The following is a 71,536-nucleotide window of genomic DNA, read 5'->3' as shown; positions in this document are numbered from 1 at the left end:
GTATTTGAAACCAATTCTCTATTAGAAAGCCAACCATTATAATTCGTAGAAATGTCCAAAGTGGATAATTGTTATGGGACCACACAATAGTATTTGATCAAGTGTATTATCTCAAATAACACCGTCCTGAGAGTTTTTAAAGAACATTTCTCTGGTCAGTAACACCTTAGGTCAAGCCCTGCAAAAGCACCAGGTTACTAAAGGGCTCATCCCATTCTGACCCCAAGACATTTTTGTAACCTGAGATACGTTCCCGCTTAATTCCTTACCAAGAACATTTCTGTGAAACGCCAGAACTGGGTCTGCTCAGTTCCCCACGCTGCCTCGTCTGCCCACGAGATGCTGAAATGTGTTTTAGAGGTAAGTGGCACACCACATGCAGCCACAGCATCTCGCTCATGTTCTGCCTGCCCTCTAACTGCTCTGCTGATGTTTCCTTCACACTTCAGCTGTCAGGCCTCTGGGACCAGGACCAGGGAATACTTTACTCATAATAATTATGAGCAATGAATCATGAATGCTCTGCTCCTAAAAATAATTAGCAATTCTTGTAACAAATGAGAGATCTCCCAGCGACTTCAGCAAAGCCTGTCTCTGCCTCTCTTCTGCCTCACTCTGCACTTCTGTCTGAATACCTGACTGACTGATGCTCCACACGTCCCTCCCCAGCGGTATTTCATGGCAGAAGAAAGAAACACAGATTTTCAAACTAAAAATATGCAAATGAGAACAGCTTTGCCTCAGTCTGCTCAGATTTCTGGGGCCTCCTTTGTTTTTTGTGACAGCCTGTATTTTTATTTTTTTTCTGGGGAGTGTAAAGCTGCAAAACCTCATTGCAGAACTATTGCAATAAAAACAAATAACGTGTCAATTGAGATAGCAATTCTGGCAACAACCTCTCCTGCCCTGTTAAGTGCAGAATTAAGCACTTGGTGCTGCAAGTGGGACAGGCCTTCAAACAGGCAGATGGCAGAGAACCAAAATTATTCTTTCCTGCTTGACAAATTGTTTGCTTATACAGGCATAAGATGTTATGCTGGAAGCTCTTTAATGGTAGTGTTGAACAAGTGTCTGCTGCTCATCAAAGGCTGAGCGAGGCTGCATTCCACACTGGGAAAAAAGCATTTGAATGTGCTCTTTGGTAGAACAGACAGGGACACTTCCAGCTCTGCAAGCTGTGGTTCTGGGAAAGGATTTACCCACAAAGAAGCCTGTGGGTCTCTCAGGTGCATTTAAACATGCTGAATTGCACTTCCACTTCCACCTTGGGAAGTTTTTCACTCATTGTGGTTGACAATATCCAGATTTTCTGATCATCCCCTTCCATACTATGTTCAGGTAAGCTTTGTGCATGATGATAAAACTTCCTAGAAGAAATGAGTAAACCAATGAAAATACACATCCCTACTCCCTCTAGGAGATTTTTATGTCAGCTCTTACAGACATGATGAAATTTGTAATTATTTAATGAATTTAGCCCATGCAGTTCTTTACTGGGGCAGCCAATATTTATATAATTGCTCGAAATAGTATTTGTATCAGTCACACAGAAGAACAAGGGGATGTTTCCACAAACTGATATTTCAAATGGCCTAGAACCTGCATTTCCACTTCTAATAATCATGGGATTTCACTTTGGCAATTCAACATGAGCATAAAAGACCCCCTTTCTCTGCATTAAGCCTTATGTATCTGCATGAACCCTCTACAGAAGTGCTCCTGTGACTAAATCAGCACACACAGCTTTAGGAGCTGTTTACACACAATTTAGGGAATTGCTGATATGTGTTTATTTTGGGGTGGAATTCTAGACTGCACAGATCACAAGACAGAGAAGCAGAGGATGAAAAGGCTGCTTATATCCTCCGTTTGCTCAGCTGAATTAGCAAACAAGAATTTGGTTGTATCAAACGTAGCTCATGACAGACATGCTTAAATTTTTTTGTAGTTGTTACAATACATTCTGCTATAAAAAGTTGGATTTATATAATTATTGAAAGTAACCTCAGTGAGGATTTAGTTTGATTGAAAATACATGACTCTCGTTTCAATAGCCACCCTATCCATGAGAGTTGGAGCAAGAAAATAATTTGTGTAGCATAAATCCCACTTGTGAAGATACTTAAAGTCTTCAGGCCACTTGTGGTTGTCTGTGTGGATGGAAAGTGACTTAAATCCCTGGCTCCCAGCACTGCTGGGAAGTGTGGTCCAGAAGTTGTCACAGAGCAGCCAGCTGTGTTTGGCTGAATCCAAGTTCGTAATTGAAATCTAAGCAGTTTGTTTGGAAAATGATCTCTAGAAAAGGGAGAACTTTTAAGAGAGCTTGGTAGACAGCAATGTTCAGTCTATCTGACCAGGGATGGCCACAATCTGAAAATTTAAACTTTTGATTGTTTGCAGTATAAAGAGGCATGGGAGGCCTGTGGAGAAGAAAAAAGCCTAAACTCCTCTCTGGAAATCCTGCATTGACATCAGACCTGTGGGATGGAGAAAAAAACCTGTAATGTTCACCATACCCCATGCAGATGGAGGAGTTAAGGTGTGCATGGGCTTCATTAAGACAATGGGAAAGGATTGCAAAGTATTTGGTTTTTTCCACTTTAAAAGGGTATAAGAAAACCTCATCCCAAAGGCTGCTGGTGGGAAAAAACAGATCCAGAAGTGCACATGCTTTCCCAGTTTTCTGAAGCCAAGAAGTAACAACATATTTCCTGGTCCAGCCCCTAAACAGCACCAGCATGGGATCCTGTTCAAAAAGGTTTTTGGAGCCCAACAAACACAAAAGTGATGATTTCCCTCACCCCAGCAGAGCAGTGCATTTCAGATTCTCTTCAATGCAGACATCACATAAATTCTGAGAACATCAAAATGGAATTGTCTGTGCACTGTTATGAAATGTGAGAATAGCAACAGGGAAGTGTTACATTTCTGTTGTGCAGTGCTTAAGTGAATGCTTATAAAATAAACCCTGGAGTTTCTACTGTCACATGCCTGTGTAGCAGCTTGTCATTTTCATAAGGTTTCTTGCCTGCAGTTTGTGACAAGCTGTGCCTCTGATGCCACTTTAGGCATAAACATGAATATTTTTATTGAATTGCTTTCATTGCTTCTGCCCCACATCTGCTGGAATACTTTCATGGACTCGTGGCTGTGTAGGGATGAAAAGTCTTAAAGTTCTGTTATAATGTTTTTAACACTTTTGCTGTCAATGTAATTGTAGCTGTATATACCTGTGCAGCTTCCACTGCTGGATTAAGGAGTGCTCTGTGTCCACACACTGAAACATTTCCTTTATCAGAAACGTGAGGGGGTTATAGGTTTTTAAAATGCAGAGAAATAGCCTTCCTCCACAAATATCCCAAGTTTACTCCTTAGCCAGAACAGGCCTGGAAATGAAGCAATCACAATCAGACATTTTTAGTCTCCAATTCCTCTCATCCTGGGGGAGGTACGTGCAGCAGGTGAACTTCTCTGGCCGTTTCTCTGCACTGATTGTAGGAAACCCCCAGCCATAAAAAGGAAGCACAGCCAAATGGATCAGCCATCCACACACCTCGTTCCTACATCCTCACAGTGCCCCACCTGCCACACCACTAATTCCACCTTTCCTCGAGGTGCAGAACTCTGCATGAGGTGGACGTGGAGCTCAGCCAGTGCTGATGGCACAGAGAGGCTCAGGGGCACAATCCGAGTGTGCATTCGCACTTTATCGCAGAACAGGCCTTGAGATGCCCAAAGACTCTGAACACCTGTCCTGGCTTGGGCAGAGGTTTTGGGACAGTGAAGTCTGAGATTATAATAGTAATATTTTTAAAAGTGATACGAGTATATGCAACTGGTTCCCGTCCCTGAAGGATTTAAGACCAGATTCAGTCCTACTGAAATTTTTTGTAGTCTTTGCATTAATTACAACAGGATTTCAGGGGGGTGTGGGGACCAGCAAAACCATCCAAGGCATTGGTTTTGTACTTTTTATGTATAACATGTACATGTAAAAATCCATATCTTAAAGAGCTTTACATGATTTAAAAACCCATGTCCTCTGCAGTCCTTCCAGTCTGTGCTTCTTTACACTAGGCATTGCACAGATTTAGCATTAAGACCTAGAAATAATTCAAAAGAAGAAAAGTGAAAAAAAAAATCTGGAGAGAATGGCTCCACATCCCAGAGCAGTCTGTGTGGTCTTTGCTCTCAGAGAAGGCATTGCAGATAGAAGCATGCAGCCCAACACATTTCTGAATTACATATTCCTGTGAATGCATTTTAAAAATACACCTTAAAGAGCCACTTGGAATGATTCTCTTTTTCTCTTTCACGATAACTTTGCAAACAGGGGAAAGAAGTATCCATGACCAATTCTATTGCTAATTCTTCAGTGTTCAGCTGTTTATCTTTATTGCCCTTTGTTTCAGATCTAGTTAACTGCATGTTTTACAAATGAGTGGGTGGATTGGATTCAAGCAAATATTTTAATGTCTTGTTGCAAGCCATTTTTGCTTTCTCTTTTTAAATCCTGCATCTATTACTTTCCACAATAAAGTCTTCACAGAAAGAAGAATTTCCTTATAATGAAAAAGATTTCTTTTATTTACTACTTATTATTTCATTCTGCATGGCAAGAACAGGAGATTTCTGTCCTCCAAGGAAGCCAGTTGGAGTTGCACATTCCGGTTCATGAGGCAATTATGGCTAAGTGAAGAGGAAGTTAATAGCAATGTTATATTTGGGGTGGCTCCAAGCATGCTTTCACAGCTTTGATAGCTGACACAGAGATGGTCATTTTATGCAAGACAAAATCCATTTACCACTGAGGTTCCCCTGCCAGATTTTTCACGCTGTCTCTGGTAATAAGCGAACGTATAAATGAGCGCCGTTATTAAACAATAAGCCCTGGTTAAATCCATGTCTTCTCCAACAGAAATCGCATCATTCTGGTCCTGTGCTGGTGCCTCTGAGCCAGTGTCAGCCCCAAGTCCCCGTCAGGCAGAGCTGCTCCAGCCCACACGTGCCTGGACTGCCCAGCTGAGCAGAGGGACAGCTTGGGGTGCTGCCAGGGGCACCGTCCTTCCAGCCACCCCAACAGACCTCAGTCAGACAGGAGGGACCGGAATTAGGTACAGAGTGGGATCACAAAGATTTGTAACTTACAATACCTGGCAAAGCTGCAGGGCAACAGGCCAAGCCTTGGTTCCGGGGTCACTTCATGGGGCTGGAATCTCTCACTGCAGTGAATCCTTACATATGGTTGCCTTTACTGCTCCTACTGATCCTCTTTCCCATGCACTCACTGACCCCTCTGACTTTCTGAATAAATCTAGTAGTGGGACTGTCCAAAGATATCCTTGGAAACTTGCAATCTAGCGACACCAGAGGGATATGTTTCCAAATATTGAGACAGTTATCCCTAAGGATACTTTCTATTGCAGGCCTGGCAAGTGTGGAAGCTGCCGTGGTCTTATTTTATGCTCAGAAAAAGTGGCCAAGAAGTGAAGGAACTGGTGCCAAAAATATGCCTTAAAAATTAGAGAATGACAGAGCTAATAATAAGTTTTTGAGCTGGTGAAAAAACAGCTGAGATTCTGCTGCTCAGTGTGATAGTTGGAATGCAGGTTGGTGGATCACAAGAAAATTTGAAAACACACCTGAAAGATTTTTTAATGTCCACCTAAATGCAGACTCTTGGTCACCAACAGAACCGAGTCTGACACACCAGGCATGAGAATTTCCCTTATTTTCTACATAAGACTAACTGTAGGAAAAAGTAATTTTAACTGATAATATACACTCTAATGAAAGCAGTTTTGTTCTTTTCTCTAAGTTTCTAAATTTGCTCCAAACACAAGGTGTGGTGGATCAGTAGATGGAGAGGTGAAGGGAAACTGAGGCACAGAGCAGGGATGTGATTTCTCATGAAGTCACGAGGAACCAGTGGCCAAGTATTTGAACTGACCAGTTATCCACGTTATCACTAACCAGGAACATAACTTAAACCGATTTATTATGGAAAATTATTTTCCAAAGTTAACATCTGTGGACTTGCATGACTTTTAACACCAGTGGGGCAAAAGTTGTCAAACAAACTTGCAGCGAGATGTTGCAAGTTTAACAGAGTGCACTGAAAAGTGACACGGGCTGTGATGTCTAATCTGATTTTTCAGGCGACTTCAAAAACAACTCGTACAAAGATACAGAACATTTGTCTCCCAGTTCCTGTCCTATGAAATACCACACTGGAGCCAAGAATATTAAATAATTCCTAAGAACATGTCAAAAAGGATTGAGTTTTAGAGAAGGCATATTTCTGTAATTTGCAGGAACAGGAAGAGGATGAATCACTTTCTGACCAAAAAGAAAGCTGAAGCTTTCCTCGAGTTCCACTTGTAAAGAGCTGATTTGCGTGTGGGTGCAGCCTGGGATCCCTTGGGCTGCTCAGGTGGCTCTCACCCTTCCCAGGTGTTCATCCCTGGGCCAATACCTCTGGTTTTTGCTCCCAAAGTTACCTGTGAACAAGGATGTCCTCACACTGTGACTGGCAATCCTCAACACTGAGAAACCACTGCACAACTCAGCAGTTGTGTAGTGTGTCACAACTCAGGGAGTCCTGAAGGTGACATTTCCATGGCAATGACATCCAAAATGCAACTGCACACACTCAGTGCAGCTCAGATCCTGCTCCAGCGAAAAGATTACCAAAAAAGTCTGTATATGAATACAGTATTCCCCTTACATGATTTAAAAATGTAGTTTTGCCTTACATGATTTAAAAATATGGTTTAAATGGCTTTGTTTCAGAGCAGGAAGATGACATTTTTCTTGTGCAAAAGTAACTTCCAGGAAATATATATCAGCTTTAGCCAGAGCCTGACCCATTATTTATTTCTAAGTTCACACCACCACCTTTTTTCATGTGATAGCCCATGCTTGGAATCTGGTCCATGCCTGTCCAATAAACAGGTTTTCAAGCTGAGTCAGAGCTCTAGGCTTTACTTAATCACAACACTCCATAAATAAAATTTAAAAAGGAGAAATTTAATTTAAAAAAAGGAAGAAAAAAAAATTGGTCACTGTGATGTCCATAGCACAAGAAAACATAATATTTAAGGAATATCTGGTACTATCTGTATTTTCAGTAATTTGACATATATAGTTTGGTCTAATAAGCCCACTCTTAAATGGGCAAGCTATGCTTCCTCTGAAAATCAGAAAATTGAAACTACCTTGCAGAAGTTTATGAAAAATAGAAACTGTTTTGACTCTGTTTCACAAGAAAAGAATTCATTGCACCAAGCTGTCAGTCACTAACACTGAGCCACTCAATTTTCCTGCAAAAAAATGCACAAATGGCTTTCATTATATTTAGCTGCAGCTTTAAGAAAATTTAATCAACTTAAACTGTTTAGTCTTTTTCCCTGATGAGAATCATAAAGTCAAATTCACATTTAAACCTGTTTAAACTGAAGCTCCTGTCAGCACCTCTGTTTATATTAAATCTATCGGCATGAAATGCATTAAAATAAGAATAATGATATAATGTCCTAAGTGTATAATGTTAACACAGGTCCCAGACAGAAAAGTGGGACAGACAGGCTGAACATTGTAAATTAATTTTTAATGTGTTATATTTATAGCTGTCAACTTTTTAAAATAGTTGCTCTTGTAGCTTTTACACATTCTACTTGTCCATCTGTCTCTGTTACTCAATGTCTGTCCTCTACCATCAGAATTTCAGCAGAAAATCACTATTTCCACTTTTTCAGAGCAGGCTGGCACACTGCATATCGAGCTCTCCTGTGCTGGCTTTCAGAAACAATAGTAACAGTTACCCAGAATGGGAAACCTGAGATACCCCAGGCCCTAAAAAGCAATGCCAGCGCTCCTCCAACTCTTCAGTGGCTATGGAATCTATAAAAACCCGAGGCAATAAAAAGGGAAAAACGGCTAGGAAAATACTGGAACTTTGTCTAACCTGTCTTTTTATGAGCTTCCATCTGATTGATCTCATGACTTTCCATCTGATCAGGAATAAACTACCCCAGAGGTCTCAATAACTCACTTAAAACTTTGGGGGTTTCTTTGAACATATTTCATGCTCCATTAAAATACTGTAACATTAAAAACCAAAGTCCAGAAAACCCCAACTCTACTTTCCCAAACCCCCACAGGTGATGTTGGAGACCTTTTTTTGGGCATTCCAGTCCCATTTTCAGTTCCTGTCTCAGTGGCTCAGATTGGCTGGAGAGCTGCACGGATATGATGGCTCTGCCCAGCAGCTCCCAGGGTAACACAGTTTCTGCTGATGTGAATATTGCAGGGCTGCTTCTGGGTATTGGCTAGGAACTGGGCTTAGCATGACACTCAAAGCAACCAAAAGGGCTCTTTTGGCTTGAAAATTGAGGACAGAACAATGGACATCAATTGGCCAACTACTGCATTCCAGACATGTCCAGCTTTTTCCTGACTTTACAAAAAAAAAAAAAAAATTGGAAGACCAGGAACCCAGTTTTACATCTATATTGACAGGACCACAGCAATGCTTTCTGGAATTTGAAGCCCTGAATGCTACCAAAGCTCAGTATTTTATAAAGCTTGTGATAAATGAGGCTGTATACGAGTTAAATAGTAGAGGTGCCCTTAAATCATGCTAAAGATACCAAAAATCTATTTCCTCACTCGCTGTACAGAACAAGAAGGGTGAAACATCAGGATCCATGAGATAAAAGTTCATGATTCTCACACAGTCCGTTTGTGGGAGTAAAAATGCAATCAGTTCATCTATTTCCTTTCCCAATTAATCCCTGGTCACAGTAGGTTTGCTGGATTCTGATGACTCCTCTGGTCTGACAAGGAATTTGTATTTCTTTCTTGCAGAAGAAAAAATGCACAGGCTGTGGGTAAAGGGGTCTCTGAAGCAGGTGATATAAAGGAGTGACCAATAAATCTGAGTTCTGTGCCTGGGTTTTGTTTTCAGGTACATTCGTGAGAGGTGCACTTTGAACTCCATACAGTGACACTCAGAATATCATGAATATTCTATGATTTAGCAAGGCTTGCATTTAAATAACTTATCTCCCATAACATTGAAATTAAAGGAATTTTTGTCAAAGTCTTCGCAGCTTAGCAAATCAGGACAACACTTCACACTACATTTAATAATTTCAAAGTGGAAAGCAAAAGTAGGTGGGGAACTTCTGTTCTATGAGCATGCTTGAGATTCCAGAAATCCTGCCGTGTGAAATGGAGATAGAAATTTGAGTTATTATATGCAGATTTTAAAGACTTTTGATTGACTCATTCGCTGTGAGAACAATTTCAAACAAAAAAGAATATTACTGGGTTTAGAAAATATCAAACTAGGTCTTCACAAGGTTTTTCAATTGAAAAGTGAATTTACAATTTATTATTTCAGATGTGTGTGTGTTGGCAGACATGGGGTTGTTGGCGTGTACATGCCAGTTTTGGTCCGAACATGTAAATTCACTCAGATTTCAAACACCTCTCCAGAACTAAAACCAGCTTGAACTGTTATTTTCTGGATACACAGCGCTCATTACCAGTGCCTAGGAAGGTACAGAGTTTGTAACGAAGATTATAAAACCTCTCATATAAGATAAATTGTACTGAAACTCCCTTGGCTTTGCTTTTTGCTAAAATGCCTCCAACAAACTTCTGACAGAAACTCCAAAGTTACATTTCTGAGGCCACAGAACCTAAGAATGGTCAAAGAGTCAGTCTCGAAAGAACTTTAGCATTGATGTCAAAGTGATGTATTTATTTAAGCTTTTATGCTTGCTCACAAATGACTCATTATGATTGGAACTAACAAAAATTTCATTTCGCATTCTCTCGATACCTCCTGCTAACAAATGAAGCAGAAGTAAAGCCCAAATGAATTACACATTTGAATAACATTAAAATGCAGCAAACTTAATCCTCCATAAAGGATAAAGCCTAATAAATAAATAAATAAATAAAGCTTAATGTAGAGTAATAAAGTCTAATAAAAGACTTGATTATTCCTACATTATGTCAGTAACTCCACAGCCATAGTATCAGCCATCACACACCTATTTGAATGACAGTATTATCACTCTGATGGTTTTCTGTGTTACACATACTATATTTTTCCCTTTTTTTCCTTTTTTTGGCATTTATATTGGGAACTGGATTTGTCTTCCAAGCCATGCTACTTTCTTCTCTCTATTGACAACACATTATCTGGAAAATTCCCCTTTTTTCACACAGCCTGCCAATCTGATCACCAACGTGCTTAAATGTTTTTCCCTGGTTTTCAAGTAAAAATTTTTTGGGTGTGTTGAATTCCCTTCTCAATGGGATCAGGTGTGACTCTTCAGTCAACTGCTCCTGAAACTCAGAATACACCTCTTGAGAGTCCCTTGCCATTTTACACTCTCCTTAATCTCCGTGAATCTTGGATTATTCTCCGGCACCCTCCAGTGCCCACCACCTTAGTGACCAGGCTATTGACCAAATATCCATATATTTAAACACACACTAGCCAGTGGAGCTCCATGGAGGTCACTGGAACAGGAGTGATTTTACTGGTGTCCCCAGATTTACAGTTCAATGTACCAGGCACTATCCCAGCAGAACTACAGGGAAAAGAAAGAGAGAGAGAGAGATGAAGCAGAACCTTATAGTATTGATTACTGTGACTCAGCCACAACAATCAGTGATCTGCCACATCTTGTGCAGTGACGTCACAAACTTGCAAAAATGTCAGCAGGTTCAGTGGAGGGTTTAAAAGACAGTAAAAAGGCCCAATATTGAGGAAGCTGTTTTTCTCTTTTGAACTCCCTGCTTATTTCCAAAAGAAGTAAACACTGCACACACCACTAACTCAACCAGCTCATCCTCCACATTCCGCCGCAGCATCTGCAGTACAATTCTCACATCTGTCTGGTTCTCCCTCGCCTTGTAAATAGAAATTTCTTGTAAATAGAAAGGGAAAAGGACAGCAAAGCAGTTCAGCTTTCTGGAAGAGACAAGAAGGCGAGTCCATGCCACATCAGTGGAATGAGAATTCCAAAGAGGAAAGTCATGTCCCTTTTTCCCATATTATCAGTTGCTAACTCACCCCTTTCAGATTCACACAGGACTTAGGTCCGGGTTTTATGCTGTGAATCTGACCTGCCCCAACTGCAATTTAGTTATCTCTATTCAGTTTTTTTCTTTTCTTTTTTTTTTTTCTTTCCCCAATACAGTTTAATCTTCACTGTTTGCATTTTAATTGCCTGGCAGTGCCAAGTTGTTTTGGTTCAGTGGAACCATGGAGGCGACGTTTATCACAAGCCTTGCACTGGAACCAAGTTCAGTTCTCACCAAAAAGAATTGTTACTCCCATCAGTGACTTTTTGTTCTGAAAACAAGGCTACTGATTTGGCTGAAGGAAACAAAACAGCCTTTCCCACCCTGAGATAGCTGCAAGACTCATCTCAGCAGTGAAACAGGGGGGAGATGCCACTGAGCCAAGGATATTGTGTTTCTGGAGGACCAGGTACTGATAGAGAGGCTAAATCACAGAGAAAGAAAGAAGCTTCCTTTTCCAAGCGCTCCTTGCGGATAAAAAATTCAAAGTAATGTTCATTCACGTGTTGACCAGACTAAGCAAGTGTGAGAGAGATCCTGGTGTTTTTGAGAAGGCAAAATCAATCAGTTCTCTGATCACCCTGCATTCCCTGTCCTGCCAGTGACGCTGGGAGCCATCAGCAGTTTGTCCTACTCCAGGCCAAAGCAGGCTCAAAATCACCTCAGCTAATTAATAAAATATCTGGATTACTTCAATAGATGTTGAAGAGTTTATTCAGTTTCCTCTCACCTTAAAGAAAGAGAATGTAGAGCAGCTATGTGCTGATCCTTGGGGGTGCCTTGGCTGTGTTGGGATTCCATACGTGAAGAGCTGCAGGAGGATTTCCTTGGATCAGCTGTGTTCTGCCCTGAGGTATGGGCCCAAAACTGGGCAATTTTGGAACTACGGGACTCCTTGATTAACATCACGATATGCAAAGATGTGTACCCATCTCTGAAAGGAACAGGGGATCTGCTAAGCAGCAGTGAACAATGGTTTAAAGCCAGCAGCTAAGGAACATCAGAGGAAACAATGTTGGAGGGGGATTAAAGGGAGGTAGCATGTAATTATCCCAGTTGGAACCCAGCCTAGAGCTGCATTTCAAACTGCTTTTCCTTTTTCAAGAATAATTACAATGAAAACACTTAACCAACACTGTCAAAACAGATGTCAATATTCCATTCAAAATATGTAGGAGCTTTTCATTATTAAAGGGGAACAAGTAGGAACACCAGAAGTTCCAGATTTTACACATCTCTTGTCTGTCAGTTTGTCAACTGCAAGAAATAAAGTTAGTGCTCAGACCCAGCTGGTTAGAAGGAAGAGGTTAAAGTCAGCTGTGGATGAGCAGTAATTACAAAAATCTGAATAATGTGTGTTTATTCCTAAACAGGGCTCTGTGGCACCACTCAAGGCCTGGCTGTGCCCTTTGACACAAGTGAGGGAGCAGTGACTGTGTCATGGAGCAAACTGCTGGAGGTGAAGGAGTAGGAGACTTTTCACTTCTGCCACTGACAATGTTGTGCTCGCCTGGACCGCTGCTGCAGACTCTGAAATCCCCACTGTGCTGAAAACCAAGGAGAGGGGAGGTTAAAAATGAGGTGCTCAGTCTCTTGCAGCTTGGCAGTAGCTGACCATGCATACCACATTACAGACAGGAGGATTTTCTGAGAAGTTGGTGTCCTCTAAGAGTTTATAGGAGCGCTACAAAAGGTTTTTCATGTTCCTTTCAAGTAAAAGAGCAGCTCTGATAGCATCTACTCCTATTGAACTTTTTATTCATTCCAAACTTTCTTTTGTTCTGCAGGGTTGTTTTTTTTTCTTGGCAAACACAGGGAATTTACTTGGGTACAGAAGTACATCTTGACCAAGTATTTTGCAGTTAAAATATTTCTCTCTTTGTTGGATGGAATTATAAAAACCCACTGTGACATTTTGCTATCCCAAAATTATTTCTGCCTTCTCGAAAGTTCTTCTATGCCAGGATAGGAAATAAAACATAATGGATTTTGGGCATAGAGGGGGAGATGTATTTTATTTTATTTTTTATTTTTTTTTAAGCAATGAGCTAAACATAAGTCATGGCAAATAGGAAGTAAAATTTATCATAAATATCACAAGTGTCTGTGTGTCTGAAATAATAGGTGCTTTCATACTTTCAAGTAACCATTTGAACAGAACATTTCTGACCCACCTACTGGTGGGCTGGCACTCACAAAGTTATTTATGAAGGGATAATGCAAAAGTTAGCTCAAATTTGCACCAGTGGAAATTTCTTGCCATCAGCAGAGCTTGCCTCCGTACAAATTTGGCTTTAGAATCTGAGATTTTCCAGAATCAGTTTTCCAAACAGAACTAAATGAAAGGGCTGGATGCAGAGTGAACTCTTGGAAAGCTGTCTTGATTATTAAAAGCTGAAACCAGAGAAGCAGCCTTTGCAATTAATGTAATACTGATCCAAAGGCAATTAATTTTAACTTTGGATGAATAAGAACAAAATTTGCCAGACTTTAAAAGCTTGCTTTTTCCCATCCTGCCTGCTTTCCTCTCTGTAACTGACACCACACAATTTGTCTCACACGAAAGCCTATATGGTTATTATGGCATATTAGGGGAAGTTTTACAGTTTGCTATCTATGAGAGAAAAGGGAACAGCTCTTCTTTGTCCTCCTCTGAATGAAATATGGCTGTTCTCAACTGCTGGAATCAGAATTCTGTGACTCAAGAAGTCCCCAGATCATTTCAGTGCTCAAACTGCTTGCCCGTGGTGAATGGATTTTTAAACCTCAGACTTCCTTCTTACATCATTAGAAAGTTCCTTTAAATTGCCAGAGGAGCCAGGCGTGAGTTCTGCATGCACAAGAAGGAGCTGCAGGGAGCAGCTCCTGTAGGGAGCAGGGGGCAATAATGCAGTGCCCAGCCAACCTGGCAGTGCCAGCAGCAGCCTCACAGATCTCCAGAAATCAGCAATCCCAACTCGATTTCAACAAGCAGGTATATTCTGGTTGCCTAAGCACAGGCTTCACTTTACACAAAAGAAAGTCATGGTTAAATGCAGCAATTTCCTTCACCTCTGCTCCGAAAGCAAGATTGGCTTTACATATCAAGGCACTTTCTTCTAGAATAAATGGAATGACTGTACTAACCTTACCTTCACCCTGTTCTGGAAAAAGGGGAAAATTCTTTTAAAACATTTGATAAGCAATTTTAGGGAATCACCAAGCAGCACTACCCACAGGCATGTCAATGAGTGTATTTGTGTGCATTCTTAAATTGCCCCAAGCATACCTGAACACTTCCTAAACTTTAATCTGATGACTACAAAAAGGAGTCTCAGTAACCACTTCCTTCTGCTGTTGGATTAAAACATTCAACGAGCCTTAATTCCTTTTAGTTCAATTCTAAGCCAGTACAATTCAGCTGTTCTGGTGAATCTGAACTTGCCAACTTGTAGCCTTGCAATTTGCAAGATCAGGAACAGCTGGAGGCCAGGCAGGCCCCAGTTCTTGAAACATGGGCACAGTTCCATTCTCTTATCAGTTTGCAAATGCAACATGCAAATGAGATAATGAAAATCAAAATATAGGGTGAGTCACAGCTAGTGTTGGGAAGGTTATTTTGGGTCTTCATTTTACTTAAGGGCAGCAGTTGTAAGAAGTATGCTCAATACCTGTTGATGAACGCTTTTTATATGCTGTTTTTTATAAAAAATTCTTTTTCTTTACACAGAATATTAATACAAGGGGTATTATTGTATTAGCCTCATATGAGATGAACTTTTTATATCTTCATTTGTCACTTTTTTTCATTTAACTGCTGTTTTTCCACTCAGTGAGAATAGAATTCAACTGACATTAAAGTGAAAAATTGTGTGTGAAAGCATATTATAGACCAGATTAGCAACTCTATTCAGTGATCCTATTTTTATATTGTAGTTAATCACTTCTGAAAAACTACGACTGCTTTCTTCTTCTTCTTACTCATGTGACTGTCAATATTAGCAGTTAGGGAAGTTTTAGAATTTTTCCTGTTGTATCTGAACACCAGAAAGACACACCCATGAAAAGTTTTTACTCTAATAGTATTGTTTGATATGCTGACATTGAGTTTATACGACTCAGCATCAAACTTGCTCTCACTGAAAGCTGTGGCAGATAATGTTTAAAAGTCTGTCTGGGTCACAGGATAATTATATGGTATCCAGACTGAAAATGTGGGAGTCAGGTATTTAACTTAATCACAGTATAAGGTCTTCCTTGTTTAATCCCTCTTACCAACTGCCAAACTAAGTAAAATTAAAAATAGTGAAAATAGAAATCTTGACCGAGTAGTACTGACAAATCTAGTTACTAAATATTTCAGTCCTAAAGGGAATGTTACAGGGAGTAAATATTAGGCAGGATTTCACTCTTCTCAGTTATCTGCTGAGGACTGTTCTCAGTACATTTGGTTCTCCAGTTGGCTCCTCTGCAGCCACAGAGATAGCAATTAATTGCTTCCCTTGATTAGAACTCACAGCTGCACCTACAGCAAGAAGGCTCCTTCTGAAATTAACTGAGCTATCAATCAGCAGAATAATTTACTAGACTGAAAAGCAACTGGTCAGCTGTGCACTTATCAACAAAAGCAGCAAAGTTTCTCTGGGAAAACTCCTAATGTTTGATAAAACAATCATACGCTGCTCTCCAGCCTTAAACAGCAATATAAATCATTGCCTTCTGCACTTTAACTGTTCTCAACATTTCTGCCAGCTTTCTTGTCTGTGTGCTACCGTGCTTACAGAAGAAATCCTTACAGGTTTCTCTAATGGATTTTAACATGCAGCACCAATCGTGTGCAAGGCATCCAGGGGCTGATGAGACTTTCTGATTCCATTTCTGAATGACTTACTCAATAGACCTTTAGGATGTTCTCTTCGGAAATCAGGCAAACCTGAAGTTAACATGGACCTTGCTACATCTTACACTAACTACTAGCAAAGTACAGGTTCCAAAGAAAGCAAGCATAAAAAATTACCTGCTCTGAATATTTTGGAAGAAAAAGTTACATGAAACAACTTACTATACAAATTGTTTCAGCCATTGCAGCCCACGGTGTACTTCGAGATTTTTCATCTCCTGCCAGAGAGCACATGTAGTAATTGAGGCCAAAGTTATTTTTAAGAGGAAAACTCAAGCTTTTTTCTGCTATAGGAAGCCTTGGACCTAACTACATTGGCAGTGGTAACTCCTTTAGTTCAAATCTCAGCCTTCAAATAGATGTTCATCAGTTTTACCTCCGATATATTTGTTAATTCTGAACTAAGCTTCTTGATGCTTAATTATGATCACTGACAGGCTCTTCTTCCCCCTCAATCTGTGCACATAAAAAACAAGTAAATCCCTTTTCTATAAAAAAACAGGTACTCATTGCCTCTCGTGTACCTTTCTGACCCTGGTGCCATAAGAGCAATTGCAGGAACATTTATCACAATTGTGTTTCTGCACATTTTCTAAAACCCATGCTTGTAATGGCTGCTATCCTCTGGGTTATGCCCAGCAGGTAATATTTTACAGGCTCTATTTCTGAAGTACTTGCATCTAGAGGATCAGCTGACCTGTGCACCAAGACCTTTGCGAAGTGACATCTGAAGCCAGGTTACTGAAACTGTTTATCAAGCTCACAAAGCTGACAGAACATTTGCAACACAGAATTCGTGCCAAAAGCTCTTCTCTCACACCGCACAGTCTCACATTTACAGCTTTACTATCAATTTAAACCTTAAACTGGTATTATTAAAATACCTATAAGTATTCTACTGTTAGATTTATAAGCAAAAGAGCAAATACATAGTAGAAAATGTTTTTGTCTAGTTTTACCTGATGACTCAGTGGGATTACTAATGTTTTCTATTTATGCACTTTGAAGGTATCCAGGGCTTTGCACAAGAAAAATGCTGATATTCAAGGATTAAAAGGGCTGAATCATGCCATTCAATAATATGTCAATAGTTTCTCCATGTCATACTGCATAAATTTTAGTCAAGGGTGCAAGCTTTTGCAGCAGAGCAGGAGGTTGTCCTACATGATGTAGTGATTTTCTGGAGTCCAGTATGTGGTTGGCAAGTGGGCAGATGAAATTCTTGCGACAGAGACAGAATTTTCCCTGGGTATCCCCTAAGTGTCTGGAACTCCAGGTTCAGCCACAACTTCCTCAGCAGGAACATCACTGCCCTTCGAGCTGTGGGAAGGGGAGGCGTTTCATTAACTACAATTAGAAGAGAGTTAAGCCAGAGATGAGCACATTACAAACCTCCCAAGTGTCTTTCAGTAAATAATTTGGACATTTTTATGTCCCAGGCATACTTTATACATTATTTCTGGAGGTTACAAAGCACTTCCTGCCACACAAATAAATGCATACGATGCCATAGTGAGTATGCTTGTTAAAAGTCATGACTGTCAATTAAGAACAAAATATCAGTCATCAGATTAACTTGTTTTAGCAATTACAACTTCTAGTGTGTTAGAAGTCGTTGTCTACAGCAGTGACCTCCCTTGGGGACTTCATGATGGAATTTAGAGTTCACAGAACAGACACTATGCCAGAGCACTGAAATGCTGAAGTGCTTGTGCTTCAAGGAAATAAGAAAATGGAACTGTAATTTCCCTTTTTTCCTGGAAGATTAACACCATATTTCCAGCAGCTCAAAGGCCAGGCATCCTATAGGCAAATTTCAGTGTTATCAGCTCATTCCAAGACACAGCAATGAAACTGGACTACATTAAATGGGTGTAAGATGGAGAGCAAGGTCAGCCTCATAGTTAAGGTTATCAAGAAGCAGAACCAATCACAGGGAAAATATCAGCTCAGTCTATTTTGTACTGTTGTTGGTATGTTTCAAACAAGTTTGTTAATTCTTTTGAACAAAGTAATTGGGTGATGTTATGAAAAATAAAGGTATTTTAAATTTTCATTTTCTAAATTGCTTTCTGATCTGTCTTTCCTGCCACAGGGCAAAAGGTTCTGGTGCTACCATTTTCAGAAATATTTCTGTATTCCAGTTAAAGTAGACTTGGAATAACTGCGCTCAAGGCAGATATTATAATTAGAAAGCTGCATGTGTATAGGCCTACATATTTTTGAACTGAAAATATACATGTCAATCCACTCAAAATCTATTTGCAGAGGTAAGAGAACCAAAAGAAAGAAATGTTCTCTTTACAGGGGATCTGTAGCAGCAGTAAACTGATTTTAATGTCATTGCAAACTGTGTGTGCTGTGTGTTTCAACATTCCCCTAAAGCTGGAAGAACTTCCAAGGAGCTGCCTGACAGAGGGAAGCACTGCAGCAGCTCTGGGCTGGCAGGATGGGAATGACTGCAGCAAACATGCTGTGCTGTGAATTCATTGTGATCAGACAGCCCACCAGGCTCTTCATGAACCTTGCAGCACTACCAATATAAATTTCATTACTTGGTATTTTTTAGAATTGGGAATTTTAACTGAAATCAATAAAGAAATACAGCATTGAATAAAAGACAATGATTGCTTGCCTACAGCTCTGTCTAGATGTTCATCAGGTTAAAAGCAGTTATTCTGGGTTTTAACACTCATGGCTTTGATTTGCATTCATTTTGTCCCGTGTTCCTTCACTAATTAAGGTTTTAGGAATGTTTTTTGGGAGCTCTGATCCAGCATCTCTGAGCACAGTACGAGTGAGCTTCCTGTAGGGTACTGACCCATAACTGTGAACAGATGTGCTGCTTTGAGGCAGACAAAGGTTACAGATGTTCTGCTGCCAGAAAAGCAACGCTGTTATTTCAGAGAAGCAAGAGCAGCTCAGAGCACCTTGACCCATCCAAGGAACACCTTACCCTTTGCTTTACTGTGCTGCCAGCTTTTGCTTCTTTTCATGCAATGTCGTGATGAAGCTTTAATGTGTGGGAGACAAGGCTATTGCTGTTTATCAGGCCCTTTGAAATGTCCAAACGCATTGCCAGCACTGGGAAGCACAAGTTTTATTGAACTGACTCTGCAATGAACTCTCTACACCAGGGTATTTCTGCTTCCCCCTCTCCAGCCCCCCCAGCTGGTTTTCTAATAAAGCAGCAGCTGACTCAGCAGATATGCCCTGCTCTTTTCATTATAATTTTAGGAAGTTTGGAGGACAGGGATGCTGTAGAAAGCAGCTTTTCCAGTAAAGGGGAGTGATGGTTTTGGGGGAAGAACATCTTAAAAAATCACTTTTTAGTAGCTTTGACTTGCATTGCTTCTGATCTAGTTTCTCCTTCACACTGAGGAGGCAGCAATGACAACACTGAGGGCAGAAGGAGGGTTAAGGAGCGACCCTCTCTGTTACTCACAGCTCCCATTCCCATGGATATTCCCTGGGAATGCTGATTTTTAAGCCTACACAAATTCTGAGCTCGGTTCTAGACCAAGAAAGTTTCAGGAAGGTTTTTAAGATGGGGTGAGTTTGCTAGAAATAACAAACAAGAGAAAATATCCACTGGAATGAAACTAAAAATGCTTTTTGTGATTCCAAAGCATCAAGGCAAGCATAACAGCATTTATTTTAAAACTGCAAATTAGAAATTAAAAAAAAAAGCCACAATTTTTTTTCTTACCTCCTTCAATTATGTATAAGGGCTGCTGCTTCCACGTGTGTGAAGACTAGAAAGAGCTTAGGCTAAAACCTTCTGCAAGAAAATCCATCTTCTGTTGTCTGTCTAAAGCATTTTAGGATACACCTGGTCATCTAAGCAGTTCTACTCCATTATTTACTGTCAAATTCTACATTTATCTTTGCTCACCTTCTGAGAAAATAATGAAACTCTGTTTTCAAAGTGGCACAATAACAGATGTTTCTAGAAGGAGAGTGATTTCCTTTCAAGAGAATACTGCACAATTGATTTTCAGCCTGCATTAAAGCACTGAATATAGGCGGTTTGATAATAAATCCTTATAAAATCATGTAAGCACAATGGTTAAAAATTCAACTTTAAAAAGAATTATTAGGAAAAAAACCCAAAAATGATCAGCAACCAAGGGTTGTTAGTACATATTAGCTTTTAACTGAGTGAAACCCACTCATTTGAGGCAAAGCAACCCTGCCCACCAGCTTTGGATGATTGCTTTGCAGAGGTGCAGAACAGCCCGGATTATCTGGGGGGAAATATCACTGCAAGTCCATCTTGTCCATGCCATGAGGAACGTGAGGAATCTTAAACTCCAAGTGCTGACATATGAGCAACTTGGCAAACAAGTAACTCAACAAGAGGTGGAATATCAAGCTTTCTGATCAAGCGCTGCAGCTGCACTGCCTCAGCTCCTGCCTCCCTTGCTGCCAGCAGCACACCTCGGCCAGCTCAGAGATTGCATCCGCCTGCAGGCAGCACAGCCTCACCTGTGCTGCTCTTCCCCAGGAGTTCTGCAGTGGGGAAAGCTGCTCTGGCAAAGTGGGGTGCCCTTGCTGGGGGTGGCTCTGCAGCCCCTGCTTGGTTTGTAAAGCTGGGGTAGGTTTGGGTACACAGCTCCTGGGGTGAGCACTTAATTCTGCTTAGGAATGGGTTTGTGTTTACTGTGGAAACCTGGTATAAACCAGCTCCTTCTTGCCTGGCAGAACTGGATCTGTAAATCAGGAAGGTATTAAAATAGGTCCGTCCTTATCCCTGAAATAGGCACTGAATGCACACAAAGGACAAACAGGAATTAGGAGGCAAAAAAGAGCCATTTTAGGCAGTAAATTGAGAGTGGCTGTTGTTGTTCATGGTGACCAGGTGCTGTGGGTACTTCCACAGACAACTACAATAAGAACTGAAGGTGGATGTTTTTCACCACTCATATAAAATTGAAATCTTGTGCCTGTGCTAAACATCACTGATTACATTTTTATTAATTGCTACTATTTTATGATATGCCTTATTAATGATTTAGGCATATGCTCCATACAAAGCAGATAAGATCTGAGTTTTTCTCATATTTGCAAAATGTGTATAGCTACATGATGGTTATATTTTTATCAATCCTGAAAAGCATCAGTTAAGTTTCATTTGGGAAATTTACCTGAATTTTTAAAATTGATTTGCATCTCAGATCAATGTAGAAAGAAACGACAGAAACCAATGACTGTAATGAGATAAGAAAGAAACTACGGCTGAAGAACTCTCCAGATGCAGCCAGCTGTTATTAGGGATATTCTAATCCTGCAATCAATCCTTAGTCTCATAGAACTAAACAGCTTTCTGACTTCAGAGCTATGAGGTTTGTTGATTATGTCTTTGAACTCAGATAGTACAAGCACAAAACAGCTGTTTTTCACAAAACAAAAAAAATCAGACTTACTAAAAACAGCAGCATGAAGAGACCTGGTGGTTTCTGCTAACAGCACTACTGCATGTAGCCTCATTAACCAGGCAAAACCATTGTAAGCAACTAGATTAAATAAAGGCTTAATTATGAAAAAGATAGACTATTCTGACTGAAGCTGGTTTATATTCTCTTTAACTTGTCTTAATCACAATCAAAATAGTGACATGAATTGCTAATCACATCACTTTGGATTCATAAGGCATTACAGAATTAAGAACAACACTACAGCTACAGAGACATGTATGTATTTCTAAACTTCAAAGATAAAAGGGAGGCTAGAGACAACTATCAAATGAACATGGAGCAGTTCAGCTCTGTGCTAATTAAGAACCACAGCATAATCTTCCTTAAAAGCATATTCAGACTGAAGTTTTACCTTTTGAGGGCTAACTCTCTTAATGCTTCGTTGCAGTATAAGAATTTGATAATCACCTGGGTTAAGACTCCTCCCCTGTACACTGATTTAAGCTGAAGTTCAGTATCTGGATCTGCGCCATGCTGCTCTCATGTTCATTAAAGCTGTGAGGGAGATGTCATTCCCCCCACCATCATCCTCCAAATCTTCATTATCCTTCTGCCTTGTAATGGGCCCAAGTGAATGGTGCCATTCCTCAATTCGATGTTTTCAGTTTTATTTTGCAGGGCAGTATGTGATGTACGTATGGATTCAGAATCAGTACAGATGTTACAGTGGTACCACTCACCCCAAAGAGTAACTCTTCCCAAGTCAAAAAGCAATCAATCTTGCATGAAAACAATTGTAATCCAGCTGGCTGTCCATTATCCACTGAAATGGGAAGGAGGGCAGTCAAGGGAAAGCCATGGTTGAAGTGGAAGCCAGGGTAGTAAAGGGAGCACCATGGCTGAAATGGTTACCAGCCTGCATGGTGCACAGAGAGCTGTGTGGGGCCAGGCAAGGCCCACCAGGATAATGGTGAGTGGGAGGGAACTCATCCTGCAGAGGAAAGGATTTCTGCACATCAGTGCTCACTGCTCTTGCCTGTAGAAGGGACCAGGGAAAAGCACCTGCCCTCTTGTGGGCCCACATCTGCTCCATGGAAAAAGCTTCTTAGGCACCAGAATGCTGGGGAGAGTGCACCAGGCAGGTCTCCTTGGATGTCCCCCATGTCAGCACTGGTTGGGTTCCACTCGGAGCAGCTCCCTGCAGACTTGTCCATCAGTTTCTGTGCTGGAAGTTAGGCTTTGTTTTTAAACACCTGTAGAACACAAACCTTCAGCATCCTGCTTATGAAATTGCCCGCTGAAATCTACAAAGGTTTTGCATCCAAAACAATTACACCTTTAGTAAGTGATCTAAATGTCATCTTATAAATTAAGAAGAGGGTGTTCACACACAAAGCTCATTTGTTCCCATGTTTCTGTTCAGTTATTTAGCAACAAGAAGATAGAATGAAATTCCATAGCTGTACTGCATTACAAATGCTGTCAAGACTGGCTGAAGATTACTGACTCTGCTTCAGTTGGAATTTGTACAAGTAATGTTATCTAAAGAAGAACCATATGACGGCAAATTGAGAAGCACAGAATGAAAACTATTAAAGTTTAACCTAGCGGCAAAGTAATTAAAAAAAAAAAAAGACATTCAGCAATCCATGTGAACATCTAAGACATCCAAAGAGCAACCCAAATTCCTCCAATTTCTCTTTATCAAGCCCTAGTAAAAGTCACAGTATGTTCAGAGCATCTCATTCGATTATAGATCCTCTAGTTACTTTCCCTTGCTAGTGCTGCATCTGTTAATTTATAATTCACTGAAGAGGACCGATGCTTGAGAGCAACAGAACATGCCAATTTTACAATTGCTATTTAGATTAGAAGTATGAGCAGTTTTGTTTGAAGAGGGACTCAGACAATAAATTACCTTCACCTGCAAATACTAATTTTTATTGAGTTTTGCTTGTTTAAATGCTGGGGTAGTGGTACTCAGCATTACCACTGCTCACTATACAACACCCATACATGTTCCATAAAATACAACAAAAAAAGAGTCATGGGGTGAACAGTTACAGCCTAACATATGGCAGCAACTTGTGCAGTGAACTGGAGCAACAGTAAACCAGAAAAAGAAAGATAATACTGGACAGCACTTTCCTCAGCTAAGAAATTCTGGGCCTTGTAGTTACAGCACAACTGAAGGAGACAGGAAATCTGGGATTTATTCTGGGATCTGTCACAGATTTCCTGCATGGCTTTAAGAAAGTCCTGTGGGGTTAACTTCAGCCATGGGCTCTTGTTCCTGTGAGAGCAGCTCATACTCGTACCTCAACCCTCCTTTACAGTGTCAGCTAATTAACACTAAGGGAGGAGATATTGGTGCAGCTTTCGTACAGAGAAAACAGCAGAGCCAGGTCTAATGCAGGTGAAACTGTATGATCACAAGCAGCCTGGGCAATAATAGTCCAAACACTAAGGCAGGCAATACCCTCCTCCCCTGGAGCTGGCAGGGAGGGAGTAAAAAGGATGTGCACTCCAGCCAGTGAGAGAACAGTTGTGACACTGCTGGAATCAGGAAACAGAAATTTATCTCCACTGGAAGCCAAGACTTCATTTCCCTACTTTCTTCCAAGCCTAAAAACTAAAGGGGGACATAGAGGGCTTCTAATTTCTTGAATGACACCTCCTTTTCAGTTGTCACACAGAGCACATTGTCCTTGTGCAATCCAGCTGTGGGAAACCAAGACACTCATTCCTCTAAAAGACACCTGCACATGCTCAGCTAAGTTAGCCCAGAGTTTTCAGTTACAGAAAGCAGTATGATAATTTCAACGTCAGCTTTTGTTTCTCCGGCCCGCGTGGCTTAATGTCTGAGATTTGAGCAAAACAGAATAAACCCCATGTGTTCCTGTCGGGAGCTGATACCCTTTTGGGTTCTTCTAGCTGTAGTGATGGTTCTACTCATTCTCTGAGGACTATCCCAAATTAAGACAATTAATCCACAATAAACCACTTCATGTTTTGGGTCACTTGCCTGGTGCTCTCAGATGATCCCTTTTTATCCCTTGTGCTCTGAGCTATTTTGTTTCTACTCTGTTGCTACCTGCAAGGGAAGTAAAACCTCTATGAGACAGCTCAATGATACTCTTGTGCTCAGTTAACAAGGATCTGGAACCAGGTATTACCCAATTGAATTTCCTACCCTCTAGCCAATAGGGTTATTGAATCACAGCAGGTGTTTCTACTTCTTTCATGATGTTGATAGATGCTTGGATGCTAACCGAGTTTGTAATGCATTTGCAGCATTTGGTTATTTATGGAAAATGCAGTCTAGAAAAGCCTTATTTTGACTTTGATCTGTATGAAGAATTTATCAAACTGATGAAGTGATTTATTTTAGTATGTGTATCAAATCTTCAGCTGCAGAATGACTTGTTTGAACTTTCATTTTCAGAGAAAGACAAGACTGGAATTGGACACTTGGGTCATAAAATAATATTGCATCCCAATATCTTAAATCATCCTCAAGAAGAAAGATGTGGCAACATAGAACTGCATCCACATAACCCTAAATCACAGCTTTTGGTACAAATTGTCTTTATAGACAGTTGTGGGATTACATTTCTAGGAGACCTGAAACCACATTTAACCACTGAAAATGAGGCTTCTGGTTTCTCAAAGATATCCAGCTCAACCGGGTCTGCTAGGCAATTGTGAGAAACCAACCACTGAAATCCTAACTGGAAACAAGTGACTAGTGATCCAATTCAGTCCCACAAGCAGCACAACTCTAGAAATAAACAGGAAACAGGATAACAGCTTGTGTCCTGAGCTTCAGGCTCAGCTTTGAATTCAGATTTGATTAGAGATGGAAATGTAAACCCTAAAATCAAAGCTTTATAACAGAACGGAGAGTTCAGCATACAGGACCACAGGTTGCTTTTGTCCACTGTAAGTCTTCTCCTGGTGTGGAGGCAAATCCCATCCCTACAAACCCTTGCCGTGCATTGAAAAGGTTGTGTCTGTCTGCTCACACTCATCCTCTTCCTCCTCAGCCCCATGTGCAGCTTCACCTTCCAAGCAGCGTGCAGGAAGCAGAGTCCCTGAGCGAATTCCAACATCACGCCAAACACACAAACCTCCTCCTGATTTAGGGCCACTTATCAGCCCTCCTCTTCCTCACTAGCTCCTACAGCGACCTACAGGAATAGTCTCAGTAACAGGTCTAATCACCCATCAAAAGCATTAGCATTCCACAGTTCCTAAAGAGGTGCAGTTTAGACCACACCAAAATAACCGGCAATGGGTTTTCCCCTTCCTAAGGGCTCTAAGGACCCTAGAACAAAAATATTCTGGACGTAATTTTTCTGTTTAAATCCACAGTGATTCTAGAGACAGTGACAGTGAAAAGATTTCTGACCTGAGGTATAAAACCAACATCTTCCTAAAGTCTACAGGTTTAAGTTCTGTGACTCTTGGACATAGCATAGGCCATGCAAATGTCTGTCCTAGTGAAATGCATCTGATTGTCACTTATTGTTCCAATTATTTTTTCCTCTGGTGCTGTATCAGAATCTTTAAGGATCTCCTCAGAAAGTCAAAAATTTAAGTTTATGTAGAAATCTCTTCTATGGTGGAGTTTAAGACAGCCAAATCTGTAGAAAAGTTAAAGATGATGAAGTATTTCTTCGGCATGAGATACATTTTATGTAAGTTTTTATATTCTCTTTTCCAGAATTCACATCCATCTATCTAAACAAACCCTGCTCACCTGCATCCACGTTTTCTAGCATGAGTTTTGCTACATGTCCCTATTCAGAGTGTGTGTGCAGTTATAAATTACCTGGGGCTGCTCTTGTTGGCCTACAAGGGGAGTTCCCACAGCCACACACTGTCAGGGCTCAGCTATTCCAGCTGATGGGGACCATGGTGCTCCTCCTTCAGAGCAAACACTTCCTGCTCACAGTCCATTACTTCCCAGAAACACCAAAACCAGGCTCCAATTTGGAAACACAAAATGAGAGAGACTTTTCTCATCTTCAATTTCTCATCTTCAATAAATAAAGTCTTTATTTATTGTAGTTCTAAGAATGACTCAAACCTTTTGAAACAAAACATTGAGTGCTGCTCTTTTATAGCCTTGGTCCGTCTGAAGTACCTTGGGAAGGCTTCTCCAGACTGTGCTAACAGGAACAACAGAAAAGGCTCCCAGCTATGACTGTATCAAATTTGGGGCATGTCTTTTTCACTGTGTTTGTGGGCCTCTAATACAGGAGAATACAGGACAACAAAAACACAAAAGAGAGGCTGAAGTTGGTGCTGCAGTTATGGCTGGGGCATTCTAAGCATGGGTATGAGGTTCAGCTCATCCAGAAGGGATGGGCAGACCAGATTGTTTACTACATAAGAAAAAAATGCAGAGAGTTTTTAATAAATACTTTTCATGCTGTTACTGCATTTTGACAACAATGTAATTTTGTTAAAATATCATAAGAATAGTTTATTACCTCAGAGCATTCCTTCAAAATCTAAACTGAGTTCCACAGAACAGTTCCAGAAAATTGACATCACAACAGTGCCCATCTGTTTTTCTTCCTAGAAAACTGGTACCTCAGAAATGAACTGAAATTAGCAATCACAAAGATTAAAAAAAATCTCCTTCAAAAGAGAAAAATGTGTGAGCTAAAGACAACACAGTCAATGACTGGATAATATGTTACCAGAGTCCTGTCTAAATTACAGTATTGTAACTGTTTTGTTCTATTATATATTACATTTCCAGATAGTTTAGAATATTCAATTTTTTTTTCATTTACTATGTCCTCATTGTCATGAAACAGACCCTCAGCCAGAGTAGATTCTTGTAGATCATAAACTTTAACTGTTTGTAATTTTTTGCCAGTATCTTACACTATGCATTTAGGAAATTATTGAAAATCTTACATAGATCTTCTAGGAAGCAGAGGAAGCATAATTATCCCTTTCTAATTATTGCACTTTGGCTTCCTTGGATTATTTGTTTAGCATGAAGATTTGTTTATGTTCACTGATACTTTGGTTAAGTTTATTCTTCATTTATTTTAATTTGCTGTTCCAAGGATATTTTACTGAACACTCTTTGTAAGACCTTCAACTGTGGCCACCCACATCCTGAAATTTTCTCTCTACCTAATCCTGCCTTATATCACAACACACTATATATATATATATATTTACACAGTATATATATATATATATGTATATATATATATATGTAGTGTTGTATTTACAGCACAAATTTCTTCCAGCAAAATATACTGAGTATTTTGTATGTTATTTTAAAAAGCTTGTGGAGCATTGCACAGTGTGTGTGTATACAAAAACACGTGCACTTGCTAACCCCCCTAAGAACATGCACAGAGCTATTGTTGAAAATTTTCATTAAAACTGTGTAAAGGAAGTCCATCTGCCACAGCTCAGGATGTCCTGTTTCTCTGAGGGGCTTCAGCTATTGCTTGGCCATTTTCTCACTGAAAACATAAGTAGGAGACTTGAAAGCATTTAATCTGCTATTAAAACAAACTGATTTGGAAACGGTGTTGTGAAGAGTTTTCCCCCACCAGCTGAGAACCCTGAGGCACGGACACCTCCCCAGACACAGCACACTCAGTTTTGTGTCCTCTGCACTGGTGCCATCAGTGGGCAGGATGGGAGGAAAAATTCCTTCTGTAGGGAGGGCATATCACCTGGTCATTGAGATAACCTCAAAGGACAGCTTTGCTCCCAAGCAATATCTCTGCTCTGCTTGTCTTTCAAGGCAGACCACATCAGGGGCCAGCCAGGCTCTGGGGGCTCCTGGAGAGGGCTGGGCTGCAGCTCCTGCCCTGCCCCAGCCCCTCAGCACAGGTGGCCTCCCTGGCAGAGGGAAGGCACAGAGACCCTTGGCTTTTAAAGCACTGGGGACACAGTTTGGAGTTAATCTGTGCTCATGGTATACATCTGCTTGCTCTGAGACTGATTGCTTCGCGAGAGGATGGGGACAGCTCTGTGGCCAGTTTGGATTCCGACTTTATTTTGAACCATTGAAAGAAAACCCCAAAATTTCAAACCTCAGGAAAATTCTTTCATGATTCATTGGGTGTATTTTGTTTTACTTTAGCACTGCTCTCCAAAATGTTCAGCTTTAATTTTACAGTTGATCAGTCTGCAGGAAGTCCCAAATCTTATTTCCACTAAACAAGGGCTTTCCTTGTTTGTGTTCCTCATTGAGAAATAAAAGATTGTAGCCATGAGAGGGTTGCACTTACACACAGTTGTTATGAGTACCCAAACCAAAATGTTTTTGGTGGGGACTGGTGTTAGTCCCAACCAAACAAAACCAAGTGCCACAGGGATACGCCCTATTACCAGGAAAAGAAGAGGAGGACAGAAAGAGACAATGGGTGGAAAAAAAGGAAGTGCACAAGGGGTCAAAAATGTCAAAATAAAGCACCGGTGGGGAGCATGGAGCAGAGAGACCAACAGCAAAGAAGAGACTGGGGGCAGAGAAGGGTCATTAATAAAGGCCATAAATATCTTAGTTTTCCCATCCACGCTTCCTTTCCCAATGGAATGACTGCTGGTGTTGATCACAAGACAGCCCTGGATGCTGCACTAGAATGGAGAAAGCAACAAGGAGAAACTGGAAATCAAATGTCTGCTCTGGGCTCTGCCTCTGCTTTTGGGCATGGAAAGCAGCATTGCCTCTGAGAAGAGAAAGAATGAGACAATGCTCCCTTCATCCTGCATTCCAGCAGGAATCACAGGCCATGGATGGCCCTTCAATTCCATCAGAGCACGGCTGAAACAGCCTTTTCACCCTCCTGTCCCAGAGGCAGACACACCTGCAGACACAAACCCTTCCTGCCCCACGGAGAGCACTCCAGTGCAGGGGCAATCAACCATTCTGGGATGCCTTAGGCAGAACGCCCACCCCTGACAGACATGGCAGGCCCTCACCATTCCAGATTTCCCCCTTGTCTGAACAGCAATAATACACTCAATGCAAAATTCCTCAAGAAATTATTTCTGCCTGCCTGTCTGCAAAGTGAGATCATTGAGCCTGACAAACATAGGGCACCAGCTTATCTTGATAAAAAGTGACCCTCGCAGACTGGTCAGGAGGGGGACCTAAAGCAGAGGTAGGTTATGATATGGAAAAGTAGCAACACACCTCAAGGGGTTCAGTTTCATTCCCAAAACACACACAATATTTTCTAGAGAGCCTGTTCAGGATCAGGCCCTTCAACAACGGTCAGTTGTGTAAGGTCAGTGGTTTTGAAGCCACTTCTTTTGAAGTCATCCAAAAGCATTCAAACACTGACAGAGTAACAGCTGCTGCACTGGTTGTCCTCAGGATGGCTCCGTAGCTCGAAATAGGGGTATGAGTTCCCTATTGCCACCTAACACCTTTTGCTTTTGCCTGAGTTTTTAAATGTCCATTCTCATCATTGCCCTGACACCAAGTAAAAGGTTATTTGAGGAGAGAGGGGAGGGCAACATGCTGTCATTCCTCCTTCCTCTTTCATGGTAAGGAACACGCTGATGATGCCAAGAACTGAAAATTCTGCCTCTTGATAGATTAATCAATTGGAGAGCTTTACAGTAGACCAAAAAACGGGTAAATGTACTCACCAGTCTAACTCATTAAGAAATGTTCCCCGTGTAGTCATAAGGCAGGAAAAAGAAAGTTTGCAAAGCTTTTAGACTGCAAAAAATGAGCATTTACACATTATAATTGTTTTCATAATAAGAAGGCAATATTACAAATATTTTTGAAACATGAGGATTCTCTCACGTGTTGAGACTTTTGCTGCTGCCGTTCCCTGGGTGTCGCACAGCCACATTGCCATCTAGCGCCCGAGGCCACACCCGCAGCGACAGCGAGAACTTGGAAAGGATATTCCAAATTAGTTCACAATAACAAACACGGATCAGTTTTGTTTTTCGCAATTGCAGTGCTATATGATAAAACAATCGCATCTAACAGATGACAAGAAAGATTTTTTTGTTAGGTTGTTTTTGGTTTTTTTTTAGTAGGACTGAGGAAACTATGAGGAGAAAGCAAAAGAAACAACAAGCAATGTTGAACTGTAATTAGTAGGAAATATATTAATATTTAGAGAATATAGTGAATTGCACGTATTGTATGAGCATTTAGAAGAAGTTTTATTTGGTCTACAATGAAAAAAAGAGAGAGGAAAGGAGCAGGGAAAAGAGTGGGCAACTAATTCAAATGATGCTCTCTGCTTTAAGGGCAAATATTCAGTCCTTCAGGAAGAAATGTGCATAAAAATTGCACAGTTTTTGGACTGTTATAAAAAACCCTCCAAGCAATACTCTTCTTAATTTGTACGCATCAATCGAAAACTCCCCTGCCTCCCTAAAAAAGTGAAATTGTCTCAGGGCTGCCAAACTCTCCTGTGAAATACCCCTGGCTTGGCTGCATCTCAGTAAAATACCTTGTAAGGTTTAGGAGAGGTCCGTGCTGCTGCAGAGACTCTAAAGGGATGGAATCCAGTTTGCTTTTCCATTTATGCTCCCTTTCAGAGTCAGATCCTGAATTTCTGTGTCACAAACTACTGTGCTTTTAATCAAAATTCACAAGAAAATTATCGACTCTGTTTAGCGACTGTTATGAGGAGCAAATTTTAGGGAGGGCTTGAAGAGAGGGAATAGGAAAGTCTGAGATCAGTTTTGGGTAGATATAAAACTGCATCTTGAGGCTGCAATTACCTGAAAAGCTGTGACAATCTGGAGGTTTGCTGCTAACAAAGTGGGAAGATTCTGCTTCCATTTTTTTCCTTCAGAGGATCTGGAACTCAGTGGGTCCCTCTGTGACCCGACTCAGCTTAATAACCAAAAAGAAAATTGATTCATTGTTTTCAACTGGATAATATGAAAATATATAATGTGTGTATTTGGAGTGGGTATAAAGGGAGGAATCAGAGACAGCCTGTCCAGAAACAGGTAAATAAAAGGGAAGACCAAGACATTCCCTTTTCCTGTGCAGTTGTAAAAAATATAAATAAATAAAAAGATCTAACCAGACGAAAACACTTGGACTTGCATTTTTCACTTTTTACTTTAATTTTCAGTCTACTTGCTTGCTGAAGGTTTGTTTTTTTATCCCCTCCCCCAACAATGAAAGAATTCCCTGCTCTGTGTGTCCCACACTCATCCCTCTGACAATGGGGACACCCTGCACTGTGCACAGGGCAGTCAGGCCTGTGTTTTAAGTTTCTGTCACTAATATTTCCCCTGCCATGCTTGGCTGTCTGCTGGCTTTTTTCCCCTTAAAGCATTTAATAAAACCACTACTAGATGCCTCCAGCTGCCCAGCAACATTATTAATTAAGACATGAAATATGTGCCTTCACAAAATGCCAGCACTTGTTCTACCCCAGTGTACAAACCCTGACATCTGTTAGTGCCCATTCCATTTCTGCAGAATGCCGTGGGCAGCATGCAGGGCATGCAGGAGAAAGCCCTGTGGAAATGCAGGGCTCTACCCAGAAAGACTCTCTGAGAACCCCCAGAAGCATAAATGCAATTGCTTCCTCAGTGCACAGGTTTAAAACAATTTGTGAAGAGCATACATTTATATTTTGTCCCATATACAGCAGGGATAGCACCAGCTGAATCATTTTTTTGTTGTGGCTCTTCTGGAAATCATCTGGTGATATCTCGTTCTCCAATTAGGCAGTTTGTCCAAAAATGGATGGGAGCCTTCCTATTAGCTCCGGTGAGCTAATAAAATGTCAAGAGGTTTACTAGGAAATAAATGTGGAAAACAATCTGGTAACTATTTGGCCAAATTAATTATATTTCTGTTTTGGTTTCTAGAATTTTCTTGCTTCCTTTCTACTTAAGCAAATCAGTTTGAACAAACACAACTGGAAAGTGCTCTTGTGAGACTGGCTCTTCCCTAAAGAGCTGAATAACCATTTTTCCTGGACCTAAACATGAAACCTTCACATGAAACAGGTAAATAGAGCTGCTTGATTAGCAAATGAAAATGCTTCTGCTTAAAACGAAAATGAAAAAAATGTTGGATTTTACAAGTCTAACAGGAATGGCTAAGATTTTACTGACACAAAATTCTTTTAGCTCTGCTTCTGTGAGATAAAAATATCTTTTACTTCATGAGGCTTTTCTTTCACTTACTTGATCCTGAAGAAAAGATAGTGCAGATTTATGTGTTGTTTGTCCTGGAGAGCACAGCTGGTTTAGCTTTTCTGTCCGACCCCCAGGATCCTGTCTTTAAAATGACTTCTTAAAATGCACAGTGGTTTTGCCTAAGCAAATTTAATTTGTATTACAGTCTGGATCCAAAGGAAAGAATAAGAAAAAAGCAGAAGGAAAAAACCAAACACACAAACAGATCTCCAGTGCTACCTTTAAAAGAGAGGTGATTCTATTTTAAATAGTGTGATATTGGTGTGAAATAGTTAAAAATGTTGGCCCTATCATGCAGGCTATTTATATATATGATAGCAAGCCAAAGGTACACATTGCCCTTATCAACAACAACAAAGTAAATGAAAAAGTGCAGACTGTTAAATAGCAAACTACAGGAGCTATTTCCACAAAAATAATCAACTGGGGAAAGACAAAAGAAGAATCAAGGTGACAAAACAAATCCTAATAAACCCAGATGAATTCAAAGTAATACGAAGACAGGAAGGCTTAGGGGTACTATGATGAACAATTAAGAGACCTAAAGAAAAATAATTGCATAAAAAGAGAAGAGAAATTGTAAAAGAATCCCAGACAGATGAGTCTCAGAAGGAAAAAGAACTTGAGAAGGGAATGGCATGCAGACAAGAGTAGTTTCTTGGCATCACTAAGCAACATTATGGTTGGTGTTGAACTGGAAAAAAAATAAACAAACAAAATTATAGAAATGGAACCAGTTTTGGAGAAAAAAGTAATGTATTTAACTGTTACAAGTCACAAGAAGACAAATATATTCACCTTGGCAGTTACCACTGAGTGGTATGAAACCAGTTTGTAACTAGGAGAATGTGCTTCTTTGCCAGGTAAATTAATTGATGAAATAATTAAATAAAAAAAAAACCATAAAATGAGACAATAGCCCAGATGAAACTTGGATTTTAAAAAGCAGGAAAACCAGACCTCCAGGCTTCTTTGTAAGGATGACAAAACATGACAAAGTGCAACTAGCAGACCTGTGGGATTTAGATTTTTATGAAACCTTTGAAAATGGACCAGGCAATACACACAACCCACATCTAGGTTTAATTTGGACAGTTTTGGTTTCAGAAGATTCTCTCAGGTGTCAGGTTTCAGTGAAAAACAGATAGAAGTACAATTATGAGAACAAGGTATTGATTACTTGTGCTAGGAACAGGAGAGAAGGAAAATATTATAATTAACCTTTGAATTGAAAGGTGCCATCTTCTCCTAATTTTCCTGTGCCCACAGAACAAAACAAACCAACAAATCTGCCAGGATCATTGCTCTTCCTTCTCCTGTGAAAACAAAGGGATCAGACACATCCCACCTGCCCACACATAACAGCTTGTGCTGCACACCAGATTTAGTTCACAGTGCCCTGGCAAGTGCTTGGATTCAGAAGGACAGGACTCGAAATAGTGATGGAATGTAGAGGGAGGTTAAAAACTATTCAGATTGGGAAAAAAACCAATTACTGAAACCATACCTTTCTTTGAATAATACTGAACATGTACTATTATTTCTTTCCTTGATAACTATTTTTAAAAGATAAATATTACAAGAGGAGAAAGGAATAATAAAATTAATTTGAAAAATAGGGACTCCTAATTCAGAGCCCGCTGAAGCTAGGAAAGGACTTTAATGGGCTTTGGCTCAAGCCCTTATAGTGTAGCAAAGAAAACAATATAAACTGCAGTGGGATTTATATCCCTACTATAAATAATGTATGTAATCTCAACTACTGGAGACCGTCTTTGTGTGTATCTAATTCATCATTATTAAAGTGAGATTATGGCAGCTTTATGCGAGACAGAGGCAAATGTGGCTCATTAATGGAAACAGTTTATTTACATTACCCGCTGCAGCTCCTCAGGCACTTCCCTTGCTCTGAGCCCTCGCTCCTGCCCCGCCGTGGCCCACAGGAACACAGCACAGAGCGCGGGGCAAGCGTGGCTGAAACAAGGCTGAAAACTGAAAATAAAGAGCACAGGCAATCCTTCCTGCTTTGCCATTTCCCCTTCGAATTGGAAACACGGATGTCAAATAGTCACGGCGCAAATAAAACCTCGAGGGACATTTGGTCTTCAGCCTCTGCTGACTAGGAGCACTCGCGAAAAGTGACAGCACCAAAGGACCAGCTTTGGGAGCCCTTTGCATCACGTTTCCTCAGGCCCTCTCCCTGGGGATGTCTGCAGCAGCAGAAGGCAGCTGGCACACAGGGTGAGAATGCTGCGGCTGAGCTCCAGCGCCTGAGCTTCAGTGGGCAACTCTGAAAACAGGCAATCCTATTGAAAATGACAACTCCAACAATTTTAGCAAAAAATACCCATTCCCTCAATGTACATGGTGAAACCAAACCGTGTGTGGTATTTAATTCCTTTAAAAACTGATTTGATGATAGAATAAGGTTTGTGTCATCTCTCTTATGTCAGCACTCTACGCCTTCTCTGGAAAAAATAATTTATCTTCAGACTAATCCATGCAGGTTTAGTAAAAAGAGCTTCGAGCTTGGTCCATTGTGTCCTTCAGAAAAATATTCCACAGGATTGCCAGATTCTTTTTCTTATCAGGATGAAGAGAACGAACTATTAACTCTAAAAAGGTCACATCATCAACTGTGAACACACGCACAGCCTGACTGGGTTCACTCTGTGCTCTTCACATAACAGTTGGATGCACAGTTACCAAACCTGACATTTTGTATTTTTCTCTGTATTTTTTCCAAGAAAGAATTCTTCCTTCCAAACAACTTCTCACTACTAATTTGACATATTTATGGCTCAGGAAGACTAGTAAACTACAGCCCCTTATTTTATCAAGTAAATAGGCAAAGCAGCAACACAAGATCCTAAGTGCCTCATTTGGCTCCTCTTTCCCTGAGATGTCAACCAACTGGGGCACTCTCAGCGGCCATTCTGGTATCCTGAAGCTGCCAAGAAAAAGGAAATTAATGCCAACTGTGCAGGTGATTTTATATAGACACTTTCCCTGCAGAATCCACACTTGGATCACTGATGGGTTTCACTGGGGACATCCACCCATCATCAGATGGTTGTAATTTTCCAACAGCCAACTGTCCAGGGATGCATTGAAAATAAAAACAAAAGCTCAGAAAACTTCTTTATTTCATTATTGATTTTTACACCACTGATTCTTCAAGCTGGTGTTACATTTTCAACTACATCAAAATAAAATATCCTACTTAAAGCTGTTACTTCAGTACAAATTTAATCCACAATAAAATATAACCAACCTACCCATTATAAACGATCCACTTTATAATTATGTTAACCTGCTGTACTTCCATCTACAGTTAGTTAATATTTCCTTTCATCCCACCAGCCAAAAAGGTTAATCCTCACAGCAGCTGTTACTACTCCAGTACAGACTGAATGTGAATTTAACCTCTCCTGGATATTGCCCAATAAATTCTGTTGTTTTTCTAAGCACTTCTGTGAATTAAAATGGACGTTGGCCTGCCATCCAAACTCATGAACAGGTCTGAAGTGGCTTTTAGGCACGTCGCCAAATAACTTCCCAATTCCCTTATAGGGTATAGCTCTCACTCCAGAGATCTTCCATGCAAGAATTGAGAAACAACACCTTCTCCATTTCATCAAAATGATTTTTCATTTTCTTAGCATTATTTAAATAAATTCTGCACAAAATTACATTAAAATAATATTAAGGGTTTCATTTGCCCTCTGCAGTACCCAGTAATTTCAACTTCGTTGTAGCAAGGCAAATATGAGAAGAACACATCCTCCTGTAACCTTCCCGACAAGGCTAGGATATTGAAAAGCCTGAATAATAAATTCAACCCAGAGCACGTGTTTGGATATAAGGCTGAGAAAAACAGGAATACACCCCAGTACAAAAAAGATAAATTATAAGAAACAATACACTTTTTAAAGCTGATAATTAACTTCATTTTAACTAAAACCAATATATGTTTAAAAGTCTTTATTTTCTCCCAGACTTCAATCATCATTTTCAAAATGACTATAACTTAGATCTGGCAAAGCAATGAACAACCCTCTAAAGTTTAAAACAATTGGAAATCTACAGAGCATAAGCACCTTGCTTGTGTTGCCCCTCCTGGAGACGAACTCTTTCCTGTTTCAATGGGAAGGCAGGAGCCAGCTTGCACTGATGGATGGATTTGATATTCTGGAACTTGAGGCGTTCCCGGCTCTTGGACAGAGACTTGCCTGCTGATAAGAGAATCATAGAATAATCAAGACTGGAAAAGACCTTTAAGATCAAATTCTTTTTCACACCTTCCTAAGCACAGTCTGTAAGACTGAATTTCACAATAGAAGATATACAGACCAACTAGAATAAATAAACATCAGGTCATAATAAACTTGCAACCCCCTGAAGCAGGCCCTGTGTTAAGTCAGTATCCCCTCTTCACAGACATTAGAGCCGATACGTCATAATTATTAAGTATAAAGCTAATTTTGGTTTTATGGTGAAGTGCAGTTATGCATTTTCCTTCCTTTACAGAAGCGTTAAAGCTCCCCAAACATGAGGGCAGCAATTCCTCGCTACTCGCGGCAGTGCAGCCGTGGCCGGGCTGACGAGGCCGCTGCCCCGCACAGTACCGGCGCCTCGGGGCGCCCCGCAGGGCCGGAGTGGCACAGTCAGAGCCACAGTCAGGTGGGCTTTAATGGGCGAATTCCCAGCGTGTTCCGCCCTCTGGGACAGCCTGCCCGGCCGCGGGGCCGGGAGCTGCCTGCCCCTGCCCCGCCGGTGCAGCGCACCCACTGCCGCCCGCAGCCCTCCGGACCCGCGGGTCAACAGCGCTGTAATCCCGCAAGGTGGCCTCAGTTCCACCGTTTCTCCTACTACGGAGACTCCCCGCTGAGGAAGTAAACCCGCAGCCCTGCTCTGTGTGCTGGGCGGCTGAGGGAGCCGGGCACCCGCGCTGAGGAAAGGAGCCCGCAGCCCTGCTCTGTGCCCGGGGTGTCTGAGGGAGCCGGGCACCCCGCCTGAGGAAGGGAGCCCGCAGCCCTGCTCTGTGTGCTGGGCGGCTGAGGGAGCCGGGCACCCCGCCTGAGGAATGGAGCCCGCAGCCCTGCTCTGTGTGCTGAGCGGCTGAGGGAGCCGGGCACCCGAGCTGAGGAAAGGAGCCCGCAGCCCTGCTCTGTGCCCGGGGCGGCTGAGGGAGCCGGGCACCCCGCGTTCCTGCCGGGCTTGTGCCACAGCCGCAGAATGAGCTCCCCGCCCTCTCCAGGCCCTCAGCAGCACTTTAATGGTACAAACGCGCTGGGAGCGCTTGGAGCAGCAACGTTCTTGCCCTTTGCCTCGGGGACAGTGCGAGGGACCGCGTGTCTCCCCCACGCTCAGGGGAGACCTCACAGCACTCTACAGCTTCCTCATGAGGGGCAGGCACTGATCTCTGCTCTCTGGCGACCAGTGACAGGACCCGAGAGAACGGCCTGAAGCTGTGCCAGGGGAGGTTTAGGTTGGATATCACGAAAAGGTTTTGCACCCAGCGTGGCTGGACGCTGGAAGAGGCTCTGCAGGGCAGTGGTCACAGCACCAAGCCTGTCTGAGTTCAAGAAGCATTTGGACAACGCTTTCAGCCACAGGGCGCGACTCTTAGCACAGGGTGCGACTGCTGTGCAGGGCCAGGAGCAGTCGGGCTCTCTGGTCCCGCTGGGTCCCAGCCCGCCGGGGCTGCTCCGCGGCTCCGTGACTGCATTTCCCGGCGCGCCGCGGGGCGGGAAGGGGCGGGAGCGAAGATGGCGGCGCTGGGGGCGCGGGGCTCGGCGGCGCTCCCCGCGCGGCTGCGGGCGCTGTGGGCGCTCCCCGCGCGGCGGGCGCTGGCTTCGGATGCGGGCGGTACGCGAGGGGACCGGGGCACCCCCGGAGCGATCCCGGCTGCCCCGGCCTCGGGGTCCAGCCGCCCCGCGTGTTGGTGTGCGGCTGCGGTCCCCGTGGGGAGGGATGCGGGTCGGGGCGGGTGCGGGGCCGCGGAGGGTCCGGCGGGGCCGGAGGAGCCGTGAGGGCGAGGGGTGTCCCCTCGGTGACCGTGGCCGTCCCCTCAGCCCCCGGGTAACAGCGTGTGCCCTCTCCCGCAGAGGGAAAGGCCGCCCAGCCCAAGCCCGCCTTCACGGACGAAGCGGTTCAGACGCTGCTGTACAAAATGACGGGACTCGACCTGCACAAGGTGTTCCGGCCTGTGAAGAAGGGCCTCAAGCCGCCCAGCTACAAGCTGATGACCGAAGCTCAGCTGGAAGAGGTAGGCTGCTCTGCTTCCTTCGGAAGTAAGTGTTGATTTTAGCAAAATACCTGTAATAGCCCATACTTCTGCCTTCCTTACTGCTGCGTTTGAAAACATTCTGGTTTCTTTTCTTTGTTTCAGATTATTCCCTAAATCAGTGTAAATCAGTGTTTCTTCACTTGCAACAGCTTGGTTTGTGCAGTTTTGTGCGATTTTGATGGAATATGGAAGGAAATCTGATTTTTTTTTTTCTTGAGTGACAGTTTCTCTTTATTAGCCTGTTATGCTTCCTAACTCTGTCAAATACCTTCATATGATGTTTAAGTTTTAGCCCTGGGAGTCCTTGGACTACTTTTTTCCCCCCTCTCTGCTCTGGTCTGATGTCATTCAGGATGACAAAGGGCTTGACTTAAGGCAGTTCTGCTGTAGCCACAATTAAAGCTATATACAAACTGTTGCAATTTTGCTTTGGGGGAAAATGGAAAACATCTGAAATAAACTTGGTGTTTGTAACAGCTTGTCCTTTGTAGTTTTGTAACTTCCTCCAGCATTTTGTCCAGATTTTAGTAGTGGTAAATTGTTTACATGAAATTCACCTACCTAGAGGTGGAATTGGTGTCTCATTTTTTCTCAACTGCAGAATTAAAAAAATAAGCTTCTCTAAATGAAAATATTTGTCCCCATATTGTATGTTATGTTTTCAATGGGATGATATTTTTAATTGTAAAATTAAACTACTTTTTTTTTTCCCCCCCCTACAAGGCCACAAGAAAAGCCATTGAGGAAGCTAAAACAAAACTAATCATGCCCCCTGTTTTGAATGAACGAGAGCCAATTGATGATGTCTTAGCAGAAGACAAAATCCTTGAAGGAACTGAAACTGCAAAATACGTGTTTACAGATTTAAGTTACTCCATTCCACATCGTGTAAGTAACGTGATCAGCATTATTAGTTTGTTCTCAAAATAAGCTTTCATGCAAATGTAGATGGATCAGTTTGCAAAAGGGCTGAGGAGTCAGTCTGGTATAAGGCAGTAGAGAAAAATGTATTTCTAAATACCTGCTTCTAACTGATAATCATAAATTACATTCTGTACTCAAAAGCAGGCATGGGAAAGCTGTGTGGTAGGTAGTTAATTTTTATAAGGAGGTGCTTGTGATATGCTAGGAGTGCTGAGTTCTTCCATGCTCCTAGAATCTTTTTGTAGGATTGGATTCCTTTGTAAGATGGAACCACTCCACACTTACAAAGATCTGGAGGAAAGCTGTGGAAATGATGAATGAGTTCCCAGGAAAGCTGTAAAGAAAAGGAATTGGGGAGTATAAGGATAAAGTTGCCTTTGTGTAATGGAACATCTCAATTGTCTTTAAGTACCAGTAGTAAGCACTCGAGGTTGGGGCACTCGAGGTTCATTCGGGATTCCCAGGCACACGGGGTTCGGGATTCCTGGAGCACTTGAGGTTCGGGACTCCTGGGCACTTGAGGTTTGGGATTGCCGGGGCACACGGGGTTCGGGATTCCCGGGGCACTCGAGGTTCAGGATTCCCAAAGCACACGGGGTTCAGGATTCCCAAAGCACACGGGGTTCGGGATTCCCAAAGCACACGGGGTTCAGGATTCCCAAAGCACACAGGGTTCGGGATTCCCGGGGCACACGGGGTTCAGGATTCCCAAAGCACACGGGGTTCAGGATTCCCGGGGCACACGGGGTTCGGGATTGCCGGGGCACACGGGGTTCGGGATTCCCGGGGCACACGGGGTTCGGGATTCCCAAAGCACACGGGGTTCGGGATTCCCAAAGCACACGGGGTTCGGGATTCCCGGGGCACACGTGGTTCGGGATTCCCGGGGCACACGGGGTTCGGGATTCCCGGGGCACACGGGGTTCGGGATTCCCGGGCACTCGAGCAGACGCTGCTCGGTCCCTCAGGGCTGAGCTCCAGCCGTGCCGCTGAATTGTCCCCGCAGTAAGCGACAGCCTGGCCGTCCTCCCCAGCCCTGTCTTTGACCTGCCTCTGTTGTCACGGGATCTCTGTGCCCCGAAAGAAAACTCCCAAAAACCAGAGGAGTTCCCCCTCCCCGCCATGTCAAGCACCCAGCCATCAGTGCTTCTTACCAACTCCATGGGGAAAAGTTCCACAAGGAACAAGGAAAGAAAAACCCAACCCCCAACAACAATACTGAAAACTTTCCTGTCCAACAAACTTTCCCGTTTGCCACCCTAAAGCAGTTATGCTTGTGAACAGATCCGAGTATATTGTTTAATTTGTTGTATTTTTTGCCTTGCACTTGCTCTTACTTGATTCTTGCCTACCTCTGGAAAAAAGGTACAAAAATGCATGACACTTGCATTCTTAATTTTGTATATGTTATTTAAAGATAAAGTCAGGCTAACTCCCTGTCTGGTGTGAGTCATGTTATCTCTAAACTTCCCAGAGCCATGGCTTTCAGTGTTGGCACATGCACAGTTGTCAGACAGTAAAACTGAGGTGCAAAAGCAGCACTTATTCAGCAGGTAGTAAGGCAGAAATGATAATTAGAAACTGGTGTTATAAGGGTTGACTCTAGGAGTAGAAGGGCTTTGACAAATGAGGGTTTTTTGGATGGTTCTGGCTATGAAGAGAGAAGGCTTTGGACAATGTTTGGTTTTTACCTCATTTGCAGGAACGTTTCATTGTAGTTAGAGAACCAAACGGGGTGTTACGCAAAGCCACCTGGGAGGAACGAGACAGGATGATCCAGATATTCTTCCCAAAGGAAGGGCGCAGGGTGATTCCCCCAACATTATTCAAGGATGAGAACCTTGGGGTAAGCTCTTCTTGGCTTTGAGACTGAGCACCTTTACTTCATTGCAGTCTGCTAGTGAAACTCTGCTCCTTGGGCAGAGTAACTCGGAATAAGCCATTCTGCATGGGTGTGTTTAGCTGCTCGAATTCTGGTTTGAACAACTGCCTTTCATTGTTAAATTAAAATACTTGAAACAAAGTTCCAGCTTAGGGCCTGGTGAATCCCGGGTAGGTGTAAATACTGTGTCATACTAGAAATAATTGTACATTTAATCTGGAAATGTGAACTGGTGTTTCAGAATCAAGAAACATTATATTAATGTCATCAAGGCAGTTGCTGTCCTTCTGTCCATGGTGTCTTTCGATGAAGGGGTTGCTCACTGTGTTGTCCAGAACAGAGTTGTGGCTGCTGTTTTGATTTTGGAGAGTTGGGATGGTGGGATTCCATAATCTACCCCTGGATCCGAACTGTTGTTTCAGACTGTATTTCAGCAAGACCGTCACGAAGACGTCCTGAACATGTGCATTGCTCAGTTTGAGCCAGATTCACCTGACTATATCAGAGTGAGTTCACTTTCCATTTTTCTAGCAAAAAAAAAAATAAATAAATCAACCCTAGTGGAGAATTGTAGGGTTTATTTTGTAAACATAAGTATTTATCTGAGAGCAAAGGTGTTGGTCATATGTGCTCTAATTTCTCCCAGATAGATTGTCCTTGTGATAGATTTTGGGGTTTGTTTTTATGCAGAACAGTAAAACAGGATTTTGCACAAGTAATTTTTACCAGCCTAGAAGGATACTGCACATACCAAAATAGTCTATTCAGGTACTTTTGGTATCAAAGCAGAATTGATGGTAACACTTGTCAGGGGCTCTCAGCAGAGTCTGCTGCTGAAGTCACACTGACTGCTGGCTTGGGAGCTGGCAGGACCAGCTAGGGAGCTGACAAAATGCATTTTAAGAAACAGCACTGTGCACAAAGTATTATTTTTGACAAAGACCAGCTACAAAAATGTATTTCTAGCAGAATAAAATTAGTAGCTACAGCTGCTGGTAAATGTAAGTCTACACTTGCTTTCAAAATGTTTATTTCTCTTTAAACTGTAATGTTCTCAGTGATTTGAGAAACTGTAACTTGTATTAGGTGACTTCAAGTAACTCTTTTTCCTAAGTAAAGTTTCACTTTACTAGAGCTCTTTGCTCTAGGATTTTTCTCCTGAAGGAATAGATGCAGCTTGACAGCAGTGCAGTGAAGATCCAGAGCTTATGTCCCTGTCTCCCCAAAAGTTCAGGAGGGACAGGATTTAGCTTCCTTTCACCATAAGGATGTCTGTGCCTAAGTACCAAGGAGTGGGCTGGCCCAGTGTTACCCTGAATCATAACAGGCACATGGTTCAGCATGTGGCTTACCCCTGCACCTTAGGGAAATGAAAAGGATTGAAAACTCTGAGAGGTACAGGGGAAAGCTTCAGCAGGCTCCAGTTCTGCCATGAAACAAGTGTGTGTGCAGGTTCACCACCGCGCCTACGAGGACATCGAGAAACACGGCAAGTACGACCTGCTGCGCTCCACCAGGCACTTCGGGGGCATGGTGTGGTACCTGCTCAGCAGGAAGAAGACAGATGGCTTACTCATAGACATGATCAACAGAGACCTGTAAGTACAGCCTGGCACTTGGTAATCCTGCCTTGCCTTAGAAAAGAACTGCTGTTTGAGAATAAAAACAGTGTTTCTGTCAGATGTAGGAAAGTTCTCATTTACTGATGTTTTAGGCCAGCTCCCACAGTTAGCTGTGCAGGAGCACCAGTGACAGTCCGTGCAGTTGTAGAGTGTATATAGGTTTCTGCAGAATTTAGCCTTCTGTGGGTTTTGGGTTTTTCTTCTTTCCCATGTAATTGTCAGAACACTTCCAGCTCTGAGCACTTCTGATCTTAAAGCCCGGCGTCTCCATACTGAGCTCAGTCTTGGCTTATAAGGTTGATACGCTCTGGGTTTTAGAGCAATTCCTAAGTAGCTGAAAACGTGCAGATAAGGTTTCATTTTAAATGGGGGAATTTCTATAAAACATGGTGCTAAATTTATTCAGAGTTCCCTGAAGTGAACAATACTCAATAGTTCAAAATGCCGCTAGAGCTGGGAGAAATTTGTACAATTGGAACTCCAGGTTGCAGTGATAGTGGCATTTATTTTCTGCTGTTTCAGTTAGAAACATAGAACAGGTGATCAGATCTTGCTTTTTAACCTGAGCATATGGAGAAATCAGGAAGGTTCCTGGTTTAGAATCGGATTGGTAAAAGGAAAATTCATGTATCCGGCCCATTTAAACAAGCAGAGTTTGGAATGTCTTTTCCTGCCACACATTTCAGTAGCTTTAAACTCAGCTGAGAGCTCTGTGTCACAGGATTTCTAATGCTACTTCTGTAAAACATACTGGTCATTGCAGTCTGTGTTAGAAAGTTCCACTAAGCACTCATTATTGGTAATTAATCGTATTTTCAGAGGGATTCAGCTGTATTACTGCTGAGCAGGCCAGCAGGCTTCAGCTGCATGAGGGATAGATGTAGGTAGTTGCTTGTGTATTCCAGGGACTGGATACTCAGTGGAACCAGCAGTTTGACAGCCTGTGCTGTGCAAAGTACATCACCAAATACACTCTCTGTAAGTATTCTGAGAGAGGAATTGCTAAAATGAGCCTTTGTTTGTTTAGGCTGGACGATGCTACAAGTTTAATTACGCTGTATCATATGCTTCACCCTGAATGTCAGTCAGCGAAGGAAGCTAAAGAACAGAAACTTCAAGGAGTTGATCTGATCAAGGTAAGCTTCTCTGCTTCTTCGTAACCTGCAGAAGAAGAGCTTTTAACCAGCAGAACCCCACTGAGTAGTTAAATTTCTCCTTACCTTAGGAGGCAGATGCTTAACCAGAACTGGTGTACATGCCACACTGGGGTTTTTGTTAAACTCTATACCTGCAGCTGCACCAGTACGGCAGTTGTGGCTGGCTGATCTGCCACTGGCATGATGACTCTGTGTTACATTAACCTCTCTCCTGCCATGGCTGCAGGTATTTGTGAAAACTGAATCCCAGAGAGAAGGTTACATCCAGCTGGCCCTGCAGGCTTATGAAGAAGCAATGGCTACTTCTTCAGCATCATGAAGTAAACCTCAGCTCATCAGAAGTTTTAAGTCTGTTTGTAAACATTTTCTGTACAGGATCCCACAATAAATACTTGAAAATGGATTTTTGTTTACTGAAATACATGTGAATCACTACAGCAGTTTGTTTTGAAAAGTTCTATAAGATAATTTAGAGCAGCCCTCATGATTTGTTTTCACTGACACTGTACCCTGAGTTCAATTTTTTTATTGTTGCATCTTGAATGTAAGGAATTGCCCACAATTTATTTTAGTTCTTGAGGTAAGTGCAGGGTCTGGACAGCTTCCTTTACGAAAGGGTGTAACAAACACCCCTTCTAACCCTTAAGCTGTATCACTGCTCTGAGCTGGAAGTGGTGCCTGAAAGAGTAACTGAGCTGGTACTGATGGTTACCAGTGCTAGAAGGCAGCACAGTGAAAACATAAGCACATACCTCAGTGGAGGTGCTGAGAAAAGTCAGGTTAAAATACTGTTTTTCAGCTACTGTGCTCCTGTTTCACAGATTTGGAACATACACTATGGAAGCTGGGTTATTCTTAAGAATTTTGCTATTCTTAGTAAATATTACTAGCAAATGGGAGAACGGAGAGGCAGAATGTTTAAAAGGATTTATTGAATCTCTTGATAAATGAAAACATTTTTTAGTATGTTCTGGAGCAGGCTTACATCTTGAATTTCAACATACTGGAAGCTGATTCTCTTTGTACAGTTGCTAGCTGTATACTTCCTTCTACATGTAAATGGTCCACTTGATACAAAAATCAAAATAACTTGGAGCACATAGTCCACAGAACTTTATTCCTCTGGGTTTTGACCAAATTATTTCCTGATTTGGTCATCTAAAAAAGGATGTTCACTCATCCAAGATCTCTTCATCCAGATTGATATCTGTGGTATCAATATCCTCCAGATCCAAGTTATCTAAGTCATCTTCCAAGTCCAGCAGTGTCTAGGGAGAGAAAAGACTGGATGAGGAGGATAGCACTATGGTTACACGCGATGCAGCTTGTGGGATGGATGGCTCTGTAGGACGGATCTGCACTCTGCAAACCCCAGCCAGAGCCTCATGAGGAACACAAGTGCTAAAGGAGGCTGGAGAGCAGCTGCCTGCTTGTGAGGAAGCCTCTTCCAGCAGTGCAGCTTCTTACCATGTGAGCAGCTGGGTTTGAAGTGCCCTTGCCACCCCCGCCTGCTGACTGGTCTGTTAGTGTGTGCAGGGCTCTGAACACTGCTCTGGGGCTGCCAGAGTCATGTGTGCAGTGGCTTGGTTAAATCACACTCAAGTCTAGTGGAAAATGAATTGAGTGCTGATACTTCCCCTCATAAACGTTTGGGTACCTTTTGATCTCTTGCTGGAAGGTTATCAGAATTCTGCACAACTGTCTTCACCACTTCTTTAGGAGAGGGAACTGGTTCTTCAGCCTTCTTCTAATGGCAAAGAAATTCCTTTAGTTTTTTTTCAATTTAAATTCTTTCAACAAAAGCAGGTAAACAATAGCAGGCCTCTAATGCCCCTTGCCCAGTGGTCTCTTTCAGCTTCCCTCAGTTACTCTTGAGCCAGATCTTCACTGTCAGAAAAGATTCTAGTCCTCACTCCACTGGAAACTGTTTCCCTCCCCAGTATATTTGAAGCAGTTGATGATGGAACTGATAAAATGAAAACCTTCAGAAATTATTAGTTCATTTTAAACACTGAAGTGCTACTGGTGATTTTCAACATCCTCAGCAGGAGAGACTAAGTAGAGACTGACAGCAAATTTTAGTAGTTGCTGGGCTTAGTATTCCAAATCCTATAATGGTGTAACACTTTCTTCTTGCTTCACTGCTGCACAAATTTTATATTAAGCTAATTCATCAGTCGGTACTGTTACTGAAGCAATGGCACTATTCAATTAACTGTATTTAATTATAGAATTAATCTTTCTCTTACAAAATGTCCCATATTCAGCCTCAGCTGTAAGAGACAACTGGGGTTTAGGGCTTCTATGAGAAGATGAGCTGAATGCAAAGATACCCTGAGGTCTTGTTTTCAGCTTCTATGGCAAGCTAGTGCTCAGTTCTTTCAATTTATTTCCATAGGTAGCCCAGACAGTGTTGGTTATCATCTTTAACAAATGTGCAGACAAGCTTGATTTTTCTTTCACAGTATTTCCTTTGATGCTCAAGAGGCAGAGTCACTACAGACGCTTGAAAGCAACCTAACCTCTCTGCTCTGTCAGGGATGTCCAGAACTATGTTCTGTAGTGCACCTGCTATGAGGAAAAACATACAGACAATGGAGAGCTGTAGCTTTTCTGTTTCTCCTTCAGCTTCCAGTGCAGTTTTGATTTCAGATGTTTATAGCCTCAAAGAGTTGTGCCAGTATAACTGCCTTTAAGAAACCCTCGTGTTATGATTTTCACATACAAATGTAAAGTGTATTTGACTTGAGCAAAATTAGAAGTTGTCATCTTCTCCTAAGGCTCTGAAAAGTTTTAACCTTGTTTCAATCTCTATGCTTATACCTTATACTTGTCCTATTTTCTGCATAAGAATTGGACAACTGAGGTGATAAAAAAATTAGTTTGTTACTTCAGAACATTGAACCTATGTTGAAGTACCCAAGTAGGATTCCTGGTCAGTTAGTTATGGAGCAGTGTTATTCCACAACCATGGAGCACACCAACAAAGAACACAGCATTTGTCATTGCTGTAATAGGCAAGAGTTTCCATTTCCAGCTACTGAGCTTTTAGAAAACCAGCTGCAGTCGAGGCAGTGCCTGCAAATGCAACTGGAGTTACTTTTCTGTAGGATGAATTCAATGGAAAGACTCTAGAACTACTCACACTACAAATGGTGACCCAAGGTAAAGAAGCACACAAATAATTTCACAGTCAAGAAGCTGTTAGTAGGTACAGATGTAGATTAAAAAGAATCTGAGGCAAAAGAACATAAAGCCAACTGCAGCACTTAAGAGTCGAGGTAATAAAAGCAACAATTTGTCCATTACTGGTGAAATATTCTCTTTGTAAGACAGCAAAGTTCTCCCTTAGATTCATCACTCACTGACCTGAGATGTCATTATTCCAGAGGGCTCAAATCCTTTTGCTTCTTCAAGTAAGTTTCTTTCTTCATTTGGCTAAAAGTAAAAAAAAACCCAGACACATTTAAGTGTTGCACTGAGTTGCTTAGAGCTGATTTTACACAGCACCAAGTGTTATTCTTCCAGAGACAGTAAAAATCTACTTACAGTGACAAGGGGGTATTCCCTGGCTGGCCTCAAGTCAGCAAGACTTTGCTTAACATACTCTTCAGCAACAAAAGCTTCCTTTAATCCAGGGAAAAGATTTTCGTATTCTGTGGGATCAGCAAGGGACTCAGCAGCCTTCTGATTGACTTTAGAGAGGTTCTCCCGCCAGAGTTTAACAACCCTGGAGATGCAAACCAGATTTGTTACAGACAGCTCGTTCAGACAACACAGCTCATGCTCTGCATATCTTAGAAGTTACCTTGAAACTTGGCTTGGCAAATACGTCCGTGCAAGGAAAGCAGCTTCAGGGAGACGCCCAGTTTTGATCAGGAGTTCCAAACATGAATCAAGCCTAAAAAAGATTTCAAAATGTGATTTTAACCAGTAAACTAAATAAAGACAATTGTTTGTATTAGAACAGCTGATTATTCTGTTCCATTAATTTAAGGTGCTTTCATTTCTGACTTTAAATCTAGCAGCCATCATAGAATGAGCTTTTCTGAGAAGGACCTAATCTTATCTTCCTCCGTGAAGTTTTCAGTTAGCTGAAGTTAACCACTTGAAGAACCTGAGGGTCTCCACACTTGAGACAGCGGAACAGAACAATCAGAAGCTCATTTGCTACTTACTTTCCCTGCAGGAAGTAGCTCATAAATGCCACATTATTCTTGCCATCCTTTTCTGCACCTTCTGCCAACTTGTTCACCATGCTGGCGTTTCCTGAAGCTGTGGCCAGGAGCAGCAGCCCTCCGTAGTCTTGGGCATGGTGGAGACACTCCTGGGCTAAGCCAAACTGGCACTTACTGATGGCAAGCTCTGCAAGCTGCTTCCACTTCTGTTCTGACTGATTATACAAAAAGGGGAGAGGCAGGGAAAGAAAAAAAACAAACCACTCACATTTCTGAACAGCATTTAAAGGTTTTCAGAGCACTCAGCATGAAAATACAAGTTGACTTGTGAAGGTGCTGTATCCCATGACTACACCTGACTTCCTGTGAGGTACTGTGATTACTGCAGCTTCCCAACACGACACAGTGAGTGTTAAGAGATCCCTACCTAGCTGTAACATTACATGAAATAAACAGCTCCTCAGTAAACATGGAGGGGGCAAGCAGGCATAACTCTGGAAATTTAACAATCTCTTAAAGCTCACAAGTTAACCCTCAGAATGCTGAAAGGCATCTGTGTCTGTAACTAAATTAACATTCCTTCTAAGTAACAGGATTATTTTACAGCAGGAGCAAAGAGATCGACTCTCTGCAGAATAATGATGGGACAAATCAGTTTTTTTAGAGCAGCAGTCTAAGTTTGCCAAGGCTGGAACAAAGGTCTGAAGGCTTCAGCCCTGTCTTTCCTCCTCTCAATGTTAAGTACTGGAGATTAAGGCTTGGTTCTGGGCTCAAGTTTTGTATTCTCCAGGAGTTCCTGTAGCTTTCTGAGCAGACATCGTTCTTTGTCCCTATCCCACAGCTAAGGCTCCTTTGAATTACGGGCAGAAGAACTTCACCAAAGGAGTTGGAGGCATTTCAGTTGTGTTTAGGGAGTTGTATTGTATCCCCACACACCACTGCCTTTTCTTACAGGGCCTCTCTGACTCTCGCTAATGCTCAGAATCCAGGATGAATCACCCAAATTGGTATCATTACCTCTGCTTCCACTGCAAGCTGATAGGCTATTTTTAATTCTCCAAGTTGAAGAGCAAGTTCAAAACGATGCTCTGGATCTGTAGATACTGCAAGAGCTTGTTGTTTGAAGCCCTAAAATAAAAGTCTGACAGTGAAGCTGGGACCTGTCAGGTCAAACATAATCCTAAATACTTTAACAAAAGCACTCTGAACAGAAGGTTACAGTGTTCTCAAACAAACAGGATAATTAACAAGAGTTAATGCTCACAGATAATATCACTGGGTTTTGCTTAGCAAACTCAATTAAGAATGTGAATAAACGGATTTATTTAATTGGATAACTAAGAAGTAGTTTTCTTGCCTGTTTTTCAAGAAAATGTGCGACCCTGGTTCTCTGCTCTTTTGGGATTGTGGGAAGAACTTTGTCAGCCATGCCGAAATCCCTCCTCATCACAGCCGTTTGATATTCGAGCACTGAGACCAGCAGAGAGTAACTAACAATGTTTAGCTCTTTATCGCCCAAATACAGCCTGTTGTCCTTGGGGATATACCCCAGGAGATACATTGTTCTGAAACAAAACAAAGAGCACTCAGCCTCAACAGATCCACACAAACAGATGTAAAACAACCACTCCAGCAGCTCTTAAGGTAGCAAGAATACTCCCAAGAATACTCCCATCAAAGACTCTGCTTTTCCTGGATGTACTCCTTCACACAGCACTGTTCATCCCTCAGAACTGCACTGCTGCCTCACAACACCCCACTTGTTCCCACCCCTGGTGCTAAAGCAGGGCACAGCAGCAGCTGCCAGGGTACACCTTGAACCCCCTTCACTGAGAGAGCAGCAACTCACCTGTCCAGGTGGGCAATGGTGACAATCTCTCCTCCGACGTAGTAGTTGAGTCTGTTGACAGAACTGGTGTAAATAAAGCAGTCACCGACCCACAGACCCGTTTTCACAATCTCCTGGATCTCACCAAGAACCTGCAAAGCAAATTTTGGGTAATTAGATACATTAAAAAGTACTTCTAGGTAGCAGAAAGACTACTGCAGTTTAAAATATAATTCCGTATTCTATACTTGAATCCTTGGGCAAGTGGCAAATATAAGTTGAGATATAGATTAGAAGTACATAAATGATAATTTCATTCTACATGCATGCTACCCTAATTCTTAACTAAGCCAACCATAAATCTAGGAAACTAGCACCAAACTCAGCATTAAGCAAGACAATCAAAGGTAACTTTCCTTCTGAAATTTTAATTCACTGCATGAGGTTTTTTCCACTTCTCAAACTTGAATAACATTTCAAAACTTGAAAATTGTAGAAAAAAAAATTAAGCAATGACCCAAAAGTGTGTTTTAAAAAATATTTCTATAACTCTCTGACAACAGTGAACAGATGAAGAAAAATGCTGGCATCAAGGTGTGTTATCCTGGGATTCAGACAGGGATACACTCCTCATGAATCCCAAAAAAAAGATTAAGTGTTCCTCAGGCAGGTGCACAATGTGTGATACTAAAAATAGTCTGGAAACTAACATTTAAATTGGGCTATGTTAAGGACTAACACTGCACTCTCTTGCTTCTACCATCTCTGATCTCATTCCACTTTTTAAACAGAGGGTACCTCAAAGGCATCTTCAATTCCATCTTCAGTGACACCTTCATGTGTTTCTTGGGCTGCTGCCACTTTTTCTGACAGGTACTTGAGAATGAAGAATGACTCTTCTGTAGCAATGCACACGAGCTCACCCGAGTCAGACCAGAAAATCTGTGAGAGCAGAATCAACAGTGGCAGTGTTACACAGCCCAGGCTAAGGAGGATGATGTGGGAATTAAGGGTAAAACACACCAACTCTAGAAGCTTTAGGACTGAGAAGTCAACACATACAGGAATTTTCTGCCCTTTCTGCTACATGACTGAGATAAACTTAAATTATTACTTCATTATTGACAGTTTTGCTTCATGCAAGAAAACCAGTTTAGCAAAACAAATATAAATCAGTAAATCAGACAGGTAAATATCTTCAGTCCCATGCAGAAACTCACATGTTTGGGCTGGATTTCAATCCTGCGAATCAGCTCTGTGTTCTCCCAGTCATAGAATGCCAGGCCATTAACAGATCTGACTCCCAACAGAAAGCCACCATAGATGCCTACAAGAAAATAAAGGTGGAAGAAATGCACATTGTACAAAAACCATACCAGCATATCTATTTTTAAAGTATTTACCTTCTGCTCCAAAATCAGGCTTGAACGACTTCTTCTCTTTGAAATTTTTAAATATCTTTACAACACTGTTGCTCTCCCTGATTGCATACCTAAATAGAGAATAAATTGTAAATAAACAAAACAATTATTTCGTTTCCAAAGTAGTAAATTACTAAACTATAAGCTGCTACAAAACAAGTGCATTTGAGTTATCTTCTAAAACCAGCAGAGTGCTAAAAATACAAACTTTTCAAGCAGGACAACTACTGAAAGTTCATTTTACATGCATGTTTCACGGCCTGAAAACTAAACTAAAATAGCAGCTGCAAATGTAATGCAAAGGAAGAAACTTGCAAGACTTACTCTGAAGAGTCATGTGCCCACACAAACTCCTGCGCAGAGCCAAAACTCTTGTTCCTCAGAGCCATGGCTGTGTAGATGATGTATTCACCATCACCACACACCACCACGAACCTGGGGCAGGAGAGAGAGGCACTTGTCAGAGAGATCTGCATCCAGGTCAACAGGCAGCAGCAAGAAGGCAGATTATCTGTAAAGATAACGGCTCCCATGCCCAAGGCAATCACTGAAACACAGAGCAGGAGCTTTATATATGCCTAAAATCTCATGGAACTCCATTTTCTTCCTGAGTCATGCTCCTTCTGGTCTCCACTGAGCACCTCCTGGACTTTGGATCCCTTTTATTTGAGCCTGTTAACAAAAAAACCCAACCAGTTCAAGTGAAGTGATGAAGGAATGTGTTACCGTCCATTAGGGTTGTGCTGGATTGTCTGAGGATAGATTTCACAGCTGCCCATATCCTTCACAGCCAGTGGCAACCTCTCTCCATCTTTGATTTCAGCATCTCCCATTGCTTTCAAGTTAGCCTGTTGGACTTCGGAATGTTTAGCCCAAATAATTTTTCCATTTGCATCCATGGACATGGCAGGTTCTTCACGACCAAGCTGGAAAGTAAGAAGTGAGGCTATGGAAAAAATACGTTGCTGATTTTCTTTTCAGTTGAAAATATCAAGTGAAATAGCCAATCTCTATCAAAAAATGCCAATTAAAATGCCAAAATGTCAGTATTTTACATATTATCCCAGAATCAGACAACACAACGAGTTGTTGTGCGCACAGGACAGCATGAATCACAGTTTCTCACTTCAAACCATTAACTGTACCTTAACAATGATGCTGCCCTCATCATAGCCCAAAGCCACGTTGTTGGAGCCCCTCAGGCTGGCCACACACCACACCCTCTCCATGCCGTAGTTCAGGGTGCTCTCCAGGCGGTAAGTGCTGGAGTGCCAGATCCGCACCGTGCCTGGGGAAAAACACAGGCATGGATCCTTTCATCTCGGTGTCAGGGCAGCAGGGGTGCAGCCACACCACCACAAGAGCTCTCCCCTCAGTGCTTTTTCTGTCCTTTCTACACCAGAAAATCCAAAGTTACCGTCTTCGGAGCCGGTGATGATGATGGGCAGCTCTGGATGGAAGCTGACACACGACACGTTCTGAGCGTGGCCTTCCAGTGTCTGGACACAAGTTTTATTCTGAAAGTAAGAGAGAACACAATGCCACATTTTAACCCTTATTTCTTAAAAAAAATCTCCCCCAAATCCAAAATAGATCTGAAAATTCTCTAGATTTCTTACATTTGCAAAGTGTTCAAACAACAGCACTAAGCCGTTAAAATCTGATTGTATTGAGCTGTACCTCCTGCCCAGAAGAAAGTACTTCCCTTGACAGAAGGGAATTCCCTCTATTTTCAGATGAGTTTATGGCTAGAAAATATGCTTTCTCAGAGCTGCACAGCACAACACATTAAAGCATGATAAAAAGCTGAGTTTACTGTGAAAAAAAAATCATAACCAAACATTGCAGTACAGGTGAAAACAGATCTAATTTAGGTCTTTGGTAAGAATGTTCATTCACACAGCTGTGAAAGACAGGCTACTCTGCTTGAGGTAACCAAGACTGGAGCACGTGTAGTGTCTCCAGCTGCACATGGTGCCAAAATCTCAAGCACGGTTGTGTATTGAATGCTTAAATTAACAGTGCCAGCTTCAACTTCTGGGCTTGGATTTACTCCAGGGCAATAAGTTTTAGTGACCAAACAGTTCCATCTAACAATTTCTGTCTCACCCTTCTGGCCATTCATACACTTGTAGGCAGGAAGAACTCAGGAGCTCTAGGCTCCAGCAACAGGAGTGAGTCCCTGGATTAGATCTCTCTTTCCTGAGGAGCATTCAAGCAGGGCACCTCATCACTCCTGCCCCTGTCTGGGGGTAGAAGCACTGCATGGGTGTGCATGCAACACACGGCACTGTGCCAGTGTGCACATGATGAAACAGGAGGGGGGGAAGCTATCAAGAATGAAGAAAAAAAAATAAGAGGTGGAAGGATAGAAAGAGTTGATACATGAGCAATATTTACACTTGAACATAGAAGAGGAACAGCTTAATCCGCAAACATGAGGCCTAAAAGGCGGGGAATCAATTTGTCACAGGAAAAAAATCTAACAACAGAAACTTTACACCAAATGTGGCAGCCTGCACAAAGGCTTCTGAAGAGCTGAGCACACACCTGGTAGTCCCAGATCTTCACCAGGCGGTCATCTGCCCCAGAAATGAGGTATGGCTTGTCCCCACCACTGTAATAGTCAATGCAGTTCACTCCTTTCTCATGGCCCTCCAAGGTGAAGTTGGGAGAGGATGATCCAAGCTGCCACACCTGACCAATAAAACACAAACACCTGTACCCAGCAACCTGCTGTGTCCAGGTCACCCTTGGCACACACAACAGGAATCCAGAAGTACTTCACAAGTCCAAAGAGAAATAACACAGAATTCTAAGGACACTGTTGTTTTCTTAGGTGAAAAACCTCAACTGCTCAGCAAACTACCAGTCCTTCCCCCAGTAAACACAAATAACATGCTGAATTGCCCATACTCTCTACTCATACCTCTAAACATTGAAATTGGTTGCTTTAAACTTTTTTTAAGGACATGAAACCATATAAAGCACTGTTTTTAAGAAGTACTACGTGTTTATAAAATTAACTAGTAACTGATTGTTATTATACATGAGTTTCCTCCAACTGCGTCCTGAATTTTAATTTTTCCAGCTACACTAAAGAATATCAAATCTCATGTTAAATGAGGATACAAAATAAAGCAAGTCAAGTGTATATATACTAGTGCTTTCTCATGTTTATCACGTCAAATCAACATTTACATGCACCTGATCTCAACATCTATGGCCATATGAAATCAGTGCTGGCTTTTTACAGCCAATGTACCGACGATGTACAGGAAATGTGAGGAGGTGTCCCTGCTCAGTGGCTGAAAATCTGTAGTCACAGATATTTAGTAACAGCTGCACAGCAGATGAGACCATGAGAAGGCTGAAGGCATCACTGGAAACAATTCCATGCACAGACAGCCAAGGACATGCAAGTAATGGGAGAGACACCTTTACCAGGGCTGTTTTTTCTTTTTAGTGCACAGCTGAAGCCTTTACCTGCTATACAGCTTCAATGCTCCCAATCCCATGGACAGTAAAACCATTACTCCTCTCCCATTACTCCTATCCCATATTTCTGTGCAGCCCAAATGGAGATACAGCACATAGAAGAGTTTAAAGAAACACCTTCCAATTGTTAGCGACAACAGGTAATCTGGTAAATTTACTGAATTACTCAGCAGGTGCCTGGACCAATGGCCAGGTCTTTGTTCAGTCAAAATTCTATTATTGCACCTGCTTTTAAGAATACTGACTCATCATCCATACAGGATTATTGGTTTGTGTGCACTGATAATCACTTAATGACTTAAAGAACCCAAATATAGCTTCTCTACCTTAATTGTCCTATCCAAAGAGGCACTGGCAAACTGGTTATTGTCTTTTGGGTTTATGACAATCTGCATGACATAATGGGTGTGTCCTTCAAACACCTGAGAACAAGACCATTTCTTATCCCAGTCCCAGAGTTTGATCAGCATGTCATCTGGAAAAAACCACAAACAACAAACAACCAAGCTTCAGTGGGTGATAACAACCTCCTTGAAGTGCATAATCCTCCAGAACTTCATGGTACAGGCTGGACAGGAGGCACTGCTAATAATTTATTTGCATCTATAGGATTACCAGTCCTCCAGAAGGACCAAAGGGAGATGAAAGCCATCTGTTGCTTTCAAGTCAGATTCCCAGCTAAAAACTTACTCCAAAGCATGATGAAATTTTTTAAAAAACACAACCTGAGCTGTTATTTGAAAGTCTGTCACTCTAATCAGCACATACATGAATGTTTCTCTGGCAGATATTAAGAGAGAAAGCTCTTTTCTCTGACAAGAACACAAGCCATTATATTTTAAAGTGCAAATGATATTCCATTAAAAAAACATGAATGCATCTACCAAGAAACAACACAATGACAACTGTCACATTGGCTTCTTGCTCAAGGACTCCCGAGTCTTCCCAAGAAGACCTGCAAGCCCTCACTCCACAGAAACCAGGAGCCTGGGAACAGCTGAACATGAAAAGATCCCAAAGGACTCTCACCACTGCTTGTGAGGATGAAGGGCTGCGTGGGGTGCACTGCAATGCACCGGATGTAGTCCGAATGGGCCTCAAACATGTGAACTCTTTCCAGGGTGTTGTAATTAAAAACTCTGATCTGCATGTCATCCTGGAAAAGGGAGGAAAAGCCACATGAAGAGAAGTCTCTTGGGCAGTGCACCTTTTATGCAAAGCAGGGCAGCTAGGAAAAAGCATTCCACCATTGAAGACAACAAAATGTTTAAGGAATTCTGCTGGCTGGTGATACAAATTATACTTGGATTCGGAAGGCTATAAATGACTGCTGTTTCCAGTCATTTATGAAATGGAAAAAACTTCAACCAAATTTTCATGTGTACAAGTAACTGAGTCACGGCAGCATATAGTAATGAAATGAAAACACATTTTCACTCTGGGTACAGAGCAGAAGACTAGGAAATGAAAGTTGAGAAAAAAAACATTTAGGCATTATCTTAATTTAGCCAAAAAATATTCACTCCATAAAGAAAAATGTGTTACCAAGATCAGAATACAACTATTCCTCTCCAGGTACATTCACCAAGTAAAAGCAGGCATTTTTTCTAGTGGTGAGCAAAACTAAAAAAAATATTTTTAATATAACCAAGAAAAAAAGTAGAAAGCAATTTCAAATTCATCTTACCTAGGATTGTCAATAGCTTCATCTCAGTTAAAGTAGCACCTATGGTACTGAGTCAGGACTCTGTGCTGAGTATGTTCCAGGCAGTAAAAGCTGGATCCATCTACCTGGCATTACCTGCAGAGTCAGTCCCCTCAGCAGGTTGCTCTTTTTTGAAATGAAAATTTAAGCTTCTAAGCTTCCTTAAAGGAGAAAACTTCTGGGAGACTGTAATGAAGTATTCCCTTCTCTATAAATTCAGATCAGATCATTACATGATGCAGAAAGTAATGGCATGAAAATTGATCAGAGAAAGTGCAGCTAAACAGGAAATCACAAGAGGAAACAGCTTACAGCTCCAGTAACAACCCAGTTCTTCCTCGCCACAAACTTGGCAGCTCTCACAGGCAGGTCACACACTTCAAAATTCTTCACCAGAGTCTGAAAATAAAACCAGTTAAGTTTATAGCACTGGAAAAAATACCAACTTTGAAATGAGCTCTTTCTATTTTCTTAACAGCGTCCAATATGTCAATTCCTTGTCCACTGATACAGTGACTCTTGCACTGAGCCACAGGAGAGCAGTCAGTCAGCAGCAGTGACTGAGGATTCCATTTCCAGCCCCAGACACACAGGTGTCAGTTCTGCCCCTTTCCCAGCAAGCCCTCACCTGTGTCTCGTGGTTCCAAACGCAGACGCTGCCGTTGTAGAGGCTGGCCAGCATCCATGGCTCCGTGGGGTGCAGGTCCACGCTCTTCACCCGGTCGGAGCGCGCCGTCAGCTTCCGCTTGATGTCCAGGCGCAGAGGCTGGGGAAACAACGGGGAGCACCAGGTGACTAACAGCAAACTGGCTCGGAAAAGGGAAGAGGAAAGCTGCAGATTACTCTTAGAATAAAAGGATCCAATCCTGCTGTCCATGCAGGCAGAAGGTTACTACTCTTTTTTATGTGTATCTGGTTTTGTATGAAGACATCACATCCCCACCAATGGCAGTGGCTCTGCTTGATTTAATCCAGTGAAATTCAGAATTTCTTCATACTGCAAAAGTATCTCCAGCAGAGTCAAAAAAAAATAAAATAAAAAAAAAAAATGTACCGCACATCCTCCTGGTGTCCCTGAACTATGAAAGCAAAGCAAAGAGAATTTGCTCCTAATACCAATGATAGAAAATAAATCTTCCTGCTACTTCACCTGACAAACCAGGTAGAAAAGTCAGTTACCACAATATTTGCCCATTATAAATTTACTTCCATTTACAATTCCAAAATTATGTCTTAGAATGGAACACTGTCTTGTAGAAACTGAGAGCAGGGAAAAGTTTAAGTTACAAAGAAGGCTCTGACCTTCCACTTTCATCACTGGCAATGTAAAGCCAGAGTATTTAAAAGGCGTGAAGTCTAGCAGAGTGATTTTCTAATATATTCGAGGCATTGCGGATTCCTTTAGACACTCACTGGAGATCATTTAACGTTGCTTTTATCTCAGAGAACTCAGTGGATAATGGCTGACCAAAGAACACTGCATGCATTAATAAAACCTGCAGTTACCTATGTCAGACACCGCAAGGAAAAGAATCCCCCTGGTTATCAGGTAGTACCTGACCCACGGCTATGGCATGGGATGTGGGGATGAGTTTGGGTTCTCTTCTCCTGCTACCAAGCCCAGGAAGGCGAGCACAGCTACGCTCGGCTCCGCGCTTACCCCGGGCACCGCCGGCACCGGCAGCTCCCGAGGGCCGCGAAGGGCCGCTCCGACACTGAGCGCGACACGCACCCCCAGCCCCGGGACAGCCGCTCGCTGGGGCTGAGAACACCACGGGCAGCACCGCGCTGCGGCCCCGGCCCCGGCCCCGGCCCCGGCCCCGGCCCCGGCCCCTCATGCGCCCGGTCCGCCGATCGCGGGGCTGCGCTGCCTCGCCGGGGCCGGCTGGGATGGTCACCCTCCCGCGGCGGGGGCGAGGCGCCCCCCGGGACCCTGCCTGTCGCTCACCATGGCCGCGCCGTGCCGGGGTGCCGCCCGGTGTCGCCAGGTGCCGCCCGCTGTCCCGGCCCCGCTGTCCCGGCCCCGCCGCGGCGCCGCCGCCCGGCTCGGCCCGACCTCCGACGTGGAGCTTCCGGGCGCGCCGCTCTCGCGACAGCGCCGCCGCCGCGCCCCTCAGTCTCGCGAGAGCGAGGCTCTCCCGTGGGCTGCCGGGACGTGTAGTCGGCGGCGCGGGGCAGCGTGGGAGCTGTAGTCGGCGCGCGCTGCCTCAGGCGCGGAGGCCGCTCGGGGCCGGGGAGTCACCGGGTGGGACGGGACCCACCGGGACCCTGGAACCCGCCCCGGCCCCTGGTACCGCGCCCCGAGCGGCACTCCGTCTGTCTGAGAGTCCTGTCGGGCTCGGTGCTGTGCCCACCGCCCTGCGGAGCCTGTTCAGTGCCCGCCCGCCGTGAGAACAGCCTCAGTGTCTCCTGGCCCGGCTCGCTGCCGTTCCCTCGGGTCCTGCCGCTGTCACCACAGAGCAGAGGTCGCTACCGGCCCCTCGCTTCCCCTCACGAGGATGCTGGAGATGGCTGAGAGCTCTCCCCGAGTCTCCTGCAGGCTGAACAGACCAAGTGTCCCAAAGCACTCACTCACACGGCATGCCTGCCTTCGCCATGCTCGTGGCCCCCTTTGGACCCTCCCGAATAGCTGAATGGCTTTTTCTGTACTGCGATGCCCCAAACTGTGTTCCCTCAGTGTTTCCTACAGCGTCCCCTCTGTGAGGAGGTGTGGTGATTGCCAGGAGGGCCTGGCTGTGCCCTTGGTGCAGTCTCGGTGAGCACCATGGTGACACTACTGCAGACAGGAGCCCGGTAACACTGCTGGGGACAGGAGCCTGGTGACACTGGGGACAGCAGCCTGGTGACACTGCTGGGGACAGCAGCCTGGTGACACTGCTGGGGACAGGAGCCTGGGGACAGGAGCCTGGTGACACTGCTGGGGACAGGAGCCTGGTGACACTGGGGACAGCAGCCTGGTGACACTGCTGGGGACAGGAGCCTGGGGACAGGAGCCTGGTGACACTGCTGGGGACAGGAGCCTGGGAACAGGAGCCTGGTGACACTGCTGGGGACAGGAGCCTGGTGACACTGGTGACAGCAGCCTGGTGACACTGCTGGGGACAGGAGCCTGGGGACAGGAGCCTGGTGACACTGCTGGGGACAGGAGCCTGGTGACACTGGGGACAGAAGACTGGTGACACTGCTGGTGACAGGAGCCTGGTGATAGGAGCCTGGTGACACTGGGGACAGCAGCCTGGTGACAGGAGCCTGGTGACACTGGGCACAGGAGCCTGGTGACAGCGCTCCGGGGCAGCCTGCCAGGGAGCCCAGCGTGCTCATCGCCCCCAAAGGCAAACGCGTGAGCCTGGTCAGTGCTGCAGACCCCGTGACAGGCAATGTGACACTTTTCTCAACCATTTTGCCAGCTAAAATTGCTGCAACTCCAAACAGCATCCAACAGAAACGTGGGGAATGTGAGGCTTTGGGAAGCACCGAGCATGAGGAACCACTCTTGAGGGAATTTCTCCTGCCCCTACACCCAGACTGAAGTTCCATCTCTAAAAATTGCATCCCCCACATTTTGTTGTATCGAGGAGAGGAATAACACAGAGGATCTTTATATTCATTGGGATCCAGTTAAAGAAAATTCTCCTTTTGATACAAGTGTTCAGCTGGGGACTAGGAGCCCTGTGTCCTCTATCCCACAACACTGCAAGAAGGATTACACCCGCCTGGAGTGTTTACAGTCTGAAAGACATAAACAAAAGCCAGAGAGACAGAACACTTACTGCAATTCTTGTCATTTTCACTCCGAGGGAGAAAAGACAGATAATTAAATCTTAAAAAAACACCACAAGTCTGATGAAAAGTGAGACAAGGAATGCCTGAAGCAAGAAAAGGGGCACAATATTATTAGCTGCAATGGATGGGTTCAGACTTTCAGCTTCCTTTAAGTCTTGCTTTCCACTTTGAATTCATTACAGTGGTGATTCTACAATGTAATGAGCAACACTTAAAATGTTTGAGTACAGAATCTGAGGATGCAGAATCTGGATAACCATGCCTAAAAGGAAAAAAATTGAGTAAAATGTATGAATTTTGTGTGCAGTTCAGGATTTTTAGATGGCTGAGGTGGAACACTGAAAGAAGAGATGTAGAAGAAAGTGACCATAATAGAGAATGTTGGTGGGGGATATGCAGCACACACTGTATGGTTTTCCTTGAAAAACTCAATGAGGTCCTGTCCAGAGAGAGATGAGACTATTACAGGGCAATTAGAGATGGTCAGCACGGTAAGGGAAAGATCAAGGAGTAGAACTTGTTAGTCAAGAAAATAACAGCAGAGAAAGGAAGAAATTATTTTGCTGTTAGCTTCTGGGAAGTTGTAGTAATAGAAAAGCTAAGGGAGAGAAAAAAAGCACAGGGCATGAGCCAAGACTGACCTTACAGGAGGAAAGAAGAAATGAAAAAAAGCAATTAAATCTGAAATAAGAAATATCCCTCACGAGCTGTAAGAGGCAAGTTTACCAGCTGGGTATGAGTTCTGAATCCAAACCATGATCCATTGTGGAAATTAGATGGGTACACAGAGGGAATATGCTATGTATTGGTTTGCCTTTCCTGTGCTTTCCCGTGTATCCTGTACTGACCACTGTTTCACCAGAGGCTGCATCCAGAACAGCTGGAACGGGGGTGTGTCCCTGAGAAGCCTTTCAGGACAGGGATTACATGAGGACCCAATATCTGCTTCAGGTTCTTTTGTGTAACTCAACAGCTATTCCTGTGCTTGTTTACTGCAAGACATTTTTCAGGTGAAAAGCCCCAGCGCAGTGGTTTATTGCAGAGCAGCGAAAGAGAGGTAACTCTGTTCCTCGTGGGCATTGTCCTGAAGCTCCTCAGTGCCCCCGTCTCACCTCTGCCTGCCTGCCTCTGCTGTAGCACCTGCTGCAGCTTGCCTGGAGCAGCACACCTGGGCTGGGCTTTTGGCTTTTTCCTGCCAGGCCTGGAAGAAATCTGACATTTTCTTTACTCTGGAGGAAGGGCACAAACCTGAATTTGCCTGTCTCCTGTAGCTATCAGATATCTTGCAGACCACAGACAGGGAAAAAGGGGAGAGGAGAGGAAATGCAGGGAAATGGTGGGATGGCTGCAGATGAGAAGAGTGCAGCCACAGGCCTAGCTTCCCTCAGAAAACAGAATAAAGCTGTACAGGACATTTTCAGTGCAGTGGGACTGGCCATTCCACAGCTGCCTTTTTGTTAGGAACACATTCTGTAAGTGTGGATATAGGTGTGTCTACAAGGGTATAATAGAGGAACTGTGGGAACCCAGGACGTCCCTCTGGGTGCCCTGGCTGGCCAGAGCCGCTGGCAGGGGGCTCTGAGACCCTGGCATGCAGCCAAGGACACACGTGGGGTTTTGATCTTAGCCCGTGGAGCAAATTACTAACTCTGTATGAAGAATTACAAGCCACACACACAAGTTTGGGTATTGCAGTAGAAGTAGTCACAAAGTGAAAGGAAGGATTTCTGAGTGCTGTACAGGGGGGTTTTAAGCCTTGTACGCAGGGGTCCAAGTTTTGTACATGGGGGTCAGGAGGTCTAAGATGGAGGGATTTGGGTGTGCCCTGTCCTCTTTCTTTCTCCTTCCCAGCCTCCATGTCTTTGGTGATGTTGGCACTCACAGATTGGTTTAGAGTAGAAAGTCACCATTCAATATAGATAGCAGGCATTGGGGAAAAAGCATAAACATGTAACACGTAATGTGTGATATAAAAGATGGCACCAACCCCTGGGAGGGCAGAGTGCCTTTGTCTGAGCTGCTGAACGGGCCACAGCAGCTCAGGGAGAAGAATCTTTTAGATAACCAACAATAAACAACCTTGAGACCGGACAACAGAGGACTACTGAGTCTTTCTTTGAAGGCACGGGTTGGAGGAGAGACTTTTCCATCTTTCGGGGGTCACCCCAATCTGGGGGTGAGACCCCACAAGGAACTGCTGATAGGGTGTTCAGGGCACATTTCCTGTAGGTGCAAAGCTGCTTTTAAATCTCTTGAAAGTTCTCAGTGCAAAGCATAAAAAAAGACCTTTTTTATTACCCAAATAATTGTCTCTCAGGAGACCCAATCCACTCAACCTTACTTTTCTGAGATTTCAGCTTAATTATTTTGGCTATAATATTATTGGCAGGTTTTGACTTTATTTGGCAATAAAAAGTTTTTTTTTTTTGGAAGTAGGATATAGCATTTTAAGGTTTAGGAAAAATGGTACAGTGTCATTATTTCAGAGAAAAAGATGAAAACAGTTTGGGATACCAATCACAAGCACTGATTGTTTATTTTTAATGTACCAAATGAATTCTAACTGCTGTTTTAACAATAAAATACCAGTCCACTTCCTTTTTCTCTCAAGTAAAGACTAGAGGTCTGGAAACAAGAGTCATATCTATGTGGCACATCCCGCATGTGTGAAAATTCCTGTTCAGCTCTGGAGTGCTGTTGGGTAGAGCCACACCTAAAAATAAATAATAGATGTAATTTATTATTAATATAATAATAGATGTAATAAATAGAATGTAATGCATATGTATTACATGTAATATTTCTATGCAATAAATATGCTTGCTGCAGTAGGCAGCTCAGTCCTGGGGTCCAGGGTTTCTTTGCCCTGATTGATGTACCAAAGACACAAATTCTTCCAAGGTTTCTTTGCCCTGATTGATGTACCCAAGACACAAATTCTTCCAGGGTTTCTTTGCCCTGATTGATGTACCCAAGACACAAATTCTTTCTCCAGGCACTGCCGGTTCTCCTCCCAGGGTTCTGTGGCACCTCCTGGGATCTCTGCATTTCACCTGGGGCTCAGCTCCCCAGGGCCTCGGGGCTTGGCTGACTGAGCTGCTCTGCGTGGTTTACCAATTCCCTGAGTAACCTGAAGTGCTGTACTGTTCTCATAAGGCCCTTGCTTTGAGGAGAAACAGAGGCACTCACCTCTTCAGGTCAGCTCTACAGGACTGTGTTTATTTCATGTGGAATTAATGTGCTGTGCTGCTGATTGCCAGGAGTTAATACTTGCAGTGCAGTGAACTGAAGCAAACTCGTTGCAGCCCTAACTTGGCAGCCAGTGAAGATTGATGGAAGGTGGTGGGTTTAAAGGAAAGGTGTTATTAACGTGTCGGTGGCAGAGCTGTGAGACAAACCCTGCTGTAAATCTGAATTAAAGCCTCCCTTGTTAGGACAGCATTTCGCTCTGTGGTGGCTCAGGGACAGCCAGTGGTGTGGAATGCACTTTGTCTCCTTTAGTCCGAGCTGCCCGGCCTGTCTCTAACTCTCTTGGAAACATCCCAGCCTTGGATACAATCCTGACCCACACACCAAACATTAACCTGACTAGAATAATGAGGAATTTAAATGCCAGTAAAGAAATAAAAACTGCCAAAAGGCTAGAGCTCAGATTAGAAAAAAAATATAACCCCATCCCCTCCAAAACCTGCAGCCTGTCTGTAGCAGCCTGATGGTGCATAAAATGATTGTTTCCAAAAATGGTTGTTCCTTCAAATGCAATCATGTGTGTGGTGCATGCAGAGGAACGAGCTACTGCAGTCAGTAAAGGAGAGATTGGAAGTTTTGTATTTTGTGTCATCTAGAATAGTATTGCCCGACAGTTTCATTACACACCTGCCTTTTCAACTCACAATTCTGCCAAACCTCAGCCACATGGGTTTGGATTTTTTGTACTGGGTGTCTTCATCTCAACAAGATAACTATTTCAGACTGTTTTCAAATTTCAGTAGAAAGGTTTAGTATTTTTAAGGGGTTTTAAGTGAGCACAAATACCACCTTCTTTAAAATCAGCAACAGGATAATCAGCATACTTTCAGCAGCATCTGATATGGATTTCATTTAAAGAGAAGATCTAAAGTATTAATTGTGGTAGCACTTTAGTATGTGATAATGCTAATAACAAGGAGAGTTGGCACTGTAGTATGTGATAATGCTAATAACAAGGAGAGTTGTCTGTTTAAAGACAGAGAAAAAAAGAGAAAAAAAAGGTTGTCAGTGAGAGAGACCAAAGTGTTGTACATAATATAAAGACTCTGGTTCTTGACCTCTTGTGCTACAGCTTCTTTGGGCCCATTTGATTCATTAGATAAGTGCTATCTTTATGTCATCCGTGTAATCACTTAGCAAGAACCATCCTGATTGACCCGTTAGTGCTCCTGATTTATTAACACTTGCTTCTTGTTTTATTTCCTGGAGACCACAGTTCCAATCCTGGCATGATTCCATTTCCATTAAGATTGGTGGCAAGAGGGCAGGCCTTAAACCGCAGAAGTGCTTCAGAAGGCAGCAGTTTATATCCTCCCAGGTATTCCAAGTTTGGAGCTTGTAATTTCTTTCTTTATCAGATTTACAATGCCTTCCAGTATAGTTGAATGTTGGTGCTAATGTTCTTTTGCTGAGTTTTGAGGCTTCAGATAAACTTATTCCATTTTCTCTGCTCATCTTCAAACCTGCCAAACTGTTCCTGAGATCTGATTCAGTGAGCAGTTTACTTTGCCCTGAATATAGTCTTGAGATAACATGAACTAGAAATCCTAAAATGATTTCTTCTTGTCTGAGGAGTATCAGTCCAGTAGCTACTTAAAAATTTCAGTAATGACATTGATTTCAGGACAGAGAGAGTCTGTGATTTCCATTTTTATTTGCTATTATATATTTTAAACTTATTGCTGCTGACTATAGAGTTGGAGCATTCTTGGGAAATGATTCAGCATCAGATTTTCCATAAGCTTGCAAAAATTGTTTATTGAATAGCATGGGTTGCCAGCACCCTGGAAAACTGAGAACACTGTGTTTGTTTTCTATTACAGTTAGACAAAATTGACATAGAGTTATTTTTTATCCAGATACAAAGTGGTAATAAAAGGAAATTTAAGAGCAGCACTATGGACACTGAGTCAACGTGAAAGGTTTGTGGGCAGACTTTGATAATTGACTGTAGCTTGTGAAGGAAGGAAGTTGGTTGTTTTCTCTTGATCTGGCAGTTTTGTGTTTTCCAGATGCAGAGATGAGGCTTCAGCTCCTACTGCAACATGTGCACAATGTCCAGAACAATCCAGACTCCGAGGATCTCAGTATCCTGTCCAACAGCCTACACAGTGACTGCCTCAGAGGAGCAGCAATGATGGTAAAATGCTTTTGTGGCAGTGCAGTGATATCAGACAATACCTTCCACCTGTGCATTTCATCAGCCAACAAAGGAAAGGATTTAAAGCACCGATGTCACCATTGTCACTAAGATCCCAAGGCACAAAGTCTTTTTATCATTTGATAGCAGTTGTTTCCCCATGGGCTCAAATGCAGCTCAGCCTTGTGGTGTGCTAGACACAGAAAACCAAACCCTGCTGCTATGTCTTGGTAATTTACACAGGGTGTCAGAAGAACCTTCTAGAAACCCCAAATGTGACCATAATCCGACACTTTTCTCTCGAGATATGCCTGTCAAATGGAAGGTGGCTTTGTCAACAGGTTTGGAATTAAAAAAAAATCTATTATTATTTTAAAATTAGTTTACAGCAGTGTAATATGCAGGTGTTTTTCTAGGAAAGGCCAAAGCCCTCTGTATTTATGATTGGAGCTGCATAGGTACATGGTTTATGAGTTGGCATTGTGTTCAGAAAATCAGCAGCACACAGGATTCTGTGGCATTTCTGCAGCACTGAATGGGTGTCTTTGTATTGGAAGATTTTTCTTCACATTAACCCAGTAACAAGTTGTTTATGTAGGAGAGCAGGCCGTGATGAAAGCTATATTAAATTTTATCCTTGCTCTTTTACAATAATCACACATAAATAACATGCTGCCAGAGGCAAATGTAACAATATATTTATATGTACAAGTCTTATACAAGCACTGTTTCTTTTGTTTTCCCATTTCTAGTAGAACCTGAATCATTAATTTTTTTCAGAGATACAGTCATATATAAAAAATTCAACAACATTAGTGTGTGCTGTGTACCTTCTTTGTGTAGTCTGAAGACTGCAAGTTATCTCAACAATCTCTGTCCATTGTTTGAATTTCTCAACTCAGACTATAGCAATGAATTCTTTTTCCTTTGAAGACCTCTTTTTCAATCCTTGCTCAGTATATTACATAAATGGAACCTGACATAGGACTTGCAGCATTCAGATCTTCTGGACAAATTCATTCCCAAAGATGAAGTATAAAATCTGTTGGTGAGCGAGGATCAGTACAGAATCTCAGTTTAGACTAAAACAGTTTAGGCTTTTAATGCTAGAGGTGTCTGGTTCTACTCTTATGCTGCTGTTCTTGCCATTCTGTAATACAGTCAGCTTCCCCCTCCCTCCAAACAGTGATAATAACCTCCACACACACGTATTTAATATCCTTTAGCAATTCTTCCATCAAAAAATTGAAATGTATTATTTCTTACATGGCTTAACAAGTTCAAACTGAGAAGTTTTACCAACACGTAGCCAGTATGTTGTTGGAATTTCATCTCCCCAAAGTAAAAGTACCTGGAAATTTTGATGGGTTATGAGTGCAAAAATTATCTTAACAGTTCTGTTCTTGAAATAAATGACAAGGATGCTATTCAATTTGCCACAGAGGTACGACAATAACGACTATTTTTGGTTTGAGGGAAGAGGGCAGTGTGAGTACAAGATTCACCACTCGATGGCGCCTTGATTCTGTGCATCTCCATTTCGTTTCCCTCTCTGATATCTGGACACAAAATCCCAAAACTGGTTTTGTAGTAAATCTGTCTCGGAAAAATTATCTATCCCATATTTCTAAACGATAGTTTTTAATGCCTTCTGCAGAAGTAAATACAATTGTTTAAATTTTCACTGATGCCTTTTAACTCAAATCTCTCAATGAAAAAAGGTGAATTGCCTCAGTTTTGGTTCAGCAGTTCTTCAGTGTAAATATATATGGGCAGACAATGGCATGGGAACGGTTCCTGGCATCAAAGCAGCCAGCAAGGCTTTTTTGCTTTGTGATACCTTTTTCTGTGTCCAGGGGCTGCACTACACCCATTACAAAACCCCCAAATAAACAGATTTTAGGATTTTGCTTTCTTCTGTGCACACTTACCTGTTTTGCTGACAAAATCAAGGCTTGCTGAATGGGTTGGTAACTGGAAGAGGTGCTATCCACTGTTTGAAACTTCTTGAAATTTGTTACAAAATTACTTGAATGAAAATGCTGTCTGATTTTTGATGTGAACTATTCCATGGCAACTGATGAATATTGCAACATTCAACGTATTAGAAATTAGTTCTGGGGTTGTTTGAAAGCTCCTCTGAGATGGGATTCAGAAGATTGAGTCTGGCTGCAAATAGAAGCTGGAAAGGTTTATAAAATAACACTGGAGACAATGTCATCCTGCCAGCAGAATCTTCAGTGGCTGTGTGTTGGCTGAGAGAATTCTGCTGTTTGGGAAAGTAGATTTGATTTGCACAAGACAAAAACTGGGCTTAGCTGGCTGTCATCATGTTTGTGTTTATAGATTTGTGACAAAAGCAGTTTTTTGGCAATAAGCCTTTGCAGTGTAGACCAGACTTTGAGGAAATTTTTCTATGCTGAAGGTGATAGTACAGAAAAAAGTGCTTATTGCACTACTCATATAAGTGCTCTTCAAAAACCAAATATCACTAAGGTAAAGCATTTATCTCCAGAGTAGATGCTGCAAATTCTTCTGTGGCTCCAAGTAACTTCTGAAAGTTACAACCTCACACTTTACAGGGAACTGCAGAAACCAAGATTTATTTCTTTTGCTCTCTAAATACTGCCAGGCAAGAAGACCTGACATTGAACTGGATGTAGACATTCTCACATGAAATCTTCTCCTACCAAAAGATGTTCTCTGGTGCTTTTTTTTTTTTTATTTTTTTCTGCTAGATAATCATTATAATGCAGGGGGAAAATGGTGATAAAAGCACCTTTATGCTCCTCAGTCAGTGGAGATTAATTACTGCTGAGGCAGCTGGCAGGGAAGGATAGGATAGTAATGGTTTAATGGTTTCATTACCAAAACCTATGGAGTGGTCAGGGAAGAAGGATAAATTATAACCTTTTAACAAAGTGAAATCAATTGATAGAAATATTTTCATATTTTGGTCCTTAAGTCCAAGTGGAATCCAGAAAAATAAACAAAACACGTCCCTCAAATGCTCTAGCATTGACCTAATATTTGAGAAAATTACTTATTTAAGGGGAAACTGGCTGCTGGGTGTGAGGCTGTGAACACACTTGGCTGCAGAATTCTATCCAGAGTGGATGGACTGAGAAGTCTTGGTTGTTCTATTGCTGGCCATCAAGGCAGAGGACTGCAAATATTTGGAATAAATTGCAAGCCCAGATTATTAGATAAATTGTTGCAGTGTTGTGATACTGATTTATTCTATGACAGAATTTTAATCTGTGTCAATTCTATTAGGAAACAAATTTGCAGGATGAGGTGAGATATTTGGGCCTAATTTAACCCATCCCAAAGTGCCAAAATGTGTCCAGTTTTTCACTGGAAGATTCCAAATATGTTCTGGGTCTCTTTTTATTTCAATTATTTGCAGTAGGACAGGTACCAAGTTCTGTCACATACTTCATAAATAAAACCTGAGATCTGAGAAGCTGTTAATGTTGTTTTCATGCGTGGCCTTGCTTATATTTGTTTATATTGAGAGACACAGTAAGCAAAACAGTTTGTTTTTTTTTGTTTGGTTTTTGTTTGTTTGTTTTGGTTTTTGTTTTTTGGGTTTTTTTGTTTTTTGGTTTTTGTGACCTCGTGAAGGACTGACTTTCTTATTTGAAAGAGATGACAGAAACTGTATTAACAGCATCTAGAGAGTTATCCTTGAGAAGAAACACTTATAAAAACCTGGAAAGCCAAGCTCAGGCAAAGCCTGGAGCTGCCTGGGCGTCTACTGGGACCACACTGATGTGGCCAAGGGTTCAGCTCCTCCTGCCACTGTCCCTTAGTGCCAGCCTCTGTCCTTTGCTCTGCTGCAGAACCCCTGTGCAATCAGCAGGGCCACAGAAAACCTGGGGCTGCTTCTTGTTTTGGATGACACAAGTCCCCTGAAACAGAAACCCTTCAGTTCTGATCATCCCGGGCCTTGCTGTGGAAAACAGTTATTTTCATTTAGCGACTCTGGCTGTGCTAACATTTTAACTAAGTGCTCGTGTTTGCTGTGTATTCAGTTTATGCCATCAAGGAAAGCAATTTGCTGTAATGCTACACAAGGCACCCATTAGTAGCAAACAGCAATCTGTGTTTTCAGAGAACCAAGGCTGTTATTTCACAAAGGGAGCAATTCAACTCTGCCTTAATCCTCCAACCACTAAAACTCATCCTCCAGGTGTTTTTCCTGACTATTTCACTGCCTGCTTTTGGCTTTTCAAAAGTGTTTAGAAAATGAAAGTCTAATTTAAATTAAGTGGTACATGATTATTAAAGAAATACAATATACTTGTGTATCCAGATAAATGTAAATTCTCACTTTTTTAAATGACAGAAAAAATGCCAAGTCTCACATGCCTTTATTTTTAGCTGCTTCTTTTCAATATCTAAACAAAAAGAAAAATGTTTAACTTAAAACCCTGTCTCTAAACCTTCAGGAACTTCGCTGCATTCATTTATTGTATCAACAACAGTGAATAGCCATACACATTTTTCTGACCCTGATACTTTGAATGCATGAAATTCAGCAGCTTCAAAGTGTACAGTCTGTTTTCAGTAGAGGCCTGATCAGGATCTGATCTGGCTGAACTGAATAAATGACTCCCTGCAAGTGCTCTGACTTAACTAGAACTACTTGCAAAATAAGCTCCAATATCTAGTTTGACACCCTTATAATTATTTCAAAGGCTGAAAATTAACTAAAACCATATCAAGAAAAGATAAAATTATGTATTTTGAGAACCTACTGTTGTCTCACTTGTTACACCAATGGACTTTTATTGCAACTGTAACTCACTTTTGTGCCAAAGCTCAATAACCTTGCTCTGCTCAGGCTGGAGAGCATGACCGTGGAGTGGGGGGATGTTCAGACAATGTGTAGAAAAGGCACACTAAACTCTTCAGCTGGCCTTTAGGACTGCTGCCCTGCTGGAAGAGCACTGCTTTAGTCTGATCATCAGGAAATTTAAACAATCTTTGGCTTTATGGCACCTCAAGAGAAAATGAGTCCTTTTGTTATTAAAGTTCTTTCCTCTACACATGCGTAGGGAAAGATGAGCAATTTTTGAAAAAACAAGTCAGGTCTTAGTGAGACAGCCAGAAAAAGACAAATATTATATCATTTAGTAAGTAGAAAAAATAGTAAATATTGTAAAATAGACAGTGAAACAAGTACTGCTGTGCACAGCAGAACCACCAAAGCTTGGTTTCTAGGGGATTTTATCTCATGGCTGAGTTCATTGGCATCCAGCT

The 71,536-nt window shown here is 42.3% G+C and overlaps 2 protein-coding genes across 3 annotated transcripts; one reads left to right on the top strand and one right to left on the bottom strand.

Annotated features, from left to right (window-relative positions):
• The first annotated feature begins 38,343 nt into the window (after positions 1-38,343).
• On the top strand, positions 38,344-44,869 carry MRPS22 (mitochondrial ribosomal protein S22). The gene is made up of 8 exons (XM_038146100.1): positions 38,344-38,460; positions 38,700-38,860; positions 39,605-39,769; positions 41,508-41,651; positions 42,110-42,193; positions 43,140-43,285; positions 44,337-44,445; positions 44,693-44,869. The coding sequence occupies exons 1-8, from the start codon at positions 38,361-38,363 to the stop codon at positions 44,783-44,785; spliced, it is 1,002 nt and encodes a 333-aa protein (XP_038002028.1). The 5' UTR covers positions 38,344-38,360; the 3' UTR covers positions 44,786-44,869.
• A 506-nt stretch (positions 44,870-45,375) lies between these two features.
• COPB2 (COPI coat complex subunit beta 2) lies at positions 45,376-59,131 on the bottom strand. Of its 2 annotated transcripts, none has more exons than XM_038146098.1 (22): positions 59,045-59,131; positions 57,725-57,862; positions 57,409-57,495; positions 56,421-56,547; positions 55,718-55,866; positions 54,444-54,590; positions 53,311-53,410; positions 53,039-53,181; positions 52,620-52,819; positions 52,218-52,328; positions 51,876-51,964; positions 51,693-51,799; positions 51,271-51,414; positions 50,494-50,624; positions 50,002-50,209; positions 49,662-49,772; positions 48,645-48,859; positions 48,275-48,367; positions 48,016-48,196; positions 47,836-47,904; positions 46,124-46,213; positions 45,376-45,734 (listed from the first exon to the last, which is right to left on the bottom strand). In XM_038146098.1, the coding sequence occupies exons 1-22, from the start codon at positions 59,045-59,047 to the stop codon at positions 45,639-45,641; spliced, it is 2,739 nt and encodes a 912-aa protein (XP_038002026.1). In that variant the 5' UTR covers positions 59,048-59,131; the 3' UTR covers positions 45,376-45,638. The 2 variants fall into 2 exon arrangements, with proteins under 2 accessions (XP_038002026.1, XP_038002027.1); XM_038146099.1 differs by having other exon boundaries at positions 46,124-46,210.
• Positions 59,132-71,536: the final 12,405 nt, after the last annotated feature.

The sequence above is a fragment of the Motacilla alba genome, chromosome 9, assembly GCF_015832195.1.
Source record: "Motacilla alba alba isolate MOTALB_02 chromosome 9, Motacilla_alba_V1.0_pri, whole genome shotgun sequence".
Classification (NCBI taxonomy): Eukaryota; Metazoa; Chordata; class Aves; order Passeriformes; family Motacillidae; genus Motacilla; species Motacilla alba.
This window is presented reverse-complemented; position numbering and strand designations above follow the sequence as displayed.

Coding starts and splice junctions, on each gene's coding strand:
- MRPS22 (XM_038146100.1), top strand. CDS start 38,361: ATGGCGGCGCTGGGGGCGCGGGGCTCGGCGGCGCTCCCCGCGCGGCTG. Junction 38,861..39,604: donor CCGAAGCTCAGCTGGAAGAG/GTAGGCTGCTCT, acceptor CCCCCCTACAAG/GCCACAAGAAAAGCCATTGA. Junction 43,286..44,336: donor GACATGATCAACAGAGACCT/GTAAGTACAGCC, acceptor TTGTTTGTTTAG/GCTGGACGATGCTACAAGTT.
- COPB2 (XM_038146098.1), bottom strand. Junction 53,182..53,310: donor CATCACCGGCTCCGAAGACG/GTAACTTTGGAT, acceptor GTTTTTCCCCAG/GCACGGTGCGGATCTGGCAC. Junction 49,773..50,001: donor CACATTTTCTTGAAAAACAG/GCAAGAAAACTA, acceptor CTTTTATTTTAG/GGCTTCAAACAACAAGCTCT.